General features: G+C 40.9%; 2 protein-coding genes across 15 annotated transcripts in view; both read right to left on the bottom strand.

Annotated features, from left to right (window-relative positions):
• Nucleotides 1-10,618, bottom strand: part of COL23A1 (collagen type XXIII alpha 1 chain) — a 318,371-nt gene extending 307,753 nt beyond the window's left edge. Inside the window, exon 1 of the mRNA XM_023617064.2 lies at nt 10,031-10,618. Within this exon, the coding sequence (XP_023472832.2) occupies nt 10,031-10,321 (291 nt within the window). The 5' untranslated portion in view covers nt 10,322-10,618. The remainder of the gene's footprint in view (nt 1-10,030) is intronic.
• An 11,217-nt stretch (nt 10,619-21,835) lies between these two features.
• On the bottom strand, nt 21,836-44,236 carry CLK4 (CDC like kinase 4). Of its 14 annotated transcripts, none has more exons than XM_070233764.1 (15): nt 44,105-44,170; nt 37,915-38,075; nt 37,029-37,095; nt 34,441-34,499; nt 33,071-33,293; nt 31,871-31,961; nt 31,405-31,471; nt 28,367-28,483; nt 28,110-28,276; nt 27,810-27,904; nt 27,422-27,551; nt 25,878-25,960; nt 23,209-23,288; nt 22,409-22,499; nt 21,836-22,329 (listed from the first exon to the last, which is right to left on the bottom strand). In XM_070233764.1, the coding sequence occupies exons 4-15, from the start codon at nt 34,491-34,493 to the stop codon at nt 22,189-22,191; spliced, it is 1,338 nt and encodes a 445-aa protein (XP_070089865.1). In that variant the 5' UTR covers nt 34,494-34,499; nt 37,029-37,095; nt 37,915-38,075; nt 44,105-44,170; the 3' UTR covers nt 21,836-22,188. The 14 variants fall into 14 exon arrangements, with proteins under 14 accessions (XP_070089865.1, XP_070089863.1, XP_023472828.1 ...); XM_070233762.1 differs by lacking the exon at nt 44,105-44,170 and adding an exon at nt 41,055-41,214; XM_023617060.2 differs by lacking the exon at nt 34,441-34,499 and having other exon boundaries at nt 44,105-44,236.
• Between the last annotated feature and the right edge of the window lie 27,853 nt (nt 44,237-72,089).

Below are 72,089 nucleotides of genomic sequence, written 5' to 3'. Positions count from 1 at the left end.
TTTTTCAGACACACCTCACTTCCCGTCAGAACCTGCCTTCCAAGGTTCACACACCAGGCCGACAGAGAGAAATCCCACCAGCAGCCCTGTGGGGGGAAGGAACAGTTTCCCTCGCAGCGGCGACAGGTTGAGGAGAGCCCTCAGGCTGCTCTGGTGTGTGGCCTCTGAGCCTTCTGCACACTGTGGCCATAGTCTTCTCCCTACACAGGCCCGGCCGCCACGCCAGGCCTGCTCACACCCCCACACCCAGGCCCACCTGCTTCCTGCTGACCACTGCTCTCTCGGTCTTGTCCACAGTCAACATGTGGAGTGTCCCCTCCTGTATCAAGTCTGATTAGACGGTGTCACAGGCTGAATCGCATCCCTCCAAAATCCATATGTTGAAGTCCTAGCCCCTGGTGCCTCTGAACGTGACTGTATTTGGAGATGGGGTTTTTACAGAGGTAATTAAGGTAAAATGAGGCCATATGGGTGGGCCCTAATCCAATGTGACTGGTGTCCCTGTAAGAGGAGGAAATTTGGACACAGACACACGGAGCGTTGACCACATGAAGACACGGGAAGAAGACAGCTGTCTGCAAGCCAAGGACAGATGCCTTGGGAGAAACCAGCCCTGCCGACCCCTGGATCTCAGACTTCCAGCCTCCAGAACTGTGAGGAATAAACGTCTGTCATTTAAGCCGCCCTGACTGTGGGTGATACTTTGTTAGGGCAGCCCAAGCCAACTACAGATGGGACCCCCCAGAGGCCCCTGCCTCACCCCTACATGCCTCCTTCCAATTCAACACAGGCCCCAGTGGGGACTGAAGTGAGAGGAGGCAGTGAGGAGCCAGAAAGGACCCAGGGGCCTTGACCGCTGGGCTGGCCCAGGAGTTTTCACCTTACTGGCCCACAGGCCACAGTCGAGGGGAGGCACTGAGGGGAGGGAGACACTGCTGAGAATATTTAGGAAGACGAATGAGAAGAATGAGCTGTGGCCAGACCTGCCTGGGGCATGGTGTGGCAGGACTCAGGGAGGCAAGGAAGTAACAGTTTCAAGAAAGGCAGATGGGCAGGACCTGCTGGGCTGAGTGATGAGGGGCCTCCTTCCAGCTCAACTCATTCAAAGCCAAGTTGAAGGTGTGAGCCTGTTACAGGAGCAGAAGGAGGAGGAACCGACTGATAGATCAGGAAAGCAGGGGTGGGGTGGGGTTGAGGAGGGGACTGACTTTGTCCCGTTGTCTGTCATCTAGGACAGTCCTGGCAAGCCAGTCTTACTTCATCCTCAGAGAAAGGGAGTGAAGCAGATACTGTCACCCTCTTTCCAGAGGAGGAAGTTGAAGCTTGGAAAAGCCAACTGATTTGTCCCAGGACACTGAGGCAAGTTCAGAGGCAGCTCCAGACTCAAAGCCAGGCCCCCAGCTCCAGAGCCCCGGGCACGAGCTGTGCAGGGCCAGTTAGGGGGCGTCAGGAGGACTGGGGCGGGACAACTTCTGTGGCAAGGAGATGAGGTTGGGCTGGTCTCACCCCTTACACTTCCTTCACAGCTCCTGCGTGTGCATATGCACACACGCAGACCCCCCACATGCACATTCATATACATGCTCATACACTTATGTGCACACACATGCACACCCTCCCTCTCACAGGTCTGCACTCACATGCATGCACATACTCACACACATACATGCTTACATGTACGCACACTTCCTCTCACGTGCATACACACTCACACACATACACACTCTCGTGCCCTCCCAGCCCTCACACTGGCTAACCCTCAAACACACACACATACACACTCTCGTCCCATTGCCACGTGAACTTGCCTTTCATTTGATCGCACCACAACATGGGTCTGAAACCAAGATGCTGTAGATGATAACAGCCCACAAGTCACACAAGGCACAGTTAAATAAACAGACAGACGCTGCTTTTTGTGTGATGATCCTCCTTGAAGGCTCAAAATTAAGTAGATTTTATTTAAATTGTCTTCTAGAAACACCAGAATACATTCTAATTGCTTTGTGATGTGTTTCACAACCCAAAGTTGGGAGAGAATACAGTTTTAGAAGTTGACATTATCCATTTGAAAGCACTCCCCCGACCCCCGATTTTGTGGTTACATCAGACAAATATTTTCTCATTTACTAATGTGAGTTGAAGCAGATGTACGAGACCTCTAATTCATCAGGTTAATCACGAGCTTTTGGGGGTGTGTGTGCCATATTGCACAAGCACAAAAACCGAATAACTTATCAATTAAAGCAAATTTATTAGGTGTTTGGGTGCCCTTTTGCAACGAAAAATCCATATAATAATTGTCACGGACAATTAGATTTTTATTTTGGTCATAAATGTGAAATGTTTTCACTTAAATGGAAAATCTCATTCTTTTGAAATGAGAGTGAAAAAAATGGGGCTTTGAAGCTAATTCAGTCTTTGTTTTCTTCAACAGCCAGGTCAAATTTCTCCATCATTGACTCAGAGATTGGACATGGGTTAGTACCTTTTTCTCTTCTGTATGGCCTTAATAGGATGGCAGAAGGATCTTAAGGTCAGCCATGTAACCATGGGACCTCCTCTCCAATTAGCAAACAGACATAGACATTCCTTCTGGATTCGGTCAAAGAAAGCTTTCCAGCATGAACAGCCCCTTTCAGGGTATGTACGATATGCTGAGCACTTCGGACACACCAGCTTGTCTAATCCCCACAGACAGCTTGTGAGGCATGTATTCTAACCCCCGTTTAACAGAAGGGCAAACTGAGGTTTGGAAAACCAGTCATTTACCTGGTCACACAGCTGAGAAATGGCAGAGCTGGGAAGTGAAGCCAGGTCTGCTTAAAGCTAAAGCCTTCCCCGCCACCCGACACGTCAGCCACCGACTGAGGATGTCCACGCCGGCAGAAAAAGCTGCTACTGCTCCCACCTAAATGACAGCTCCCATGGGGTCTGCTGCGAGGTTGTGGAAAGGGGCAGAACTAGGGGTCAGGTCACCCAGGTTCAGGCGTATGCTGCCACTGGGGACAGTCACTGCCCTTCTCTAGGAGGGTGAAGCTCACCTCCAGGGGGTGGGGGCTGTGAAGAAACACCACGAGGATGGTGGGTGAACCCTCCCGCCCAGGACGGGCACAAGAGAGGCCCTCCACGGTCTCCCCGGTGGCCCCGAGGAATGCTAACATGCCTTTCTCTAAGACTGCATCTGCAGCTTACTTCTCCCCAGCGGTTCATGCTTAGTACTGAAATATGTTTCCCAACATGATGAAGGGATGTTTTCTGAGTGCCTGTGTCAACAATTAAAGATTAATCCTGATCCTACACATGGAGAAAATCGATTGGGGAAGGAGCTGGAGGTTGTGTGTGGCCTCTGGAGAACTTTCCCAAACTGAGTTGCATTTGTTGACAGAATTAGAAGTCACAGTGCCGTCGGAGAGCAACACCCGGCACTGCCGAACACCGCTGAAGAAAGGGCTCTGCACCAAATGACAAATGAGCTCATTCCGAGATGAAAGCGTCAGGTTTTCCATGTGTGATTTTTAAGGCTTTCTTTGTTATCAATTGCTTTTTGCTTTCAACAACAACAAATCCAATTGAAATTAAAAACTCAGCCGAACGATAGATTGAATCCACTTTGCCCATTATAAAACTTGAAGCCTGACTTCACAGCGTTGCAAGTTTGGGAATTCAGGAGGATAAACGCGTATGTCATGGACAAACTCAGATGTTGTAAATTCAAACACAAACAAAGCCCTAAAGACATTCCTCCTTAGGCAGTTGCTCCATATCCTAAAGAAGAACAGAAGTAAGAAACTTTCCCCCCAAAACCACTGACGGTACTGTTATCTGTGCCAACAAACGCGTGCCCAGATGCAGTGTTGATGGAGGATGCAGATTCCACTGATGGGTCCTATGTGGTCGTGAATATGGCATAAAGACTGTGCAGCCTGTTTTTGACGTATGGTTGGAATACATACAAGCAAGGTGTGAGTGGCGGGCACGCGCTCGGTGGTTCTGATTAGGTCAGGGTAAATCTGTCCATGCATGAGGACTGGAAGGGATTATGCAAAAAGTTAAATAGCCCTTGTTTTAGAGCAGTGGGATTATCAATAACATTAATCATGCTAAATCAACATACATCTCGGTTATTTAAAAAAAAAAAAAAAAAGGAGGGAGGGGAAGGGAAACTGAGCTGCCGTGCTATTTCCCAGCACTGGGTCTAACACCCTAGATAAGGGAGGTGGCCCCATCTCAGTAGCAGTGGGAGCTGGAGAGCTGAAGAGCAAAGCGAAAGGGTGTACACCCGCCCTGCAAAGAGCAGGTCTGAAAGAACTCTGTCTCCCACCAACACCTATCGATGCCTCGTGGTGGGGGTCAGAATTATTTAAAGAGAGAAACACGTAGAAATCTGTGGTGAAGAGGGCTTCTCTGAAGGTATAGGATCATACCAGCCCTCCTTCCTCCACCCCATTTCCCCACAACTCCTCCTGACAGCCTGAGCAGTGCTCTTAGCCCCACCTCACATGCAGAGAACTGGGCCCCTGAGGGGCTGGACGACCAGCCTGGTCACAGAGCCGCAGGTGGTGGCTGGCTGCCATACCCTGCATCTTGTGCCCCCCAAATTCATGTGTTGAAACCTAGTCCCCAGTGTGATGGTGTTTGGAGGTGGTGCTTCTGGGAGGTGACTAGGTGATGGGGTGGAGCCCCCATGAATGGGGTTCATGCCCTTATAAAACAGGCTCCAGAGAGCTCCCTCGCCCCTTCCGCCGTGGGAGGACATAGCAAGAAGACGGCTGCCATGAACCAGGAAGCAGGCTCTCGCCGACATCAGTGCTGCCAGGTCCCAGCCTCCAGAACCACGAGAAATAACTGTTGTTCAAGACGCCCAGTCAGTGGCAGTTTGTTACAGCAGTTGGAGTGGACTAAGATGGTGGCCTTCTGACTCCGCGTCCAAAGTGTTTCCCCAACACCTTGCAGCATTTTCCTCTTCCAAATTCAGGACCCCCAAAGCTACCATGACACATGGCACCAGGCAAGGCTGTGGCGACCTCCTAGCCAGTAAATTCTCTTTTTAACTTAAGCCAGGCTGAGTTGGGGTCCTGCCATATTGTTATTTGAAGGTACAAGGATCCACAGGCATCTAGAAAGGCTGACCATAATGAGATGATGCTTAATGAGGGAAAAAGGGACATCCTGTTCCAGGGACCATGATTCTAACTGCACGGGCTCTGGAAGGGGGTGTGGAGGCCTTGGTGAGAGATGGCTGCTGAGAAAGCCAAGAAGTCCTGTGGCCGGGGAGGGTGATGAGGGCAGCAGAGCTGGCTGCGCACACCTAATGCCGACAGGGCCCCAGACGGGGTTTCCAGGTGTCCTGGTCTCCTTGGTGCATGGAGGGGCTGGGCCGCCGCCTCCAGCCCTCAGCCTCTCCCGCTTACGGCAGGGTGACGCACAGGGCTGCCGGTCCCTGTGTGTGTCCCGACATGGAGGAAGGTGGAGAGCAGGCCCTAGTGCCACCCCCAACGCAGAGACCACCGCAGCCAGTGACTGCAGGATTGGCACCGCATCTGCTCGGGGGTTCGAGGCCATCAGCTGTAAAGCACGGGATTGTGCCAGGAGGATCCAAACGCACCAAACCTGCCTTTGACGAGGGCTGGTGCTGAGGGAGACAGAAACTGTGTGGCCGACCAGCGTGTCCAGGGGGTGGGGCTTGGGAAGCACTGCAGTGGAAGAGGGTCCAGTTAGGAAAATTGTGGCAGGCCAGTGGATGACTGCCCCGGCCTCCTCTGGGGTAACATTCTCTGGCACCTGCCTGGCACTGTTGGTTGCCCCCCAGTAGCCGTTCCCAGTATTCCTTCCTAACAAAGCTGCAATTCTGTCCCAGTGGCAAGGTGGCCAGCCTCAGGGGATGAATCCAGATTGGCCAAAGCCTCCTGTGGCACCCCACTACCCTTGCCAGCGACAGGATGATGGTGCTCTTGGGTCCTGGTTCTGGCTAGCGGCCGAGGGAAGTCGGCTGAGGGAAGTCAGCCGAGAAGTGCTATGAGTCTGCCCCCTGACTCAAACAACAGAGGAAGCCTCTCCAGAAGATGGCTCTTTCTCCTCCCTACTTCCCTTCTACTTTGGCTACTCTTGAGTGAAGACATATACTTGGAGCTGCAGCAGCCATCCTGTGACCATGAAGAAAGGCCAAGAGAATGGTAAACACTGACCTGGCACTCAGTTGTGGCCAAGTCATTGAACTAACAGTATCTGCCTACTGACTTCTGGCTTTTCTGTTTACGCGAGATTATCAAATGACTGCATTGTTTAAGCATCCACACTCAGGTCTTCTGTTATTTGCCATCAAAAGCATACTTACTGACCAATACTTTCCTCTACTTTATTTTTCACTACACACATAGTTGTGACTATCGCATTAGGGAAGAGAAAGCTGATGCTCAGGAAGATGAAGAAGTTGGATGACAGAGCTAGTAAACGGTGGGACCAAAACCCCATGCGTCATCTACCCTTCTCTGCCTGCTGCTTTGAGTTCATTCAGTTTACAGATTGCCCACCTTCAGAAGAGATGCTGCAAATCCTCACAGCCAACATGGAAAAGTCCAATTCAACAATTTCAAAATACGTTTGTGAAAGGAACGCCCTGACAGTTGGCTCATTCTAAACATGCTGCCGTTATTATAAAGTTCTCTCAAATTGTCACACACACACACACACACACACACACACACACACACAAAGACACAAGAAAAAGAAAAGAGTAGAAAGAGAGCATGCCAGAAAGTAATTGGAAAGAAACTTTTTTTGTTTGGGAGGCAGGAAATGCCAGGGAAACAAATGCAGCCATGATTTACACTCCATCTCCAGTGGTGCCATGGGATTCCAAACTTGGCATCTTTATTAAAGTGGATGCCACAGGGCAGGCCTGACAAGTGACAGGCCGCCAAAGCGGCCAGAGAAGCTACGTTTGCATCTGGGTTTTACTGTAACGTAACCAGTGTCCACAGTTGACGGCAGGGAAGGAGAGCCCTGAAACCTCACCCTGAGTCTCTGGGTTTTTCTTGTTTTCAAACTGATTGATCTGGAGAACAGAAGAGCAACAGCCAACAATAAATCCATTGTAAGCTGGAAAGGGTCTCCTCTGACTACAATGAAATATTTCTTTAATCCTTGCATTAAATTTTGTACTGTACCGAGAAAGCTCTGCACTCTAAAATATAAGCTTCTGTAATGCTGTAACTACAGGTATGACTAATGGGGACCTTGATTACTCGTGCAATCTAAAGCGCTTTAAAAGCATAATATCAGAGGCTTGTTTTGCATTTATATTTTCAAATCTTACTGAAGATACTATCGTTAATGGCTCTTGCCCAGAAATCTTGCTTTTTTTATGTTCTGAAAACTGTTCCTTTTATTTTGTACCATGGAAGGGTCTTTAGTAATCACAAGTTAACAGGAATATTACTTTTTTGTTGTTTCTGCATGTATATTATCAGGCATATCAGCCAGTCTTCAAAAACTTATTCCAAAGTTCTGTTCCCAGGGGAACAAACAAGGGGTCCCATATTAACAATGGCTTTTGTTGGCTTATTTCTTTCTTTTCTGACATTAAAGTTGTGTGTGGTTGGCAAGGATTTCTCTTCTTTAATTTGGATGTAGTTTCTGCCTCCAAACGGAAAACAAGCTTGTTGGTAAAAGGACGGGCTGCAGGCCCCTCACATGCACCAGTCCCTCTGCACTGAGAACAACCTAGAACTGAAAAGCTGCCCAAGCACAGATGTTCTTTCCTTAAGAGATTTCAGTTCAACATTTACCTGTCCTTCACATCTAATAGCTCAAACAAGTATCTTCACATCTATTTAAATCCAATTATGGGCTCCCCACTATGCACCTCCCTCGGCCCCCTAATCTCAGCCGGGGCTCTCAGGGTCACCAGCCCAGCTGTGTAATTTCCCATCCAGCAACACTTGCAAGAAGAATGGCTAGCCGCAGGAACAGACTGGCGCCCTGGGAGAGAGATGCCTTTTCACAGGGGACATCCAACCAGCCAGAAGCTCAACCCCAACCACATTGATAGCATGGCACCTCTGACGCTGTGCTGGCAGGAAGGAGCGGCCCTGGCTCCTCCAAGCACATGCACCCCAGATGCCCAGTTTAGTGAGCTAGTAGTAGGATGTGCTGAGTTGCGCCCTGTGCTAATGCCAGCCTACTGAATGGTAGCTTGAATTTCAAGTGGAAACCCCAGGATTCAAAATGTCCCCTTTGCCTTTCTAATCAAGAGCAGAGAGACAGCACACTCGCGTTACTACACTACAGTCCCCAGGTAAAAGGCGTGCTGCAGGAGGGAGCAGGAGGAAGTCACTGCAGTCTCTCCCCACTGGCCTGTGTGCCCAGGACTCAGAACCCACTCTTCTCAGCAGTGGCCACTTTCCCAGGAGCCTGCTCCCTATTAGAACAGACACAGTTTGCAAGTTCCCTGTAAAAGGTTTAACCAGGATTTCTGACTCAATCAGGGCTTGTGGTTTATTTTTACTAAGTAAGGCCACAGGGAACACACTAATAGGTAGAAATTTTACTGGCCCTCCATAAATCAAGTCAACACCTGGTCTCTAGGGATTTGCCCAAAGAGAATGGGCTGTGATTTGAAACCATCACCAGGAGCTGCCAGCAGGGCTCCGGAGAGGTTGCTAACGTCTGCCCGCACTTTCAAGGAGAAAATGGGAAATCAGTTCATGAAGCAGCAATTTTGCCCAAAACCAAGCTAGAAGAGATGTAATGCTGGTTTAAGTTAAAGTGGCTAAGAAATAGGTATGGTGAACAGGTGTGGTGCAGTCTTCTCCCATTCCCCCAAACATTCCAAACTAACTCAACAATGGACACAGCTCCGGATCTTAACAGAGACGACGGTATAACGGAATCAGGAGTAACAGGCCTGGCCTCCCTCTCCCGGACCTGGAAACTGTCACTTTCCATACTACAGTTGAGGACACCCCTTCGGGCAGGAGTGTGGGATCTCGGGGAAGCGCTTCTTCCAGGAGAAAGAGGAAGGCTGAGGCCAGAGTCCACGCGCCGGTCCGCATCCTCGGGGACAGCGGCTGCTGCATAAAAGGTGGAGGTTTTGATGAATAAGATGGGTGAGGGCTTTGAGGTCTCAAATGTGGCTCCTGTTTTGAAGACCACAGCAGCAATCTTTACAGAAATGTCACAGTCTCATATGACGTTTCCAAGAACCACGAAGAAAGTCAGGATCTGCTATGTCCATACTGGCCCGGTGGCATCGCCCAGGAGGCACTGCCTGAAACCAGAATTCAGGTTTCTGGGCCAGACTGTCTTTTCTTGCCTTCACTATGCCAGGCTGATGTGGGCATCCCCCAGGTCTCGGTTGCACTGGGCGCGCGCTCAGCCTCGGCAGCCTCAGAGCACAGCATCTCCAGGCTGGAGCTGCTCCGAAACAAACTTTCCTGGGGTGGGAGCGTGGCCAGGGCAGCCTGGGCTGACCGGATCCCTCCGAGGGCCCCAGCCGGGGTCTGTCTGAGGTTTCCCTCCACCGTGGCCATCGGCCTGCTGGGGCCTCATGCCTCTCCAGGTACACCAGCGTTGGGAACGGTGACGAGACTCACCCACCAGACACTTTCCGCGCGAGCCTCGTCATCCTGGCACAGAAGAGGAGCCAGGAGCTCACCGCAAGCGGGAAACGACCGTCCCTGCGTACACACCCGCGGGGATTCACCCCCAGGTCTGTTATTTCAAAGTCCGTAGTCTTTCCTTTCCCTCTCCCTCTGCTCGTCCCCCAACGGCGCTTCTAGCTCGCTCTTCCCGCGGCCACTTGCCCTAGAAGGCGACCCTAAGGCTGGAGGGGTGACAGCAGGAACCCTCGGGGCCGGCACCGGCAGCCTCCGCCCTCCGCGCAGGCTGCCCGGATGGACTCACGCACCGAGCCCCCGGGCGACCCCTCCTCAGGGAGACCGCCCCCTGCCCGGACTCCCAGCGCACGGACACTACCCGCAACCGGACCCACTCCCTCCCAGCGGGCTCGCCCCGCCCGGCGCCTCACCTCGCGCAGCAGGCGCTCCAGGTGCGGCTCGGCCCAGGCGACCAGGGCGCTCGGCGGCCCCGCGCGCCGCAGCTGCTCCCGCTCCTCCTCGAGCGCCGCCACCCGGCCCTGCAGCGCGGCCGCCTGGGCGCCCAGCAGCAGGCAGGCGGCCGCCGAGCCGACGGAGAGCAGCAGGCACAGCGCGCTCACCGCCCAGGCCCCGGCCGCCGTCGCGGGGCGCCCGCAGCCGCCGCCGCCGCCCGCCGGGCCGTCCTTTCGCGCGTCGCCGCCGGCGCGCTCGCCCGGGCTCATGGCGCGCTGGTCGCGCGTGGGCTCTCCGAGGGGGCGGTGCAGAGCTGGGGACCAGCTGAGCGAGCGGGGACCAGGCGGGACAGCCCGAGGCACGAGTTCGGCCAGGCACGGGGCTTGGCCTCCGAGCAGCAGCGGATCGCGGCCCACGCCCCCTTCTCCGCCGCCAGCTCCTCCACAGCGGCCACTTTGGGCAGTTTCCTCTATGCAAATAGACCCTGCCAGAAAAGGAGCCGGGACCCACCCAGGGGAGGAGCGGCCCGGCCAGCCCCGCGCGCCGAGGGGGCGGGGGCGGGAAGGTAGCGTGGCTCCCCGAAGACCCCCGCGCGCGCCCGGCGGATACCGAGCGCCGCGCGCACTTCCGCCCTCACCTGCTGGGGGCGCCAGGCTGTACGCTCTCCCGCGCACGCACCTCTGCGACTCCCCAACCCGAGTTCCCATTGCGATCCCGAGGTCTGAGATGCGCCCAGAGACTCAGAACGCTTTCTGCAGCCCACCCCTGGCTGGGACATCATTCGTGCCTTGGAAAAATTCCCCTGAACTTGTGAATTAACTTTTCTGACTCTTTTAAAAAGTACGTAACTTCGAACCCCGTGGAAAAGTGAATGCGTCTTGGATGGTGCTTTAGCGCCGCTTGGTGGCCGAAGGCAGCCTCTGTGCACTCACGTTTAGAGAAGTAGTCAAGGTCGAGATTGCGCCAAGAAGATGCCTCTTGGAATCTTAATTCTTTCATTATTTGTTATATGCCAGACATGTGGTGCTGGAAACACAAATTGTAAGACCTTGTTCCTTACCTAGAGAGAGCTTTCATTTGAGAAAACTGAGACTATAATAAATGGAAAAGATGGGGGAAAATGAACCACTTTTCTTGAGCTGATGGTTGAACTCTAGTAGAAACACACCATGGCCCAAATCAATCCAGTATGCACCACATTTAGCCTATCCTGCGATTTTGTTGCAAGTTTGCATCAGAGGAGGTAGGAAAGCCTGAATGAGAATGAAGCGGCCCTAAGAGTCTTTTCGAGAAAGGGGAGAAAGCCTGGAAGTCAGGTGGGGTTCTCTGCTGGCTCACAGAGTCCTATCAGGCATATTTATATCCTACTATGGGCCCCAAGTAACTATTCCACTAATTCCTGTAATATTCAATTAAAAACAACAAACTGCTAGCTTAGATCTTTGTAATTTGGGCAACTCCACACCCATTTTTTTTTTAAGATTTTATTTCTTTTCCTTTTTCTCCCCAAAGCTCCCCAGTACATAGCTATATATTCTTCGTTGTGGGTCCTTCTAGTTATGGCCTGGGGGACGCTGCCTCAGCGTGGTTTGATGAGCAGTGCCATGTCCGCGCCCAGGATTCGAACCAATGAAACACTGGGCCACCCGCAGCGGAGCGCGCGAACTTAACGACTCGGCCACGGGGCCAGCCCCTCCACACCCGTTTTTGAGTCAAAGACCTATTACATCTGCCTTCTCTCTCACTCTTTGGGAATCTTCGGTTTATTAATTTCTATGGATTATCTCTTAAAGCTATTGAGGACCTCCAGCTGATGTGCTCCTCCCTTAGTACAGAGGGGGAAATTACCCCTGAGATTGGAATAAAACAGAACACATGTCACCTCTGCAACTTTATTATTGCGACGTTGGGTAATTCGGGGTTATGATTAGGTGGTTAGAGACAGGGCTTGGCGCTGTGCTAAGATCCAGTGTCTGCCCAATCAACAGTCTGAAAGTACTTGCTAAGCAAACTGGGTTGTCTGCTCTGAACAGAGGCTAATGCTGTATTACAATTTATCACTTCATTCTGACTACAAACACATAGGTAAATTGCCCATCACCTGTTTGTTAATGCTACTGCACTATATTCCAGAAACTTCTGTATATGGAACAAGCCAAGCCCACTGGGCCCTTAGGCCTTTGCCCTTGCTACTGTCTCACTATCTGGAATGTCCTTTCAGATCTTTGAACAGCAAGCTCCTCCTTATCCTTTAGGTCAAGCTTCCCAGGTCCTCAAAACTCACTGCCTCTGAAAGACCTTCCCAGACTGCCCAATCTAAGGTGGCTGCACCCGCAGAACCCCTCAGGATTACTCAGGGAATCAGGGCATTTATCACTGTTTGAAGTTACCCTTTTACTAACTGTAATCTCCTCTGTCTCATTCACCACTGTTTTCTCAAAGAACAGAACAGGATCTGGCACCTAGTTGGTGCTCAATAAATATTAGTAGAGTGAATCAAGGAAAGGTGAAAATGTTTACTGTCTACAACTCATTTTAAAAGGCAACGAAGAAAATACTTTATCTTGTGTCAGCTGGGGTCCTGGAAGGAATAGACGGCATCCTCAGACTGCAGTCTGAAGGAAGAGACCCTTTAGAGTGGAGTGCATAGGGGAAGCCAACAGGGGGTGCTGAAGCAGCATCCTGGGCATATCAACCGTGGGAGGCCAGTACTATCCCTAACTGGGGGGGTGGGGGGGGGGGCAGAGGGGAGAGGGAACTGCTAGGGGTACCATGTGAATGCTTGCAGCTGTAAAAAGGTCTGTTCAACAGGAGCTGTGGCCTTTGGCCAAGGGACGCCGCCTCTGCAAAACCATGGCTTGGAAGGTAGGGAGCTGGGGTATGAATAATCTCTCTCCTCCTGCTCGGCTCTCCCACTGACCAAACCCACAAAGCAAGGGAGCCCAGATGATGCAGTGCAAAGACGTCAGCCTCTTAAGGGCACACAGCAGAGTCAGCGGGGTAGAGAGCAGATCTGGAGAGGGGGAAAAAAAGACAATAGCCATCACATTACCTAACATGCATATAGCACTTACCAAGGTCAATCTAGCTACTGCTGCCTCTGAGTGGTTCACCTGTCAGCAGTAGGCACTAATCCTCAGGGAGATCAACCGGCCACTTGGTGGCAAATCAACTACTTTGGACTCTCTCCATCCTGGAAAGGCCAGCAGTTTCTCCCTCACAGAGACAGCTACCTATTCTAGGTCTGGGCTTGTCGTCTCAGTTTTCAGAGCCTCAATCAGTACCACTATCCTTCCGGACCGCACCGTCCACAGGTATGGAATCCCACACAACATAGCATCCGACCAGGGGACCCACTTTACAGCAAAGGAGATGTGGGAGTGAGCCCATGACCATGGAACCCACCGGTTGTATTACATCCTGCAATGGCCAGGAGCAGCCAACCTCACAGAACACTGGAACTGTCTTTTGAAGGCACAGGTGAAGTACCAACTCAGAGTATTCAGAGGCAATACTCTAAAAGGCTGCAGTGCCATCTTTCCGGATGTGGTACATGAAATCAGGGACCTCTATATGATGTGTGTTCCTAATAATACACAGGTCCAGGAACCACGGGGTAGAAGCAAGAGTAGCTCCACTTACCATCACTCCTCATGACCTACCGGGGGATTTTCTTCTTGCTGTCCCCACAACTCTGGGCCCTGCAACGTCCTAGTTCTCAAAGGGGTTATACTCTTGCCAGGGGACACAGCAGGGGTTCACTGAACTGCAAGCTATGGGTGCCAAACAGGGCGCTTTGAACTGTGTCCAGGGACCTAAAGTCAATGAATTACCATTTTGGCAGGGGCAATCGGTCCTCATCAGCAGGAAGAGGTAGGGCTCCTTTTACACAGCGGGGGTGGGAGGAGTATGCCAGGCACCTTGTGATACCCCTCTGCCCACTGTAACTGAACAGAAATGCGCAGCAACCCAGCCTGATGATTGACAAGGGCTCGGACTCTTCAGGCTAAAATGGGCATTGTAAAGTACTTTATAAAAAAGGTATTATCTGGGTGAGACAGGTTGATAATCACTGCAGAAGATCATACGTAATGTTGATAATGAAAAGGTTCAAATATGTTCAAAATGCTATTTAGGAAAACAAAAGTACTTAACCACTTTTTGAAATTTCCAAGAAAAATGGTTTGAATTAGGCTATCAAGCTTAAAAGGATAAGCTTCAATTACATGAGGAAAGGCAGTACGACACGGTGGAAAAGCACCAGGTCTTGACGTGTAATGCCTCGATTCCAGCCCCGGCTCCACTAAAAGCTCACAGCTACTGACTACTTCAGACCCCAGTTTGCCACTTTGTAAAATGGAGATACTGACGGGAGCTAGATTTACTCTTCTATCTGAAACAACTGAAAACTAGACAAACTATATGAAATGGCAGTTTTCAAGACATTGGACATCAGGCAATGAAGGTCAGTGACCCTTGGGAGATGGGAAACAAGTGAAGTGAGCCCAACGATTGCCTAGCTGACTCTCTGGAGATTTTTCCAGGCCACAGTGCAGGGAGGGGGACCAGGCAGAGCCACCCTGCAGTCAAGAGGGGGAGCTGCAAGTCCAAGGAAGCGAAGGCAGTTAGAATCTGCAGGGGAAGCGCCACCGAGAGTGAGCAAGCTCTTCACCTGTGATCAGCACATTCGTGAGGAAACGCACCACCCAAAAGGATGAGACTGTAATCATCAGAGGAAACAATCCCCGCAGCTCACACCAGGCCAGGGATAGCTCATCCTCCCACCAGGCGGCATGTAAAACCTGAAAATTCAGAGAGCACTGGGCAGAGTACTCAAAAAGCTTCGCCTCAGAAGTGGGGAAAAACCTGCCCTGGACTAAACACTGCTCTGGGCCTGCCTAACACAGCTTAAAACCAAACCCTGAAAAGATCAAACTGATGCAAGTAACTTAATTGTGTCCCATAATCAAGCTCAAGTATATAGGAATATAAAAATAGCCAGTATCCAACAAGGTTAAAAAAAGGTAAAATTACCAGGCATGCAAAGCAGCAAGAAAATATGACTCAGAATAGAAGAAAAAGCAATCAATCAAAACCGACCCAGAAATGGCAGAGATGATAGAATTAGCAGATGAGGATATTAAGTTATAACTATATCCCACACGTTCAAAGAACTAGGAGGAAAGATTGAACATTTTAATTAGAGACATGGAAGATTTTTTAAAAAAGAACTAAAAAAATTTCCAGGGATTAAAATGACAACGTTTGAGACAAAAAATACACTGGATAGGATTAAAGCCAGATAAGACACTGCAGAAGATTAATGAACCAAAAAACAAAGCAAAAGAAATTATCCAGAATGAGAAAAGGAAAAAAAATTTAAAAAAATGAAGAGCATCTGTGAGCTATGAGATAATTTCAAGTGAGTAACTGGAGTCCCTAGGGGAAAGCAGAAAAAAATACCTGAATAAATAATGGCTGAAAAAATTTCTGAATATGATAAAAAAAATAGAAACTCATAGAGCCAAGAATTTCAGGGAACATAAGCACAAGGACCTGAAGACAATCACACAAGGCACATTATAATCAAATTGCTTTTTAAAAGGAATGGTAAAGAAAAAACTTAAAAGCAACCAGAGAAAAAGACACATACAAGGAAGCAGCAGCTTTTTGTTGAAGGCAACGCAGTCCAGAAAATAGGGAAGCAACATCTTTTATCAACCTAGAATTCTATACCCAGCGAAAACATCTTTCAAAAAACAAAGGCTAAATAAATACTCTCAGACATACAAAAGCTGAAAGAATTCATTGCCAGCAGATCGATAACAAAAAGAAATGTGAATGGAAGTAATTCAGGCAGAAGGAAAACTATACCAGATGGAATTATGGATTTACATAAAGGATTGGAGAATGCTGAAAATGCTAACTATGTGGGTAAATATAAGGATTCTTTTCTTGTTATTTAAATCTTTTTAAAAGATAATTCATGGTTTAAAGCAAAAATAACAGTATATTGTGGGGTTTTAACATATGGCTAAGATGTCTAACAATAGTACAAAACCCAGAAGGGGAGAAATGGTAGTTTACTGTTTTAAGATTCTTTTACTATATGTGAAGTGGTATGATGTCACTTAAAGGCATACTTCGATAAGGATGTAAACTACAAACTCTAAAGCAACTGCTAAACACACGCACAAATAATTATAATAAACCACCAAAGGATATATTGTGGAATCATAAAAAAATACTCAATCCAAAATAAGGCAAAAAAAGAGGAAAACAGGAACAAATAACAAATGGGACAAACAGAAAATAGGATGGCAGATTTAAACCTAACCATATCAATAATTGCATTAAACACAAATGGTCTAAATACACGATTAAAAGGCAAAGACAGGTTAGATATTTTAAGGAAGACCCAATTATATACTTCCTACATAAAACACTTCATAGGCATAAACAAATTAAAAGAATGGAAAAAGATGTATGGAGACAATATCTAACTGTGCTCACTTCCTATGGTTCTTACAGGACTGCAACCAAAAGTATAGGAATATAATTTGCAGACTGTCGAATATTGTATAAATCAAGAATGTAGGGAATAAATCAAGAAATAATGAAAATAATAATCATTCACTAACACTTTCTGTAAATTATTCTGCTGAATCCTCACAACCATCCTTGGGAAGTTAGGTATGCATATTCTAACTCACAGATGAGACTACAGGAAATATGTAACTTGTCCACCTATAAGGGAGTCCCAGGGTCTGAATCCAACCTGACTCTGCAGGCAAGCATCTTCACACAAACCAGTCTTCTCATGTGTGCAACTGTTGTGAAGACACAAGACATTCCAAATGTTTCTAAAGTAATTTGAAAAATAATAAAAAGAAATAGCAAAATCTTTGAAGATGAAACTCCTCTACCAATGACATACTCTATCTTTAGGTTTGTTCTTGTCATTCATTCTCAAAACTGTACCTGTTCATGTTGCCTTTAGTTGAGTAAATCCAGCAGCTTTTTAAAGTACTGGGTTTTTTTAAGTTGAAAAACTCAGTTTTACTTATAATGGGAAACAGTTAAGTCACTGGGGGTGGGAGCATGGAAACTCCTCCAAATCTACAGATAATCTTTAATTCATCTCATATATGTAACGCCGTTAATAGTATCTGAAAGAACTCAGCCCATGAGGCGCCTGCCTCAAAGGATATTTAGGGTGGTTTCTTGTCTTCATAATTAAACCTATGTCTCAGCCTTTTAATTATGTTGATTTCTCCCCAGAACAGCAACATTTAAAACGGAACTAAAACCAAGAAAGGAGTGAATGTAAGAAAATATATCTGAATAGTGGATGTTCTTGTTAAAAAAGAAACTTCTTTGAAAATTCCATTCCCCCTTCCAGTTTCAGTGAAATGTCACACTAAAAACTACAACTTTAGGGGGTCTAAAACAGAATTCTTGATAGTTTAGTAATCCCTGGTGCCATAAAAAAGAACAATTAAGACTACTGGGAAATAAGTCATCTGTGTTAAAACATTTACAGAAAACGAAGTGCTATTTATTAGCGAGACTACTAAACTCCAGGTTATCTGCTAGATGTTTTCAATCACCCTAAACCATAGCTACTAGCCCTAAGTAATTCCAAGTAAGAAAGTTAAAGTAACTTACTCCCCCAAACACAGAGAAGACCTGGGACTAAGGTTGAAAGCATACTGGTAAATCTGAGTTCTTTCAATTCACTGAACTGTTAACCCAAAGAATTAGCTTACAGGTAAGAGAAAAAAAGGCTGGATGTTTCTTCACAATTTTAACCTAGAGGTTTGATTAGATCCAGTTTTTTCTTCCTTTTAGGCAGTGATACCTGACAGGTGCTATTTCCCACTGCATCACTTCAGAAGCATACCATTGCACCATCTGGTTGTCAATCTGAGGTTCAGACTGATCACTGAGGTCAGACATTATTAGCCTGATCCCTTCATTATAAAGTCCTCCAATTTTTCACCCAATGGCTTTAGCATCTGCTGATGATTGGTGCCTGGATCCATTATTCCATTAAGAGTTGCAACAGTATATTTCTGTCACCCCTTTTGTATTTATTAAAAGAATTTCTATAAAAAACTTCCCTTAACTATCAGTTTACAAGATAAATAGGAACTAGAGGAATGAACACGACTCTGATGAAATACTGAATACAGGAAATTTTCTAAGTCAAATGACCCAGTTTCATTAGCAAAGAAACAGAAAGGGGAATAAAAGGTACACACAATGATTAAGAGATCTAAGACATATTAACAATGTATAGACCCTGACTGGGTCCTGATTCAAACAAACCAAATATAAAATGACATTTTTTGTTTTTACACAATCATGAAACTTTAAATATGGACTCTATATCAGATAAAGAATTATTTTTGTTAGGTATGGTAATGGTATTACGATTTTTTTAAAAAACTAATCTGTTAAATAGATACACAGAAATATTATGGGTGAAATGATATGGTATCTGGCATTTGTATTTAAACACAGCAGGAAAACAAGTTGGGGAACAGATGAAACAAAACTTGCAAAATGTTTTTAATTTTTGAAGCTGGGCTATATGTATACAGAGTTTGATTATTCTATTCTACTTTTGCCTATTTTTAAAAATCAGTCACTAATACTATAGAACTAGCCAACTCCCTCAAATGACTCTAAGTATGTTCACATTAGGGAGATAATCCTCTTTTAACTATATCCCAAAAGGCTGGATTGACTAAGGAGCTGTACAACTAACCTTTTGAGCTTTATATTCCCTCTAACAAAACAAAACAAAATCAGTCAACCAACCAAATAAAACTTTAGCTTAAGTATTTAGCTGGAGATAGCAACCTCTTAAAAATAGTGATCAAATGATCCACTCAAGAATTAGAATTGCTTCTACCTATTTGCAAACACACAACATACTAAGCCAGCAAGTACTGATACCATCATTGATTCATAACAAATTCTTCTGACCATAATATTTGAAAATGTCGCTTGTTAATCAGTAGTGGATGTTTAAATTTAAGATATTTTACTTTCACCAAATTTTGTGGGAATTAGAAATTTCAAACTGGAAAAGGCATTAAAAACCCAGGCCACCTACTTACAAAAAGTGTTTCTTCATTCCACAACATCAAGCTAAGCTTTAAATATTGTTATCTGCCTACCTACTTAAGAGAGTACGTTTATGACAAACACACACATAGAAACAGAGATTGGATTGGTGGTTACCAGAGGGGAAGGGGGACGGAGGAGGGCAAAAGGGATGATTAGGCAGATGTGTGTGGTGATGGACTGTAATTAGTCTTTGGGTGGTGAACACGATGAAATCTACATAGAAACTGAAATATATAATGACGTACACCTGAAACTTACATAATGTTATAAACCAATGTTACCGCAATAAAAAAAACCCCAAAAACAGTGCTTTCAAATGACCATGCAATTTTAACCATTTTGATGGTTGAAGCTACATACCAGCTACTGTAAAGAAAAATGTGAACAAATGGAATCCAAGTAATAAAAGTTCCTATTAACCATTACTTTCCATTTCATCCCAAGTCACAAGTTCACAGTACAGCTGTGAATAAGAATCAGACTAATCAAGTTTTTGATTCAATGAGGTGTGTTATACAGGAAAGCACAATGCTAGAACGTAGGAAACCTGAGTTTAAGTCACAATTCAGCCACAATTACTGGAAAACTTGGCCAACTCATTTCTAATTTCTCTAGCATCTAGCCCTTCAAGATTACTCAAAGAAAGAGTTTTCAATTTTATGAACTATAAAACTTCTCAAGGTAGTTTGCCTCCGTCAACTAACAGAAGTCAACTTCATCCTACTCTGAAAAATTTGATGAATCCATGGATAAATGAGACTACCTTGAGAAAATATACAGTAGCAGAAAACACTGGAAATAACGTATTTAGCTGCACTTAAAAAAAAATGCCTCATAAAAATCAAGCTTGACTTCAATGAAATTCCTAGAAATAGTCAACTATGAGGCATCAAATTGTTAAGAAAAATACCTAATTACAAATGATCCATATTTATGCACTGGCCATTCCAAACCTTTCCCGTTGGTGTTGAAACTCCCAGTGCTGTCAAGCAAACACCTGGTGCTTTCAGAAAAGGAGTTCATAGGTCAAGGAAAACGGCGGTTCAGCAGGAGCCTGAGAGCTCGAGGCGGGGAAGGCCCGCAGCAGACGCGCACGTAAGGGCCCCAGACGGACCAAGCTCAGCAGTCGCTCTGGTCTACCTAATTTATTGAAGTTTCACTTTAATTCCCACAACTCCAGGAATTAGGACCAGGAATTAGCAAATACCCTTTGCATAGAAAGTAAATACTTTTTTTCTGAGGGGAAAAGGGGTCAGTGATCATTGACTTCTTAGTAAGAAAAGATGTGGATGTTTTTCTTTCCTCCTCTATCCGGAGATGAGCTGCTCTGCGGACTGAGTTTCTGACGGGGAAGGTAAATGTTAACGTGGGAGCTTGAAGCACTTGTAGGGAAAGGACAAGAGGCTCAGGGAGTACAGCAGCACGGGGAGAACGGAAACGCAGGTGAGAGGAAAGGATGGCACGCACCTGAACCTCTGTAACAACACTGCTAGGTTCAGGAAAAACCTTTTCTTTCCCTCATTAAAAAACCTTATCACATATAACACACTTCAACAATTCTAAGGCACATTCGCTCTACATGGACTGGATCAGAGGCCTAAGGATAATTTATGTCGTGATTCTATGGTAAAATTTATTTCAGCTTTCTTAAATTCCTAGCCAAGTTTAGGAACACAGCCTTAATATATTGGCAAATGCTGCCTATGAATAATGCAGGGAACACAGCCTGGTTTCGTTATTCAAGAAAATTCCATGTATTTTATGTTTAAAATATACAGATAAAACTCAAATCTCTGTGTAAAGCACTTATGAAATAGAGATACTCTTAACAAAAAATAACCTGCATCTGAATAATCAATTACGAATTCTACAACAAAAAATATTTCTACCAGGCAGACTGAACGATAGTTTTTTTTTTTTCTTTAACTCAATTAAGTAACATTTACCATGTAGTTTTTTTAATGTGAAACCAGGTAACAGTAGGGAAAAATACCTACAAGTAAACAAAAAGTTAATCATGTTAACCAACCAATTAGAGTCTGGAAATTTCTGCAGAGGTTTCTTACCAAAGTGTTTTCCAATCTTATCATTCTTTTTCTCCAGTAAAGATTAACACAAATATAAACTGCTTAATAATAACCTTTTTCTCATAGGCTGAGGCTTAAGTATCTATTAACTCCATTTAATAAAGAAACAACTTCAAGACTCCCAAAGACTTGGCATTAAAAACTAAAACCTCAGTCATCAGAATTCCTATTTCTATGTCTGCGACACATTACACAGCCCCTGGGTAATAGAACAGGACTTTCCAAAATGACTTCCTAGTTAGACTTGAATCTTAAATAAAGTGTGTAGGTGTTTTTACCAAGCAATCTGTTACGATGGACAAACTGGATGGCTTTCCTTGAATGCTACTTATCACCAGTGACATCACCCAATGAGACAGAACACAACATGTACAATTTAAAGAAATTTCAACAGTAAACATTTCCTATGGGTTTTGGTTTCGAATCCCTGCCTACCTAGAGTTATTAATACTTATTAACAACTGTAAGAACTGTAATACTGTTCAACAATTAAGAAAAAACTTCTAAAGTTAAGAAAAGTTCTGAATTTGAGGTATAGAAAGAAATATTCATCAGAAATAGAGTACTCAAGATTTCCTTTTACTCAAAAAATCACTTCAAAGAGTTGACCTCCATGTACAAAAGACAAGATCAATCACATTTATCACTGGACACAGGATATTCCAAAGGTCTTTAAAAATGATAATCTCAAAAAGGAAAATTAATTTTAACTTTTATATTTCATTCATTATCAAGACCATACTTGCTTAACAAGATAATTATGCTATTGATACAAAACATACAGTATTTACACTTAACTGTACAAAATAATTTAATGCTTACAAAAATATCAGAATGTTTATAGAGCTGACTGACACAGTCTTAAGTAATCTCTTCTAGAGAAGTATATAGTAAGACCACCGATTTCCATTTCATTTCTTTTTTAATAAGTCAAAGAAAGGATGCTGCAATGCTTCATCTAAGGTAATTCTTTTCACTGGATCATATTCTAACATTCTTCGAACCAGGTCAAACAGTTTCTCATGTTCTTCATCATGACAAAGCATAAATTCCTGGGGGGAAAAATGTTTTTGTTTAAGAAAGGTAATTTAAAAACAGCTGAAACATTTTTTTTAAGCTTTTTTCTTTTACCTTTAATGGTTTGCAGCGTCTCCTAACATATCTACCAGCAGAACTATGTTCATCCCAATCTAGCTGGTCATGATGAAAATACTTGCGTTTTCTACAGGAAAAAGAAGTCTGGATTAGTAAAAATAACAAAAGATTCACATGTTTATCCTGCCCCCACTAGGACAGATGGAAGCATAGGCATCTTTATGTATACACATATATGCATGCACATAACTTTTAAAAATCTCAGCAACAGTTATACACTAGATACCTTATATAATATCTTCCTTAATCTTGCACCTGCTGAGGTTTTAGTATCCCACCTAAGTTGTTCCCAAATACCAAACATGGAACGGTGCCAGCTTCAAAAATAGAGGTTCCTGGATCCATTCCTGTGAATTCTGATTTCACCAGATCTGGAATGGAGCTGGAAATCTTTAAACAACTCCCTGGGTGACTTCTGAGGTGCAGGTATGTTTGGAAACCACTACAGTACCTTCTCCACAGACATATGGCTGGTTAACAACAATACAGATTGATACAACTCCAAAATCAAGCTCTTTTTACTACTCTATGTATTATTTTTATACCAACTTAGGAAAACATTTATGTGAAGGTTAACTTGAGTGTAAATACCATCACTTTTTTTCACTAGATCACAAGCTTAATAGTGCATTAGTTTTTTAAAAACTCGACATTATGAAAAAAATTCAAAATCCACAGTCAAGGAAACAAGTTAATAACCACAAAGTTGGGTTTTCTGTAGTTTGAATATAGGCAACTGCATGTACCCAACAAAGGGCTTTAATCTTAAAGCATACCTTGTTTTCTGAATCATGTGTGTTGGTATGGGTCCTAATATTCGTTCCATCATTGCCAGGTGCTCTTTACTGTCATGAGTCTAAAAAACAAGGAAAAAAGAGATTTAACACTTTCCATTTCCTTACATACACAATAAAGGAAAACACAACAATGTTGATATAGGACTAGATTAGACAGTTACACGATATATATTATACTCTACTTCAAAGAAGTAGACTGAGTTGCATTATTTGGTGCAAATCCAATAAAATTAAAGTATTTCTGAAATGGATCAGTAAGGTTCTGTATAGCGAATGATGCATAATTTATTATAAAACTAAACCGTTTCCTTATTTATTTGTATTTCTTGAGCTGCTTAACTGAGGAATGATTGGGGGAGATAACCAGAAAGACCATCTCCTCATTAATTAGTCACTTAACTAAAATTAACCTCCATTACCCAATGAATAGCACCATATGAACACTTACTAATCCTAGCCAATAAATATACAGTCCCAATAATTCTTGCCAGAATTTTGAGCTAGCTATGTGGGAATATGAGTTTCAAAGAGATTAAGACACTAGCTCAAGGTCATATGACTCATAAATGAGGAGGGCTCAGCTATCAAAACTCATATTATTCAACTATACAGTGATGGAGCTTTGGCTAACTTAGAAGAAAGAAACCTGTTACAGGTACCATTACAGCTAAATGGTATGTTCTTAGAGCAGAGGTCAGGAAATTGTTTCTGTGAAGGGCCAGATAGTAAATACTTTAGAGTTGGCTGGTCACAAATGGTCTCTGTCCCATATTCTTCGTTTGTTAAAGCAGGCACCAGGCAGGATATAGTCTGCCAACCCTCGCTCTGGAGAGCAGAGGCTATATGTAACGCTTTTTTAAATCTATCAACCCCTGTGCCTAGCACATTGCTTTCAAAATGTTAAGTCCTTAATTCATGACAGGAATAAATAATACTGGCACCACATTTTTAAAAAGGGGGGAATCCAAATATAAACCACATCTCAAACCAATGTTAATAATACACACTTCAGAAGTCTCTTAGTTGAAGAGTATTCTGGAGGGGGGATTCCAAATGTAAATCACATCTCAAACTACTGTTTTAATCTGCACTTCAGAAGTCCCTTAGTTGAAGAGTATTCTAGAGGCGGGAATCCAAATGTAAACCACATCTCAAACCAATGTTAATAATCTGCTCTTCACTTAAGAATTCAGTGATTTACAATCACAAAATCATCATGAAGAAAGCATGAACCCTGCTCGACTTTCTTGAACCTACAGCTTACTAGCACAAAACCAGACACTACCTCCTAGAACTGAGTGATAACCATGGTTCTAAATAACAAACTTGTCTATAGACTCAGAGTACTTTTAACAGGATCTCTACAAATTAGAAACAGACGTGCAGTGAGGTGCCCCCAAAGGAAAGAGCACAAACACTCTGCATCATGTGACTCTAAACTCATCAGAGCTTCCTCCCCACCCTCCACTGCCATAACTTGGAATCAACCTCGAAGTATGAGTCAGGATCTCTGAAACTCCCCTGCACCACAGCCACAAAACAGAACACCACAGCACCTTGATCACATCACAACCCTACTTCAAGTTCTTCAATGGCTGCACCACCTAAAGCTTTCAAGACTTTTAGCTTTCAGATGTAAGTAAAATTAGGAGGGAAAAAAGCAGAGACCTAAATAAGGTTTTCATAAAAGGGACACTTTAACACCAAAATAACAAGATGGATAATCTCTAAACAAAGGCCAGAACAGAAACCCTACACAACCATTTTCGTTTTGGACCAACCTACACCTGGAAACCACTGACTTCTAAGATAAGATAAATACCTTTCTAAGGTGAACAAGTCCATCATGAATCAGGCCTTGACTACAGTCATCATTTCTCCATTTTCTCTAGACCCTCCGACAGCACTATTTATTCTTCCCGGACTAGGGCATGTTCCTGTATGCCTCTATGAATTTACAGATCCTATTTCTTCTTCCTGACATGGCCATCATGCTCTCTAGTTTTCTGACAAATTCCTACTCTTCCTTCTAACAATGGCTTAAACTCCCTACCTCCTCAGTGATGCCTTCTCTAAGGAAATCTAACTGGTCATCCTTCTTGGGTTTCCACTACACTTTCTACATGGACCCATTATGGCAAATACCACATTACAGTATAACAGTTTTCCCATGCCTATCTTTTGCACAACTTCCTTGAAGAAAGAGATGCTGTCTTTTCATCTTTAAACACTTAGTGCCTAGAAACGTGTCTAGGGTGTCACAGACACTTAATACTTAGAGTAGAATACAGGTTAATGTTCCTGAATTCTTCTATAAAAAGGAGTGACTTGTTACTTACTGATAGTCAACATAACCAGAACTGAACTAAAACTGGCCACAGTAACACTAATGTAAATTTACGAACGAGCTCCGTAACAAAAAATGGGAACATGAGACAACATGAACCATGGGTTAAAAACTCCATTTACTAAGAGTAGTATTTCACTCAACTAGGGTTTGGAAAAGGATGATCATTTTGCATATGTAACTTTTAATCTTAAGGTCAATGACTCTATGGCAACTTTTCAAGCAGAAACCAAAACTTCAACATGCCTTTAACATTTAAAGTTCATTATGAATTATTAAATGATATTTACTAAACACATACCTGAAAGACTGTGAAGCCAAGGTAATATTCAATAAGAATGCAACCTATGCTCCAAACATCACAAGGCTGAGACCAACCTAAAGCTATTTAAAAATAAAAACAAACATTTCATTATGCAACAATTTTTAATTGCCAATATACTAAATCCTTCCCTATATGGGTGCTCTCTTTACATAGCCCATTGGGACAATACAACAGTAAACTCGAGGTTTACATTTTTATGATTTAAACATTTATGTAACATTGATGTAACGTTTCATATCAAATGTTATTCAGTATGCTCTCATAGTCCTCCATATCTTTACACCAAATTACAGTATTTTAACCTGGGAGAGGGGGCATTTTATGTAAAATAAAGAGGAAGTAGCAAATATTTTCCAAGCATAACTACCAATTTGTGCAAATATTCCATAGTCTCTGAACTGCTTGTGCAATGGGAAGAACAAGCTCATGGCTGTTCCAGAAAATTTTATACATTATTAGTGCAAACAGAGGTCAACAATTATCCTCAGAATATAATTACTAACTCCATCAGCTTGATGCCTGAGTTTACTTCTCCCATTAAAAGAAATAATATAGTTTTACATAAATTATATAAGAACTATAATGGACATTAAACACAATTTCACCTATAAGCAGATTACAGAGCCATTTAAAGTTCAGAGAGAGATCTATATATGTACTTTCAGGCTGTCTATACATGATCATATATATACTTTTTCCTTCAGAATTCTCAATGGCAATACTATTCAGGAAAGAATAAAACACCTAGCCTTCTTAAAAGCCTACATTTAATTGGAAAGGGAAGAAAAGAATAAACCATACAGACGTTTCAATTTTTAAAGATCAAATATTTAGTAAAACAAAAAGGTATACACAAAATCTACTTTAAAAGACACTTCAATTACTTTCAGTAACATCACTGAATTTAAAGATAAAGGAAGAAACAATACATCCAAGGGCCTTGACTATGATTGAGTCATTTTTGTTAACCCTCACAGTGCCTATCATTGGAAGAACAAATGGATAATGGAGTATGGTTTAAAACTTGCAAACAATAGAGCTTGGATCTAAGATCCAAGTTCTCTTCTGCAGCCACTCCCATCTCCCAGTCTAGCTTTTCCCCAAGTGACTGTTACCTTCTGCAGCACACGATTCTAAATCACCCTATTCTCTCACAAGTCACTCGCATTAGCATTTTTACCAGCACCATACTTTTCTGGTAACACGAAAATAGACACTCACATCACTTCAAAATAACATGGCGTACTTAGCCAACAGAGCTTGTTCTCTTATGATCTCCTAAGATTAACTTGTTCAAAAATAACCACCACCTGGAATATCTTTAGATGGTATCATATTTTTCCCACTCAGGAAAAATATTTATAGCAATGTCCAGACAGTTTTTATGAAAACAGAAAACATCTTCTGTACATTGCTAAAAAAAAAATCACTTATCCCCCTCCACCCAACCACTCATAAAAGCTGTAGAGAACAAAACTCTTCCTTCAAGTACAATTATCAGAAGTCTGGTGTCTACTGACCTAAAATGACCTCTGGAGCTCTGTAATGCCGTGTAGATACCAAAGTACTATGATGTTCATCATCGTAGGTTGCACTTCCAAAGTCAACAACTTTGATATCTGTGTTTTTCAGGGTACGTTCATCACGTTTCTAGAGCGATACAGGAGTACATGTGAAGATCAATAAAGACATGAAATATTTTACAGCACTACCCAAAAGGCTTATGTATACATTATCTTTTTGATTTTCAATATAACCCTATGAGAAAGGCAAAGGATGATTCTTTTAGGGTTAAACAATAAGATACACAGTAATGAGCCTCAGAAGTGAAATTCCTCATCCAAGGATCACCAAAGCTAAATTAATTTTAAAGACAATGGCCAAAATTAAAACAAGTTTTTAACTTACCATTTTAGAATTATATTTGACTACATAGTCAGACTTCACAAATAAAATATTTTCAGGCTTCAGATCTGTATGGGTTAATTTATTATGATGCAAAACTACAAGAGAACAAAAAGATACTATTAGTTTCACTTACAAATTTAATCCGTACTGGGGGAAGGGAGAATTCGTAGTGGATATAGAGGTTAAGAGGGGTTTCATCTTTACCTGTAACGTGTATTTTTAGTGACAATGTTTTGACACGTTACGAGTATAAGAAAACTTTAATTTTCTGCTGTTTAAAGATTTATCAAGTATACTTACAATTTATTGACTGGCAGATCTGATATGCCATCTGCCTGATGTGATCAATTTGAAATGGCAGAAAACTATTTTCTTTAATGAAATCATAGGTACTAAGTCCCAGCAATTCAAACACAATACAAACATGACCATGATGATCAAACCATTCTAGCATCTGGACACATCGGCTAAAAGAGATACAAATAAAAACAATTCAGTTCACAGAATTCTGATTATCTCATGTAACATGACAGATCATAATTCAAGTTTATACTCACAAGACACTATTGGGATCAGTACTATTTAAATGTTCCAATACTTGGATTTCTGAACGAGCTGCTTCTCGATATCGACCTACATTTTTTACGATTTTCACTGCTACATGTATGCCATCCCTTTAAAACAAAATAAGATGAAAATGGTAAATGTACAGGAAAGGTTTGAAGACATGTATCCTCTAAAGCATAAACTTATTATCAATTACTCTATGATATTTTTCTAAAATAATCTTTCAGGGCATACCATACCAGATTCCATACAACATCTTTTCAAAATATTTTGGCAAAATATACTTTATATAAAGCTATGATTCCCTTAAACTTATGAATTTTAATGTTTCCAGAATTTTACATTTACCTAAATTTTATACAATAGTTAAAAAAAGATAAAAATATAAAGCTCAAATAGAACATACATATACTACAGCTGAAAGCATTCACTCATTCACCAGACTAGACTCACTCTGCCCTAGATAGTGCATAGGTGTTAATCATGAAAAGACACGGCTTATCCCTATGTACCTTAGAGTCTAAAGAGGAAGGCAGACACGTGAACAACTTATCCTAAGAAGCACTTGCTATGAGGTACCAGGGAGTGAGAGCACGCCTAACTACAGGTGGTTAGGGGAGCTCAGACTTCTTCAGAGAAGAGGTGACATACAACTGAGCCCTGAAAGACAACTATCAGTTTGTCAGATTTGGGAGAAAAAACGAACATTCAGGCAAAGCAGATATCATCAATAAGTCATGAAGCCAAGAAAAGGCTTAGTACATTCACTGATGCATACAGGGAGAAACAGCTACGATATAGAGCAGTGAGCGTCAAACTGGAGCATCTGTAATACTCCCTAAGTGGTATAGAGCCATGAACGATTTTGAGGAGATGGATTCCCAAATCTTCAACCTCCTTTTGTCTTCTTTTCTAAATCTGATCTTTCTGAAGATGAGCCAGCATTCAAGCCTCTTTTTTCACTATGGCACTTCTACTTTACAAAATAAAAGAAAATCTCATGCACCCCTAATTAGTATATTAAGATACGTGCCCAAGGGTGTAAAAAAATCTCTAAGGCAAACAAATTTTTCTAGTGGCTGCAGAGCAAACCTTTTCCCAAGTCTGGTGGTTTCCAACTCACTGCTTTCAATGAGGCCCAAATGAAGTTGTGGGTTGATAAATTATTAAAAAATTATTTTGATGATATTCTGCCTATGATATTTGGCATACAGCTCAAGACTTAAAAGAAGTGCTATAAAACTGCTGTGACAAAATTCCTTCTAGTGTCATCTATTTAATCATACGACCAAGTTTCCTCAGTGCTTACAGCTATAAAAATGAAAAATGGATAAAGGTGTTAGCTAACACTACTGTAGTAATCACACTGCAATATACGAATTTATTAAACCAAAACGCTGTACACCTTAAACTTACACATTATATGTCAATTATGTCAGTTAAAAAAAAAGGAAGAGATATTTAATGCTAAAACACTAAAATATACTTATTTATGAATGCATGTACTCATTTTTTAAAAGCCGCAACCATCCCCAAAAAGATACATTTCTGAGTAAATTTTATGTTTCAGATCTAACAAGTATCAAAATTTATAACAGATTTATACTCCATCAATCAAATACTCATTGGAACATCTCAATTAAATACTCCGAGTCTTGAAATCTCAACAAATTTTAGAAGGATATTAACGGGACATCTGTTGAAATCTGAGTAAGGTCTACAGATTAGGTGACAAAATTTGAAAAGAGTCATGCCCCACATAATGACATTTTGGTCAACGGTGAATCGAATATATGATGGTGGTCCCATAATATTAGTACCATAGAGCCTAGGTATGTGGTAGGCTAGATCATCTAGGTTTGTGTAAGTACACTCCATGATGTTCGCACAATGATGAAGTCACCTAACGGCGTTTCTCAGAATGTATCCCTGTCGTTAAGTGATGCATGACTGTGTTGTCATCTGTGTATAAATAATAATAAAGCAAATATCATAAAATGGTAACGTGAGGAACCTGGGTGAAGGATATATGAGAATTCTTTGAATCATTTTAGCAACTTTTAAGTCTGAAAATATTTCAGAATTTCACTTAATGTTCACATTTTTGTTACAGAGAAGGAAAGAGTGATGATAAAAGATATTTAGGATACTGTTCTTTATGGAAAGTGGAATGAAAATAAGTTCAAGGATAAAACATTTGTAAGAATTCAAGAAGAGCTGTTCATGAATGATGGTAGGTATCAAGCTACTAGAGCACTTATAGATTCCCTCAAACATATTTAAAGAGAGGTGTTTTGTAAAAAAAATTTTTACAAGAAGCTAGAAATTACATTCTTCCTATTTTATGATGAAAAATTTTAGATGTCAATTTAGAAATTCGCAGTTTCACTAAATTGTTTTAAGAGATTCATTTACAAAAAATGAATTTACATTTTTACATTACATACAAGAAAATTCATTTTCCAAAAAAAAAACACAGAAAAGAGGTCCTGGAGGAAAATTTAAAATGAGGTATACAGATAAAGTCACAAAGGGTTTAGTGTAACTCAGTAAAGAATCTGGACTTTATTCTGCAGGGTTTTTTGTCCCCATCCCCCCACCCCTGGAAGGTTTTAAGTAATGTAATTTCTTTGTAGTTTAACAAGCTAACTCCAACATGCAAATATTATCCTTTGGGAATGCAGGTTTTTGAACTAAGATTAGACAGGCTTTATTGTCTCTGCGATTCAAAAGTAAAGCAAAGCACTCTGAATCTCTTGTAGAGGGTGATGGCCTAAGTTCTGGGAGATTCCTTCACCTGAATGCTTACTTTAATTTCAATGAACTCCATCTGATGGAATTTGCCAGCATTCTTGACCCAAATCTACACTAATGGTAAATAAATCATACACAATTCAAGAAATTTTGAATATTTATACCTCCCAGGAAAATACGGCTACCATTTAAAACACCATTTCATGTAAATTATGGATCCTTTGCCACCAAAAATGTAAGAATGTTCCAAAAAGAAAAAACACAACAAACTTACATGCCATGATCAATGCACTCTACAACTTTGCCAAAGGCCCCTTCACCCAAAGTGTCCACGATTTCATCTAAAGTGAGGGGGGAGAAAGAGGTGTAAGTATCTGAGCACAAATTATCTAGTTATTCAAACAATGAATGCTTAAGTGTGGAATATTTCAAATGATCTCTATCAAAGCATAACTAAGGTTTCAGCACTCAAATTATTTTATTTTCAGCTGCTACAAAAACAATTAGATAGAGCTATCTTTCTTGCTCTAAACTCAAATTTCATTGATTATTTTTGGAACTTTAGAGTAGAAATATTTAAATTCTACAGAAAAGAAGAAATACAAAAGAACAACAAACAAACCCACAAAAAACAAAACAAAAAAAGCAATGAAGAGTTCTTTAGCCCCCCGCTGACAAACTATTCTTAAAAAGATTATTCTGTCTGCAAAGTTTAAAAAGTGTTGAAAAATATTCTATACATCTTGCTCTTAGAACGTCTCCACTTTGACAGATCAGGTGACCCTCCTCATCATCCTCTATACTCCTGGATCTTTTCCTTCGGTGGCTCTTCTGGAACGGCAAGTGGGCAGCACCAAGATCGTCCAGCCAATCAATATATCAGAGTGAATTCAGGGCAGAATACGCAATTCATTCAGCGGGGAGATATTCAGGCATTCAGATAAGCACCAGGCCACGAACAGTTGGCAGGAGCAATTTCAAATTCAGTCCCCAGAAATTCACAGGGCACAGTTTATGTTACAGAAGAAAAACATGGCAAGGAACAGATTTTCAGATAAGATACTTCAAGTGGCAATAGAAAAAAACAACACAATTGTCTCTTTAAAATACTGATTTAATTGAAGTCTGAAATTTAAAGAATGCAATGTCATGATCTATCAATCTCTTGCTATAAAATAGCATATGCTGTGAGTTGAGATGTCTAGTTTGTCAGAAAAATGTTTTAAAATGTCAAGATTAGTTGAAATTGTTTATTTAGCAATATTTTAAAACATACATGATTAAAATAAAAGGGGAAAATAAAAGCTACTTAATTTTAACATTCAATCTAATCAAAGCTAGTTCTACTAAGAAAACTTGGGGAGAAAAATAATAATTCAAAGTTTACTGATCAAACAGGTAAAGATGTCTGAGTGTAAAAAAAGGTCAAGCTTTTTGGGTAATACATTTCTCAATCAGCACCCATTTTCACAACTTCAATGTAACTAGTTGCAGACAGTGATGCACTGTGCTATACGGGACTACACTACATACAGGGTTACAACACTTAAGTATCCACCAGTGCAACTTACATATTTGTTTCCAAGTATCAGGAAAAGGTTTCTTTTAAAGTAAAAGAATGTTTAAGATGAAATAAAAGATGGGTGCTTCATCTTTTCATAATATTAAAAAACATAAAAATAAAATATTTCTATTATTAAAATCAAGAAACTCATGATTTGGTCTGCAGAAAATAAGTAAATGTGGGCAAACAAGGGCTAGCTAATAAATACAGATTAGCTATGAGAATTTGGAAGCTTCCTTTTAGGATTCAAGTAATATAAACAATTATAATATAGCCAAATAGTATTATATATAAATTTTTCCAAAATTATCAGCTCATTAAGAGCATTCACAAACAAATAAGTAATCACCCAAAATAAAACCAAAATCAATCATACCGAATGTGACTGATGACTTGAACAGTGTCTATTACGCTTCCTTTTAGGACTGCTTCTCCTGCTTCGGACTGAGGATTTACTGCAGTGGATTCGGTAACTGCTTTCCACATCTCTGTGATAATGTCTAGGAATATATCCTTCACAGTAGTCATTTCTGTATTCATCAACATATCTCCGGTCCCGATAATCTCTCTCATTCAAGGACCTGGCTTCTAAATAATGACTGGAAACACATTAAAGGATTTCAAATTATTCTCTCCATTCTAGAATAATGTGGTTCACACAAAACATTCTCTCAAGAATTCCTGGTTTTAAAACAGCTAATTCAATAAAAGAAAAAAAGTCAAATTATTGAATAAGAATTTATACTTATCTCACAAAACTTAAGAAATAATTTTACTTTAACCAGTAAGAGAATGGGTCCATATTTCTCCATTATATAGACTGCTATCAAACACCTCACATCAAGGACCAAAACTTGAGCCAAATCACTCAATTATGTTCAGTGTTTACTTGGTTAAGTGTCCCTGTACCCTCTGGAGAAAGTTAAAACCAAAAATCCACAAAACTGCTCTTCTGAAATTGATCAGTCTTATAATACATGCATCTGTAATTAAGCTTGCTTTCTTTTCTCAGAGCCACAGACAATCAGAGGCAGGCAAAACAGGATTCCTTTCTCTTTTAACTAAGTGAATTTTAGATGTCCCTGGAACATAGAGAATTCTGTCATGATAGGTGATATATTAGACCTACAAGAAGTCTTAAATGTATTCCAGCCCTTTCATTTTACAGACGACTAAATTAAGGTCTCTAGAAGGAAAATGATTTGCCATGGTTGTAGAGCACATTCTAACCCCTCTTAAATGGGCCAATTTTATTACACATATCACTTATCCCATCTCATCTCCTCTTTGTATTTCTAGCTTCCTGTTATTCCTTTGAGAAATATCAAGACAACATAGCTTTTGAAGGTTGGCCCACGTGCCAAAGACATCTAAAATATACTCCCCTCAAATGAGAAAGGGATCTTGTAATTGCTTGCCTAGAATTACAACAGACCCACCACACTATTTCCCTGTGCATCTTTAATTTCCTCTTATTCCTCCTTAGGAAATACACAAGAATTCTACATAGAAAATAGCAACATCTCGTGCCACAGTGCTTCTGAATCTACAAATCCCTTTGAAAATCTGATGAAAGATATGGACCCTCTTCCCCAAGAAATGCACAAACGCATAAACATAGCTTGGCAAGGAATTTCAGAGGTCATAGACCTCAGGAAGTCAATGGATCCCAGTTAAGCAGCCTTGATCTGATGGAAAGAAAAGGACATGGATTCAATTGGCCCAATTTCCCGTCCCCCTCTCTACCTGGGATGAGTGTCCTCTTCAACAGAGTGCGAAGCTTCAAGAGGGACGCACATGGAGCACTGAGGGAGAGAGGGGACACCTGCCCAGTCAGACAAATCAGCTACAATAATCCTGACAAGCAATGGAGTGACAGATGTTGACTAGATTGCCCTCACCAACCCCTTTTTTTCCCCAGAATATGCTGTCATTCTTTTTCCCAGTGGGCTGGTTTAGGCAGAAATAAAGGAGAAGCATCTCTAAAATTGCTACTCAACAGAGCTGGTATCAAATCCAGGCTAGGGAGATACAGGAAGCCCCTTTTCCCTTTCCCCAGTGTCATTCTTAAGTTCTATCCATTGGAGAAACAACTCAGAATATTAGGGTAAGACTGTGGGTCTAGGTCAGGGATCTGATCAGTTGGCTTAGATCTACAGGGAGAGATGTACAAAACATAAAGCTAGAAATTACCATACTCTCAAGGGCACCCTGCTTAATTCTATAAGGCATCCTTCCTATAAAAGCCCAAAATCTTTCAGAAAAAGCTAACGCTAATAAACTTCAGCTGTAATAGTGCATGAAATTAGAGCTGCTGATAATCCATAAACAATCTATAGAATGACGAACATGGGGTGAAGTACTATCATGAGGATAAACTAAAAAGATGAGGACCTCTTCAATATACAATGACCAAAGCTTAGAAATTATATAAATGAGTCTAGAGAATTATAAAAGCTATGGACAGAGTGGACAGGATGAACAGATTGACTCAATTTCTGAAAATATTCACTCAATGTCCAGTGAATATTTCACTGTAGTCTTTCAAAATAGCCAAGACTAATGAGGCCATGGGCATTCATTTTTAACTCCACACAGGTCCTGTGGAAGATTCAAAGATATATAAGACAAAATCTCTGTCAACAAATAACAGTTTGAGATTACTCACATAAAAGTAAAAAACTCAACAGTGCAGGAAATGCTGAAAGGTTGCATATGACTGCTTAGGGTCAGAGAAAGGAAAAAGCTCACACTGCTTAAAATGGTCAGGGAAGCCTTCATGAAAGAGAAGGAAAGAACTGCATCTTACAGGGGAGTCAGGATTTGGACAAAGTGGCAAGTAGAAGAAATGCCAGGGGAAAAGAATGGCCTATTACTATCTTACACTTATAGAACGCTTTCAGCCACAATGGCTTAGATGGGTTTGTCCACGTGTTACCCAGGAAACAGTAAGACAATTCCAGCAAGAGCAATGCTCACACAGGGGAACATGGGCAAATAACCAACCTGGGAACAGACCAACCAAAATCTGCGTGCCAGGCTAAGGAGTTTAAAACAGTGTTTCTCAAAGGGTGGTCTCTTTATCAACATCATCAAAATATGGAATTATTAAAAATAAAGATTCCTGGGCCCCAGATCAAATTCAATCTAAATCTGGTAATACGCATTTTAAACATACCTCTGAGGTGACTCTATTCACACTAAAGTTTGAGAATCTCTGGTTTAAGACTCGACACCCTATGTTATAGGAAGACATTTAAAAATTTTTACCACAATATATCAAGGTGGTTTTATAGCACACCAGTCTTGCCAATATACTGTGCAGAACTAGTTAAGCTTGTAGGAAGGGAAACCAATTCACAGGCTATTGCCAAAAGTCAAATCAGAAAGAAAAGACCCTTTGCAATATACATGAAAAAAGGTAAAATAATTGACATACGATGAAAGCTCTTATAAATCAGTAAGAAAAATACACCTTGACAGAAAAAATAGGCTAAGAATACAAAAATAATGTTCAAGTGGTCAATAAATATATGGCAATGGAAAAATTCACTAGAAATTTAAAAATTCAAATTAAAACAAAACACTGGTCTTGGCATTTCAAAACAGCCAAGACTGGTGAGAACACGTAGGAGTATAACTTGGTACAAACTTTCTAGAAAAAGACAGTAATATGCAGCAAGAGCCTTCCAAGAGTTTATACCCTTTAACTTGAAAATGTCCCTTCTTAGAATCTATTTTCAGGAAATAATCAGAGGTAAAGATTTGTATACAAAGATTTTTACGAATACATAATTAGAAATAATTTTACATCCAAATAATGGGGGACTAGCATCTTACCAAAGTTACCTTCTTTATACTTTTCTGTGTTTTTCAACAATTTCATAGAAAATACCTGTATAAAGTTTTTAATCTTTAAAATGACTATCAGAATATTCCAGATTATAGAGAGCAATTACCACCAGACATCTCTAGTGTCAGTGTCAAAGAAGCTACTGCCTGGTGGTTGACTGGACTGACTCAGTAGCATGTTTACGTAGTTATGAACATGAATGAACTGTTCATGAATCAAATCACTTCCTTTCTACATATACAATGTATAATAAACCCACGAGTGATTAGTACTATGATGTTAAGCCTTACAAAGCATTTTGTATTTATTAATAATAGGATACAGATGTTTTTCTATAGTACATTAATTAGCTCAGGTAATTGAAATCCTGGCATACACCTTCCCTCTTCCTCCCATATAACTGTGTGATGAAGAATGACTAATCTGCATTGACTACCAACAAGCTCACTGTTTTGCATGGAGAAGGAAAAAAATTACATACTGTTTTTTAAAGTAACCCCAGCTGGCTAATTTAGAAAGCAATCTGGTAAACAGTCCCAATGGAACATCTGCACAAAACAAGGAGAAAACAGAACCAACAAAAAAATGAGAAAGGGAAATTAACGGAAGGCAGAGTGAAAGAAACTCTACTCACCTAGCTTTTCTTTAATCATTTAGGAACTTTAAAATTTCCTTTAATTCTATATAAATGTATTCCCTCCAAATGTTACACTGGTAAGAATGCAAAAAAACAGGACACATGCTATTGGAAATTTTTATTGAGGCCCTTTCCTAAATTATCGGCTAGTGCCTGTGCAAAGGAATGGTTTCTTACAATAACCAAGCTTCCAAAACCCCAAACATATCCTTTGGCCTTATCTACAAAAATAACCAGTAGAACATAGTATAAGTGACTAATCCCCAACACACTTTAACGTTCCCAAACAGCACATGCTGTTTTTCTCATCTGGAGTAACTCTCCCGGCCCCCTGTTATCTCTCACTTGTAGAACACTAAATGAGCACCCCAACATACATATCTCCCTCCTACATACAAGTTAAAGGCACTGACTGGGCATCCTTATCATCACTATTACTTAACCTTTATACTGATGGAAGCTGGTACTCAATCAACTGTCTCTCATCATTCCTAGAGACAAAGATATATGAGGGTAGAAACTGTCTTATTCATAGCTGTAGCTTCACCAGCTATATGGTGTCTAGCCTATATGAGTATATAAGTGTATAAGAGGCACTCAATAAACAATTCCTGAATGAGTATTTGTTGACTGAATTATAAAACAATTTGACAGATGAAAGCTATATAAGCTAACGACAAATCATCAAAACTATCAGTGTTAAAATGCTACTAATTCAAGAGTAATTTACCAATCAGAGTCTTTAAACTGGTGATGTGGTTTACAATGTCGGTTCTCCTGCGTACTACTATGGGACCTCCTCTTCCGTTTGTGACTTCCACCGTAGCTTTCATGTCCCCAGCTTTCTCTACTATCCCAATCAGGGCAGTGAGTTCTTTTGGAATGCCGCATCTGTTAATGGAAATGAAAAATGAGTTGTGGAGGTTACAGATGGTAATATTTAGTGAACAACATATCATACATTAATGCTATTTAAATATAAATACCCAGCACATAAGGTCATACAGGTTCTAAAATCTTTGTAGGTAACAATTCCCAAGGCACGGGGCCCTGTTCCACTGGTACGTCAGATGACTCTAAGTGGCATACAGATCTAGCACTAAATGATGGATAACACTATGAGACTTTATTACAGTCTCTTCCAACTCTTCTGGAAAAATTCTCAGCTTGGTGCTTGTTTTCAACTAACATTTGCTAAGTGCCATTTTAAAAATAAAAAAAGAGACAGGGTTCAGGGTTAGAGCCTTCAACAAACAACACTATCTGGCTAGAAATTAGTAACTTTTAAAATTTTATTTGATCATTACCTTCTTTTTATGGTAAATTATTACTGATCTCCTAATTAAGTTATTGATACAATTTCTTTTTTAAAATGTTAACTTTAAAATGTAAGCTAATTTAAGGAGAATATCACAAGCGTCATGCAGCTTTGGCAAAATACTGTAATACAAATAAGTGAGACAAACACTTGGGGATACTAAACATAGGAAGCGACTTTGTTTTAAAAGTAAAGAACCATTAATAAAGCTTCTTTTTTTCAAATACTGGAGAATTCCTTTCTCTAAAGGTCAAAATAATTCCAAGCTTTGAAAAAAAAAAGATTTAAAAAAATAGCACAGTATTCAACAGGGAAACAAAGTCAATAAAAAGACTATTTTATGAACTCATTTTCTCTACCCTACAATTATTCTTAAAATTAAAACATATTTGTTGTAGATCTAGGGTGACTCTGGAGAAGAATTCAACCTACGAGGATGCATCTGGTCACAGTGAAATCAGATGATAATGGTGACAATTCCCGGATTCTGTCTACAACCTCTAACACAGTTTCCTTCCAGGTTCAGTATCTGTGTTCCAACAATGTAATTCCTGCCTCTCCCCATGTTAATTCTTTCCAAAGCACTTAAGTTTTTAACAGTGACATCCAAACTCTGCTAAAACAGAGTGGGTTTCACAACTCAGCAAAGAGCTGACGAAGGGTAAAACGGAGCAAAACCAACTTAGTTAACCTCCTTCAGCTTGCCCAAATGACTTACTAAGAAATAAATTCAAGCAAATATTTAAATGATTTCAAAGGGATTAAAAAAAGACTTTGAAATGAGGCAGCTTCAATTCTCCTGGGAAGTATTTCCTAAGAAAAAGTATGTATTCCCTAAGAAAATGTATGTATGTATGTCTATCAGAGCCTGATGACACCAAATATTCAGATCTTTGTGACTCACTTCTCTTGCTGATTCTAATTCTACGCCCATCAAGCACCCTTCTGATAATGTAGCTCCTCTTTTAGCTTGCTTAAAAAAAGGAAGAGAAGGTATTGGTCAAGTCAAACAAAAATCCTAAAACTCTTGTTAGAGTTTTCACTGGAAATTAACTGAGAATTTTGGTTTGATATAGAGTCACTTCAACATAGGAAACTGAAATGAATGACACTACAAATCAACTTGACGCAAAAGGCCATCAGAAAAGCCACCAAAAAAATTTATATTTCTAGTAGAATTCTTCTGACCCTTCCTTCAATTACCAATACTGTCCCAAAAAACCACATTAGGAACTCTTTAAAATAGCTTGGTTAAGCATCTGCAAGCAAAATTACAACATCTGATGACTGAGAGTTATGATGACGACCATCCGTTATTACGCAGTTCTTGCAAAACAAGTGTGTTTTAGTTTTTTTCCTCCTTCTGTCAGTGCCACAACCAGCTCACCTCTAACAAGGCAAAACTCTCAAATAACCAGTTATCAATATGCAAACAGTAAAATAAGATTAAGCATCCTGAGAGAGCCAAAGATTTTTATTCCTCTAGTCAAATTTTTTACTACGTTGAATTTAATTCAGCTGTTGGGAACCCCTGTCCCCCATTTCAGAAATATTTTCTCAGGAGGTAAAGAGAATCCTCGACCCATGGTCTACGGGTTAAGTTTCCTTCACATGCGCTACCTCTAATTAATAAAGAAAAACTACCTAAAATTATTACCTTACCTCGAGCTAATAAAGAATCCTACGTGCTAGAATTTCCCGATAATCTTTCAAGAAAAACATCAGACGCAATAGATCCGAAGGTATACATATCCGTATCAGTAATCTGATTCTCTCCTGCCCTTTAATACCAGACACTTTTGGCCTAAAAATACCGAAATAGCTTAAAGTTACGATGAGCCGGCTCCAGGAGGAGCGCACTTTCTGGGAGCAGGGAGCCTGCGGGTGCGCGGAGCACAGCCACGCAAGGACAATTCTAAGACCAGGGGCCCGGCGCGGTCAGTGCGGAGGGCCGTTTCCTAAGGATCGAACCAGCGCATCACGGCCACCTAAAGAATCAAGGACATCGCGACGCTCCAGTGCCAGGAACGCAGACCCGCGGCAACCACGGTACGCCCCGACTTGGGAAAGCGGCGTCGCGGCCAGGACGCACCTCTCCGCGTCCCCCTCCTCAGCGCGGGCTGAAATGCCCCCGGACTCGCAGCTCCGCGGACGCCCGGGGCCTCCGGCGCGCGCAGACAGGGAACCTGCCCGGCTCGGAGACGCCGGACGCTGCACACGGCGCGGACCAGGCCGCCAGGGGGGCCCGACCCTAACAGGCGCGGGGCGGCCCCGGGGGCTTCCCGACAGGCCCGCTCTCGCCAGTGAACAAGCCCGCCCCGCGGAGCGCAAGCGCGCGGCCGGGCGCTCAGGGAAGGGCTCTCCGGTCGGCCCCGGACTCTAAGTCTGCCACGGCGCCCGGGCAGCTTGGGCGTGGAAGGCCACCGGCAGAGCTGCGCCCCGAAGGAAGCCCAGCTGCCGCGGCCCGGTGCCCGGTCGTTTCTCCGACTCCTGGCTTCGAGACAAGAGACTGGGAAGCCGCCCGGCCCAACGCCCCCGACCCGAAACCTTACCTCCGCAAAGGCAAAAGGCCTTTTGGCCGAGAAACGTCGCCAGACCGCCGTCTTCTCTCTCCAGCCGCTGCGACAAACACCCCACAAAATGGCGGCAGCGCAGTCTCCCTTCAACCCCCCAGACGGCTTCCAGCGTCTCCTACGCCGCGCGAACGCGCCTGCGTAACAGAGCCTCGCGCGCTCCCGCCGCTCCCAGTGAGGGGCGGGGCTCCGTGTGACGTCAGGGGCGGGCCCGCCCTCCACACTGCGGCTGCGCGGTCCGGGTCGTCCCCGCTTTAGGCCTGGCGGGGTCCAGGCGGCTCGTAGGTGGATTTTGTCCCCATGGGAAAAAAGCCTGTGCCCTGCCCTAAGCCTGTGGCGCGTGTCTGCCCCTTCAGGTGGAGTTATCTCGGCAGACCCTGCGGTGGCCCCGTTTCCTGCTCTCCGGCTCGAGCGGGTCGCACCAGCGCGCTCTGACTCCGCCCCTGTCGGACTGAGGCGCAGACAGAGCGGGCGCGCGGGAGCTGAGCCCGCGGCCGTGAACCGGGGCGCCAGTCCAGCCGCGTGGAGCTCCCAGTGGACGAGGGAATAGGATAAATAAAGAGATGTCTCAGCAGCCGAGCTCAGGCGTGCTTATCTTTCAAGGCCTGTGCTCCTTATCGGAAGGACGCAACAAAAAGGAGGACGTTTCAGCGGCCACTATATGCAAGGTTCTTCCTGTTATGGTCCCTGCCTCCTGGGTCGATAGGGTAGCTGGAGGTCTCCTTAACGAAGTTCTCCCCGTTATTTGTCCCTGTGGGTTGATTTTATTTAACCAAGACTAATATCCTGAGAGCTGGTGAGCATCCATTAAGGGGCTTACTTACCTCAAAGTGTTTTGCAGTTCTAAGACTCGCCACACAGTTCCCCATTGTGAGTGTAGAGTGAAAAGAGAGAACAGGGCCAAAGTCTGAGCCTTTGGGAACACTTTTAAGGGACAGAGAAAAAGAGCCTCAGAAGGAATGATCAGAAGGAGAGGTGAACCAAGAGTCTGGTGTCAGAGAAAGCAAGGGAGAGAGCTTAGATGAGGGAAAAGTTGACTGTGCCAGATGCTGGGAAGGGGTCAGGTCTGGCTAGTACTGGAAAGTGTCAAGGGGCTCCTGTATCCTGACATGGATTCCCTGGATGAAAGGGAAGGCCAGAAATCAAATTTGGGAGGGCAGGGTTGGACTGTCATGGCATAAACCCAACAGCCTGAGGGAGACCTGAGCTCTTACACCTTGTTAGGTGAAAGGAGGGCCCTGTAATTGAATGATCTAACATCATAGAAACTTGTGCCATGCCCTTTGGATAAATTGAACTCTTGTGGAGATTCTGCCACACTTCAAGAAGTGATTTCTTATGGAGATTGTACCCCACTTCAAGAAGTGAAGTTGCAAAAACAATTGGAAAATTGGAAATGAAAATTCTTTATGCTGTAGAATGAAACACAATGTTATTCTCTTCACCTGGAATAGCCACCATTTCTGTATCTACAAATTTAGATCTTACCCATCCTTCAAGGTCCATCTCTAAGATGCTATCCCTGACTATATCAGTTCCCACCCATCTCCCTTCTCTTGACGACTCCACTTGGAGATAAGGTCCTCAAACAGTTGGCCAAGGCACACTGGTGTGTCTGGAGCCGCCCGGGTGTGGCCACTACTTTTGCCGAAAGAGTACTATTTATTGGCTCTACAACTGATGACACATACTGTTTCAAGGGCATCTATCAGACGGAAAGTTAAGCTGAGTGGACCGGGCCATCTTGCAAGGTAAAGTGGGCCTCAGCTTGCTGCATATAGAGGCATAAATTCAAGCTGGCACCAAAGAAAGTTCCCCTTTGTGCTGTATGAGAGATCCTACTCTTGTGAGGATATAGGAGAACCTGGTCAGGACAGTGCACAGTTCTCAAACAGCAACACGAAGTTCAAAGGCAGCCAAGCAGAAAGGCCACCTACAGGGGCATTTATAGACATCACAAAACAGCCTTACCCAATAGTGGAGACTGCTTTTTAGTTACCACTATCCTGTTCTAGTGTCATTTTGAGTAATTTGTGTGCTACCAAAAGGACTAATATTTCAAAGTGTGTAGTGATCAGAAGGAGGTTGAGAACGTATGGCTTGTGTGTCTGGCATGTGGTATAGCACTATGGTGCTCCCTATTGTAATGTGTGGCTTCTGTGTTTTGACTGGAGACAGGGACCTGATTTATGTTGTCTTTGGTATCTCAGTGTCCACACCCCAGTTCGTGTTTGTAGGTTGTTTATGTAAATTGCTTTTGACCATTTGCTCAAAGTTCTTAAGTGATTAAATCAAAGGTAGAATGAATCCTTGCGCCGGTTAGCCTAAAAATCTTACAATGGTTGGCAACCTCAACCATTTCTGTTAAGTCATTTACCTGGAAAATGAACACTTTTGCTTAGAAGACAATGAAAAGCTCTAAATTTCTGAGAATCCACTACCAACATTAGAAAAACTGCCTAATCCAGCAGCTTCATCTCTACACAAGAACAAATATGTCCAAAAACCCTTAAGTTAAACCATGTTTCAAAAAATCTTAGCTTTGAAGAGCAACCAGAGGAATATTCTTATCCCATATTCTAGCACAGAAATTCTGTATGCTTAACTTTGGATGTAGAATATAGTCATCTGTGAAAGCAGAATTCCAGAGTCAAAGTCTAAACTGTTACATAAATTAAGCTTAATAAAAGCTTGCCATCTGTTTAAACCTTCACAAAGATGTAAACAAACCTTTAAGAGTTATAACCTGTTAAAAGTTGCTTATAATTACCAATCTGCATTCAGTTAGATTTTTTTTTTGTTATTTTTAGCTATCAACTAAATACTCATTATGTGCTAACTACTTTCTATTCCTGATCTTGTTTAATAGTCTAAACAACCCTATGAAGTGGTCATTGCTTACTTGCTCTAGGTCACAGTTATCAAGCACCAGAACCAAGTCTCGATCTGAGGCCTCGCTTACTCCAAACCTCTTGTGTTTAACTCGTTCTATTGCTTCAACTCATACAACAAAGTACAGAGCAACTTACTTTACTTAGTCATGGGGGAAAAACATACTGAGTCCATCTTTCAGCAAGACCAAAGGAGTTTGCCTTAAAAAAGCCAATGTCCAAGGTGATATATCATTGAAGGCTCATGATGAAACAATGGGTCAGTTTATCTGCGGCACATCGAGGTCATCAGAGGTCCCAGTGTGCCTTATTCACTGTCAGCAGCAAGTCATAAAGGGTCTCCCATGCATCCCACACTGCCTAAGATGGATAACATCTGGGGTTTCTCCAGTGTTTCCTGACACTGGTTGTGAGGAGATTCACACAGCACATTGCTCGGCACCATTCAGTCCTACCAAAGGGCTAGAAGCATTCCCCGATACACAATGCACTTGGCAGTGTGTGTGTGAGGTGGAGAGGGGAGGGTTGGGGGAGTGATTTAATTCAGAGATTCTGTAGGGAATAGGATAGGCTAGTCATTCCAATCTCCAGATCAATTTCCACTACTTCCAAATAAGGGGCTTTGGAGCCAGGTTAGTAAATTAGACTTTCTTAACCCACAGTGCCGTAGTCTCAGTGATCAACCATCCAATGAAACCATTGAAGGGAAAACACATTTACCTAAATCCTAAATTTCTAATGAGCATTGTAGAACCCTACATAAAAGCATGAAAATATGTAACATATATTTTTCTGTCTCCAAATCACCCGGGGTTACCCTTTTTTTTTCTTTTTTTTTTTAATTGAGTTAATGATAGGTTACAATCTTGTGTAATTTCAGTTGTACATTAATGTTTGTCATTCATGTTGTAGGTGCACCACTTCACCCTTTGTGCCCACCCCCCACCCCACCTTTCCCCTGGTAGCCACTAAGCTGTTCTCTTTGTCCACATTTTTAAATTCCTCATATGAGTGGAGTCATACAGAGATTATCCTTCTCTAACTGGCTTATTTCACTTAACATAATTCCCTCAAGGTCCATCCATGTTATTGCAAATGGAATGATTTTCTTCTGTTTTGCAGCTGAGTAGTATTCCATTGTATATATATACCACATCTTCTTTATCCATTCATCTGTTGATGGGCACTTAGGTTGCTTCCATGTCTTGGCTATTGTAAATAAAGCTGCAATGAACATTGGGGTGCATAGGACTTTTGGAATTGCTGACTTCAAGCTCTTTGGATAGATACCCAGTAGTGGAATGGCTGGATCGTATGGTAGTTCTATTTTTAATTTTTTGAGGAATCTCCATACTGTTTTCCATAGTGGCTGCACCAGTTTGCATTCCCACCAGCGGTGTATGAGGGTTCCATTCTCTCCACAACCTCTCCAACATTTGTTACTATTAGATTTAGATATTTTTGTCATTCTAATGGGTGTAAGGTGATATCTTAGTGTAGTTTTGATTTGCATTTCCCTGATGATCAGTGATGATGAGCATCTTTTCATGTGCCTATTGGCCATCCGTATATCTTCTTTGGAGAAATGTCTGTTCATGTCTCCAGCCCATTTTTTGATCAGGTTGTTTGATTTTTTGTTGTTGAGTTGTGAGAGTTCTTTATATATTATGGATATTAAGCCTTTGTCAGATATATGACTTGCAAATATTTTTTCCCAGTTAGTGGGTTGTTTTTTTGTTTCAATCCTGTTTTCATTTGCCTTGAAGAAGCTCTTTAGTCTGATGAAGTCCCATTTGTTTATTCTTTCTATTGTTTCCCTTCTCTGAGAAGACATGTTGTCCGAAAAGGTCCTCTTAATACTGATGTCAAAGAGTGTACTGCCTACGTTTTCTTCTAGAAGCCTTATGGTTTCCGGTCTCACCTTTAGGTCTTTGATCCATTTTTAGTTTATTTTGGTGAATGGTGAAAAAGAATGGTCAATTTTCATTCTTTTACATGTGGCTTTCCAGATTTCCCAGCACCATTTGTTGAAAAGACTTTCTTTTCTCCATTGTATGCTCTCAGCTGCTTTGTCGAAGATAAGCTGTCCATAGATGTGTGGTTTTATTTCTGGGTTACCCTTTCTTTTAATGTACAAATATCAAGTTTCTATTTCATACAATTGTAGGAAGTGCAGTATCCTTCAGAGTATTCCTATGATTTTTGGAGAGAGTGTTAACTTTTCTGGTGGCTTCCTGTCACCTCGTGCTCCAAATTCCCATTCCTGCCTCTATCCTTCAACTCCCTTCCACTATATTATCTTCAGTTGCTGTCTTTATGTCGTGACCATTTTGTGTTAACTACTGACATAGACCTCTTTTCCTTTATTCTCCAAAGCCTACTAACACATAGCTTTTTTGAGGAATAGGCTTAAAATTTTGAGGATACTGGAGGGTGGGTATAACACAGAAACAAAAACAACTTAAACTTGAGTATCAGAATCCAAGGTTTCAAATCATTTCCCATTACAGATAATTTCTTACTGGCCTTTCTCTCCTGAGGACTCAGTCAGCCAAGTTGGGATCAGCCTCAAATTTTCTCTCAGGAGAATTCTCCCTTCTTCTATTCATCCTTTGTTTCTTCATTCATTCATATTTGGCACCTCCTTATGCCACACACTATCCTAGGTGCTGGGGATACAAAAGTATACAAGGCAAACAAAGTACCTGGCCCCATGGAGCTTAGGTTCCAGTGGGAGAGAGAGGAAAAAATGGAAATAAATAAAATACTTCAACTTTTTATACATGCTATGAAGGAAACAAACTAGAGACTGAAGGAATAACTGAGGAGGACCTGCTTTAGGTAGGACGGTAACAGAAGGGTTCTGGGCAAATGTGACGTTTTGCTTGAAAGCTAAAGGAAGAGGAGAAGCTGGCCATGAGAAGAATGGGATGAAACCCCCCTGGAAGTCTTTAACCCCATAAGGAAACATGCATGTGGCTACTCTGTGACATTTGGGTATGATAGGAAGAAAAAAATTGGAAACAATGTAGATATCCATCCCTGGGGGAATGGATAAGTAATATGAATATATACTACACATCAGCTAAAAGCAATGAACTAAATTTACGTACAGCAATATAAATAGACCTAAAAACTTAATGCTGAGTGAAAAAGAAAATGTAATTTATAACACAATATCATATTTTAAAATCACAACTACACTACCTATTTTCAAGGATACACGTATGTTTAAATAAGTGACTTGAGGGTAGATTGTAAGGGCAATATAGTAAATACACTAGAGATGTGCTTCTCAGGGTTCTGAACTTTAGCACAGGAGACCACTGAGGCCACTCACTCAGTTTCCTTTGTGGCTTTGCTGCCCTTCAGCTTAGACCCGAGGTCTGATTTTCGGCATGCTCTTCCCTCTGCCTTCAGCTTAGACCTGGGTCTGATTTTCAGCACACTCTTCCCTCTGCCTACAGCAGCCTCTGACTTTACAGTGTGTTTTAAGTTAACGGTTGGCTGCCCTGAGCTTGTCATTTTCCTTCTTCTAGGCTTTTAAAACAGTTAGCCAAAGGCAGACAATGCAGTCATTCTTAATTGCTATTGCTCCCATTCTATTCACGCGCCTCCAGCTAGTGCCGAAGCTAATGTTTCACCTTCACCTGAACCTCATCTCAGTTCCATCAGTGAGAGTTCCTTCTAGATCCAAGGGCTGTATTCTTTTTTCTGTTTCACCGCCTGTCCCCCTTAGAGGCAGTGATTAGGGACATCCCTCCTTATTCCTGTTTGTAAAGGGAATGCTTCCAAAGTTTTAGTTAAATTTCATGTTGTAACTTTTCTTCTCAATATGTTATGGCAATATGTCCATACCAATAAATATTTATATACAGCCAATGCTCATTATTGGTAGATTCTGTATTTACAAATTCACTTACTCATTAAAATTTATTTGCAATCCCCAAATCAATAATCCTGGTGCTTTCATGCTCATTCATGGACAGGAACAGAGCAGCAAAAAAATTTATTGCCCAATGCGTGCATTCTCAGCTGAGGTTAAGCAAGGCAATGCTTTGCCTTCTTGTGTCAGCTCTCCTACGGTAAACAAGCCCTTTTCACTGTCTGTTTAGTACCGTGTTTTCCACATTTCTCTGCTTTTTGTTGGTGATTTCACTGTTTAAAATGACCCCTGGGTGTAGTGCTGACGTGCTGTGTAGTGTTCCTAAAAGCAAGAAGGCTGTCATGTGCCTTATGGAGAAAATATGAGTGTTAGATAAGCTTCATTCAGGCGTGAGTTATGGTGCTTTTGGTCATGAGTTGAATGTTAATGAATCAAAACTACATATTAAATAAGATGTCCTTCAACAGAAACACATTTCAAAGATTATGGACTGATCAGTTGATAAAAATGTGACCAGAGGCTTGCAGGAATCTAGCTTTATTTCCCGTAGGAGCAATGACTAAGTATTCACTAATTTAGTGCTCTCAGCAACTTTATAGAACTACCCATTGCGAATAATGAGAATAAACTACTTATATTAAGATAAAAGACACATTGCATAGGGCAGACTTCTACTAAAAAAGTATTCACTGTTTATCTGAAATAAATTCTAAAATATCTCAGTTACATCTCTTTAATTTCCATGATGATTTGGATCTCCTTAGCAGTTCCTTGTTTTTCAGAATTCACTTGTAAAATTCCTTGCAGTTATAATCTTTGTTCTATGTACATTGTTACACAGCTTCTATAGTGGTCACATCAACTTATTTCAATCTTTTGTCCACTAACATTCATTAATGAAAAAACACTCTGACATTAGCATTATCAGCGAGTATACTGAACATATGTTAGCAAAAAAAATAATGACTCTGAGAATTGATCTTCCAATTTGATTTGTTGAAGCTCATAATACCACCTTTCATGGCATAGCTTTCCATTCTTTGGTATTACTTAGCATCTCTATCAACATCTGTGTAAAAAAATCAAATTCTTCAAAGAATGAAATCCATTCCAAAAGGTAGTCATGGCAAGAGTCATAAAAATTATCCATTTCAAAGTAGAATTTCTTTTTGGTTTTCATAAGTAAATTCGTCCCTTTAAGAATTGTCTGGACACTTAAAGAGATAAACTTTTCATCATTCTTTCTTTAACACATTCAACAATTTCCTTTAAACAATAGAGCACTTCAGTGACACTGTTTGTTCTTCTTTCAATTTGCATAATCCTGTTGATAAAGAGATACTAAAAACTATAAACAAGAAATAAGTGGGCTCAGCCCTGTGACTCAGTGTCTGGGGTTCCGCACGCACTGCTTTGGCAGCCCAGGTTCATGAGTTCAGATCCTGGGAGCAGACGTACTCCATTCACTGGCCATGCTGTGGAGGTGTCCCACATAGAAAATAGGGGAAGATTGGCATGGCTGATAGCTCAGGGCTAATCTTCCTCAAGCAAAAAAAAAAAAAAAAAAAAAGGGAGAAGAAGAAGAAGAAGTAAGCTTCACTCAGTGTATTATTTTATTATTTATTTTATTTTATTTTTTAAGATTGGCACCTGAGCTAACATCTGTTACCAATCTTCTTTTTCTTTTGTTTCTTCTTCTTCTCCCTAAAGCCTCCCAGTACATAGTTATACATTCTAGTTGTAGGTCCTTCTGGTTGTGCTGTGTGGGACGCTGCCTCAGCATGGCCTGATGAGCAGTGCCATGTCTGTGCCCAGGATCCGAACCAGTGAAACTCTGGGCCACCAAAGTGGAGCACATGAACTTAACCACTTGGGCATGGGGCTGGCCCCTCAGTGGATTATTTTAAAAATCAGCTAAAAATTTGGAGACTTTTTCTTCAGAATTAAAGTAGGATTCCACTGCTTCAAATAAATGAAAGATTCTCCCAACTGTCTTTGTTAGAGAGCCAATGGGCGTTTGAATTCAAGAGGATGAAGAAGACTGAATGCCAACAAGATCACAAAAATCTTTCAGTCATTCAGTTCAGATAGTACAAATGCTGAATAAGGGAACAATTCAATGACAGTTGCTTTAATGTTAGCAGAAAGACATTAAACGCTGTTTGAGCAGCATTATGCAGAATATGGGTAAGACAGCCAATACCTTTCAGAGAATTGTTTATGCTGCTTCGCCTTTGAATAAATGTAGTCTGCACCTTTATGTAAATATTTAGTAAATAGTTTTAGTAAATATTCACTAAAATTTGTATTCGTATTGTCTCCACCCTAAATTTTTTCATTAACTCCTAATTCAATAAGATAATCTCTGCAAAAACTTACTCTTGTTTCTGAACTAACACCTGGAATGGATTTCACTCAGCCTTATACGCAAGACTTTTTCATGAAAAAAAAATTGCACATGTGAAAATGTGCTTGCAATTTTAGAATTAGAAAATACTCTGGAAGCAGTATGTTCAAATAGTCATTTGAACTGAAAATCTAGTGATGTACAGAGTGGAGGGCCATCCCTTACAACTTTTCTGTGGTTACTTTATCTTCATCTGACTTTCTCTTGATAAGAAATGTGTTATTTTATCACTTTCTTTGATACTAGTTGAAGAAATCATACATCTCTCATGCTTAGTGATTAGAATATGCTGGTCTAGATCTGACTTTCCACCATTTTTTATATTGTGAGCAGTTGCATACAGCACAAAGAGCTTCAAAGGACTTTTTCCTTGTTAAATAACTGTGAATTGTTCAGAAACTTCATCACATAATTCACACTTGTGTTTTGGCATTTTGGAGTTCAAATATATACAAATAAAAAATAGAAAATAGCGATCACCGCAAAAATTGGAAAGATTGAATTTGATCCTCTCAAAGCTGCATTACTACGTCTGTCACTCTTGAGTCTGAACTAATAACACTGTAAGCTGGAGTTGAACCAGCTAAAGGGCTGTGAACTAACAGCAAATTGAACTTGATATCTGATTAAAAAAAAAAAAAAAAAAAGGTGAGCTTCCTGTTTGCTTGCAAGGGGCAGCTGTACTTGTAAGGGACAGTATTCCCAAACAAAGGCAGAGCTGATCTCGTGTAAGGTTTTGGGAGCCTGGCATTTAGGCGGTAGTAAATTTCGGAAGAAGCAGGGTCTCCAAGAATTTCTGGACTTGACAATTTTCAGTGTGATACCTGGAGTAAGACTGCAATCGTTTTGTAGTGTCTTTGTCTGGCTTTGCTATTAGGGTAATTCTGGCCTCCTATAATGAGTTCAGAAGCATTCCTTCCTTCTCTATTTTCTGGAAAAGTTTGTGAACTATTGGAATTATTTCTTCTTCACGTGTTTGATAAAAGATAACAGTGAAGCCATCTGGACCTTGGCTTTTCTTTGTGGAAAGATTTTTAATTATTAATTTCATTTCCTTAGTTGTTGTAGGTCTATTTTAATTATCTAGTTCTTCTTGAGTAAGTTTTGGTAATTTGTGTTTTCCTAGGAATTTTCCCATTTCATCTAAGTTGTTTGATTTGTTGGCATAAAACTGTTCACTGTTTTCCTTTATAATTCTTTTAATTTTTTAGGGCTAATGGTGATACTCACCTTTAATTTCTGATTTCATGATCTGTCTTCCGTCTCTCTGTCTAGCTAAAGGTTTGTCAATTTTGATTTAATTTACTTTCTCTATTGTTTTTCCATTTTCCATTTCATTGATTCCCATTTGTCTATCATGTCCTATCTTCGGCTTATTTTGGGTTTAGTTTTCTCTTATTTAGATTCTTAAGATAAAAGCTTAGATTATTGATTTGAGATCTTTCTTCTTTGCTAATATATGTGTTTAAAGCTACAAATTTCCTTCTAAGCACTGCTTTAGCTGCATACCACATTTTGATACATTGTGATTTCATTTTCATTCCATTCTAAACACTTTCTAATTTAACTTGTGATTTCTTCTTTGACCCATGGGTTATATAGAAATATGTTTTTAATTTGCTAAAGCTTGTGGATTTTCCAGATTTTCTTTTTTGTTGATTTCTAACTTAATTCCCTTGTAGTCAGAGAATATACTTTATGATTTCAATTCTTTTTAATTTTTTGAGACTAGTTTTATGGCTTAGTATAAATTAGACATATAATTAGATAATTATGATCTATCATAGATAATGTTTCATGTGCACTTGAAGAAAATGTATATCCCATGGTTGTTGGGTGAAATTTTCTATAAATGCCAATTAAGTCAAGTAGATTGATAGTGTTGTTCAAGTCTTCTATATTTTTGCTGATTTTCTACCTAGTTGCCTTATCAATTATTGAGAGTGGAGTATTAAAGTCTCCTTTCAACTCATTCAGTCTTTTTCATATATCTTAGGGCTCAGTTGTTAGATGTGTATATATTTATAATTGTTTTATCTTCCTTATGTATTATCCCTTTTAATATTATAAAGTGTTCCTCTTTGTCTGTAGTAACCTTTCCCCCTTGATATCTATTTTGTCTGATGTTCGTATAGCCACTATAGCTCTCTTTTGGTTAATGTTTACATTGTATATCTTTTTCCATCCTTTTAATTTCAACCTGTCTTTCAATTCATTGTGTCTCTTGTAGACAGCATACAATTAGATTCTGTTTTTTTGAAATCCAGTCTGACAATCTCTGCTTTTTATTGGAGTGTTTAATCCACTTACACATTGATATGGTTTGATATACATCTGCCATTTCACTATTTATTTTCTATGTATGTCATGTCTTTTTTGTGCCTCTGTCCTCTTTTACTGCCTTCTCTTGTGTTAACTAGATGTTTTCAAGTGTGCCGTTTTACATCCTTTGTTGATTTAAAAAAACTATATATTTGGAATTATTTTTAGTGGTTGCCCTGGGGAAGATAATATGCATTTTAACTTAAAATTTATCAGATTAATATTAACTTAATTCCAATTATATACAGAAACTGCTCAAATGTAGTTCTCTTCCTACCCCCCCTTTGTGCTTTTGTCATGCAAATTACATCTTTATGCTTGTGAGCCCAACAATACAGTTTTATAATTATTGTTTTATGAAATTGTCTTTTAAATTATTTAAGAGAAGAAAAGGGTGAACATCATATCAATAGAATAAAGAACAAAAATCACAGGATCATTTCAATAGACACAGGCATTTGCAAAGTTAAACATGATAAAAACACTCAACAAACTATAAATAGAAGGGAACATCCTCAACCTGATAAAGATCATCTGTTAAAACCCATAGTTAACATTGTACTTAATGGTGAACAACTTGATGCTTTTCCCCTAAGATCAGGAACAAGACAAGGATGTTTACTCTCATCATTTCTTTTCAAAATTTTACTGAATGTTCTAGCCAGGGCAATTTAGGCAAGAAACAGATATAAAAGGGGTCTATATTGAAAAGGAAGAAGTAAAACTATCTAGTCACAAATGACCTGAATTATATATAGAAAATCCCAAGGAATCTGCTAAAACATTATTAGAACCAATAAATGAGTTCAGCAAGGTTGCAGGACAAAAAATCAATACATAAAAATCAGTTGTATTTCTATACACTTTAAATTAATAGTCTAAAAATTAAGTTAAGAAAACAATTCAATTTATGATAACATCAAAAGGAATAAAATACTTAGGGATAAATTTAACAAAAGAAGTGAAAGATTTATGCATTGAAAACTACAAAATATCATTGAAAGAAATTAAAGAGGATCTAAATAAATAGGAAAACATTCTATGTTCATGGATCAGAAGACTGAACTTAGTTAAGATGGCAATATTCCCCAAATTGATCTAAAGATTCAATGCAATCTGCATCAGAATCCCAGCTGACTTCTTTGTAGAAATTGACAAGCTGATTCTAAAATTCATACAGAATTGCAAGGGACCCTGAAGAGCCAAAACAATCTTGAGAAAGAACAAAGTTGGAGGACTCATATTTCCTGATTTCAAAACTCACTACAAAGCAACAGTAATGAAGACAGGTGGTAAAGGCAGAAGAAGAGATATATAGAACAGTAGACTAGAACTGAGAATTCAAAAACCCGGAGGTCTGTGCTCAACTGATTTTTGACAAGAGTTGCAAGACCATTCAATAAGGAAAGAATGATCTTTTCAACAAGTGGTGCTGGAATAACTAGATATAGCCACATGCAAAGGAATGAAGTTGGACCCTTATGTCACACCATACACAAAAATTAACACAAAATGGATGACAGACCTAAATGTGAGAGCTAAATCTGTAAAACTCTTAAAAGAAAACATAGGGGGTAATATCTTTATGATCTCTATTTGGCAATATATTCTTAGATATGGCATCAAAAGCATAAGCAATAAAAGAAAAGAAATTGGACTTCATCAAAATTAAAAGCATTTGTGCTTCAAAGGACACTATCAAGAAAGTGAAAAGACAATCTCAGAGTGGGAGAAAATATTGGTAGATCGTATATCTGATAAGGGGCTTGTATCTAGAATATATAAAGAACTCTTGCAATTCAATAATAAAAGACAAATAACCCAATTAAAATTGGAGGGATCTGAATGAACATTTCTTCCAAGGAAGCTATATAAATGTCCAATAAGCACATCCAAAGATACTCAACCTGCTTTCAGGTTCTCTCTGTCTTTGTCTTTTGGCAGTTTGACTATGGTGTGCCTAGGTGTAGATCTCTTTGATTTTTCTCCTATTTGAATTTAATTGACTTCTTGGGTGTGTAGATTAATGTTTTTCATCAGATTGAGAAGTTTTCAACCATTATTTTTTCTGCCCTGTTCTCTCTCACTGTTCTCCTCTGGGATTCTCATTACACATAGGTTGGTATGCTTAATGGTATCATACAAGTCTCTGAAATTCTGTTCAGTTTTTTTCGTTCTGTTACTTTCTGTTCTTCAGACTGGGTAATCTATATTGACATAAACCAAAGTCAGCTAATTCTTTCTTCTGCAGGCTCAAATGTGCTGTTGAGCTCCTCTAGTAAAATTTTCATTTCAGTTATTTTACTTCTCAACTCCAAAATTCTATTTGTTTTTTTAGTGTGTGCATGGAGGCATTGTTGTCATACTTTCATTTAATTCCTTAAATGTGGTTTCACTTAGTTCTTTAAACATATGTTTAATAGCTATTTGATGTCTTTATCAACTGTACCCAACATCTGGCCTCCCTCAGGGATAGTTTCTATTGACTGCCTTTCTTTCTTGTGTAGTAGCCACACTTTCCAGTTTATTTGCATGTCTTGTATTTTTTTGTTGTTAAGAACTGGACATTTTAGATAATAAATTGTAGCTACTTTGAATTTTGATACCACCTCTTGAGATTGTTGTCATTTCTGGTTTCCTAGGTAGCACCTGGGATCAGGATAGCCTAGTGGTCAGCCAATGATTAAATGCTTTGAGTTGGTTAGGCTTTCATCCATTGCAAAGGGGATCTGTGTGTGGGTTAAAGAATGCTTTCAAAGTTCAAGGAGCTAACAAGTCTGCGTAGGCTTTCACTTCCTGCTTGCACAGGGTCTCAAGGTCAGTTAGTTATCAATAGCAAACTGGGACCCTCTCTGGTGTTTCCGTGTATGCATGTAGCTTTGCCCATGAGCACAGCCTTCCAGATCAGCAGGAAAATGTCAGTTTTCAAATCCTCATTTGGACTGTCTTATTCCCTAGACCTCCCTTTTTAATTTTTGGCTGGTCTCTTGCTTGTCCCAACTGTTATTACAGCCTTAGGCAGCTTCCATGCTGGCCTTTGACTGTTTGCTACCAAGGACTATTGTTTTCAACAGAGCTATTGTAACATCTAGATCTTAAGTTACCACGAGGGAAGCCTTCTAAGGAAAAGAAGCAATATTGTAACCATGACCCTGACTCACTAGTCTCTGAGAATACATTCTAGCCTGCATGTAGCCTCATAACCTAGATGATTAAACATGTCTTCCTTTTACAAAATACCTGATCTGCTAGTTCTGACTCTTGCTTACATATATCTCCCAGCTGTGATAAGACAACTTTGTTCTCTGAGATCCCCAGGAACATGACAACCTCCAGGAAGAAAAATTCTGTGTTGGTACCCATCACAAATGACAGAAGAGATAATGTGGTGCCTTGAAGTTCGTCACGCCAGACGGTTGACATCCCTAACCCCTCCTTCCCTGCCCCTTTCCCCTTTGTCACTGCCTCAAGATTCTGTATGATTTTAAGATGTTTCCTCAGGACACTAGTCTGCCATCTTCCAATTATGCTAGCTAATCATATAAATTTTTCTTTCTCAACCACCAGCTTGTTTGCAATTGGTTGGCACCAGATTGCAGCGAGCAGAATGAGCCCCTTCTTGCTCACTTTCACTATGAATGTGGGACTTTTCCGTTGAGCTCCAGATCATATCAACTCCTTCTGGCACAAGCAATGCTACCAGTCCTAGCAATACTGCCCCATGTTGCTGAGTGGGCAAAGTGAGAATGGAACAAGTTCCAAGTTGAAATGTCATGGACCCTGTTATTCCTACCAAGGTTCAGTAGTTTTTCTTGAATAAATGTTTTTCAATTTGTTATGTGCCTTTAGTTAATTTCCGGAGTTCTGAAATGGTCGTTTTTGGTAATTTGCCTGTTTTTTAGTTTCTTCTTTTGGAGAGAGGAGTTGTCAAGATCTTCTCTCCGCTCTTCTGGAAACTCTTCACATGTATAATTAAATTTTTCTGATATTTACATTTAAAAAGTAAAAAGAACAAGTGGAAATTAATATTTAACATTAAACTGTTATTTAATCCATATATCAAAAATATCATTTAAGCATGTGATTTATGTAAATAGTTTTTGCAGGGGCCAGCCCGGTGGCATAGTGGTTAACTTTGTGCACTCCGCTCTGGTGGCTCAGGGTTCACAGGTTCGGATCCCAGGTGCAGACCTACACATTGCTCATCACGCCATGCTGTGGCAGCATCCCACATACAAAATAGAGCAAGACTGGCACAGATGGTAGCTCAGGGTGAATCTTCCTCAAGCAAAAAGAGGAAGATTGGCAACAGATATCACCTCAGGGCCAACTTTCCTCACGAAAAAAAAAAGTTTTTGCAGCTTTATTGAGATATTATTGTCATAAACATTTTGCAAGTTTAAGGTGTACAATGTAATGATTGATGTAAGTATATATTGTGAAATGATTACCACAGTAGGGTTGGTTAACACATCCATCACCTCATAAAGTTACCATTTTTTGTGTGTGTGGTGAGAATATTTAACATCTACTCTCTTAGTAAGTTTCAAGTATCCAGTACAGTATTGTTGACTGTAGTCACCATCCTGTACATCAGATCCCCAGAAATTGCTCATCTTCTAACTGGAAGCTTGTACCCTTTGACCAACATCTCCCCATTTTCACCATCCCCAAGTCCCTGGCAAACAATCTACTGTTTGCTTCTATAAATTTGGCTTTTTTAGATTCCACATAAGTGAGATCATATAGTATTTGTCTTTTGCTGTCTGACTTATTTCACTTAGCATAATGCCTTCAAGGTTCATCCATATTGTCATAAATGGCATGATTTCCTTCTATTTTATGGCTGACTAATATTCCATTGTGTATATATCACATTTTCTTTATCCTTTCATCTGTCAGTGGACACTTAGATTGTTTCTATGTCTTGGCTATTGTGAAGAATGCTGAAATGAATATGGGTGTGCAGATATCTCTTCAAGATAGTGATTTCATTTCCTTTGGATATATACACAGAAGTGGGATAGCTGGGTCATATGATAGTTCTATTTTTAATTTTTTGAGGAATGTCAATACTGTTTTCCATCGTGGCTGCACCAGTTTATATTCCCATCAACAGTGCAAGCGTTCCCTTTTCTCCACATCCTTGCCAACACTTGTTGTGTCTTGTCTTTTTGATAACAACTATTCTAACAGGGGTGAGGCAATATCTTATTATGATTTTGATTTTCATTTCCTTGATGATTAGTGGTGTTGAGCACCTTTTCATGTACCCATTGACCATTTGTGCATCTTCTCTGGAAAAATGTCTATTCAGGTCCTTTGCTCAGTTGTTAATTGGTTATTTGTTTTTTTCCTCTTGAGTTATATGGGTCCTTTATATATTTTGAGCATTAACCTCTTATTGGATACATAGATTTAAATGTTTTCTCCTATTCAGTAGATTGCCTTTTTGTTTGGTTAATTGTTTCTTTTGCTGTGCAGAAATTTTTTAGTTTGATATAGTCCTACATGTTTATTTTTGCTTCTGTTGCTTGTGCTTCTGTTGTCATATCCAAAATATTGTTGCCAAGACCAGCGTCAAGGAGCTTTCCCTTACATTTTACTCTAGGCGTGTTATGGTTTCAGGTCTTACACTTAAGTCTTTAATCCATCTTGTGTTAACTTTTGTGAGTGGTGTAAGAGAGGGATCCAATTTAATTATTTTGCATGTGAATATCCAATTTCCTCAACACCATTTATTCAAGAGACTACCTTTTCTCCATGAGTATTCTTGACTGTCTTGTCAAATATTAGTTGATCATATGTTCATTCCAGGGAAAACCTTCATAAATATACTTTTTTGGTCCTAGTTGTTGTTTGCAAATGTTTTAAAAAAGGATTTTATATATGTGCCCATGAAAAAGATTGGGTCTCTCTCTTACTCTCCTTAATTCATTATCCACACAGAATCTTGAATAGTCTTTGAAAAGTATTAAACTGATTACTTTACTCCTCTATATAAGGTTATCAATAATTTTTAATTTCAATTAAAAGCACATCCAAATTCATTGCCGTGACAAGGCCTTATAAAATCTGGCTGCATCTTGTGCTATTCTCCACTTGCCTTAAGCCTTTTTGAATACTACTCAATATTTTTCTGGAGATCTTAGCAGTGCGTTAAGGCAAGAAAAAGAAATATAATCATGCATTGCTTAACAACGGGGATACGTTCTGAGAAATGTGTGGTTGGGTGATTTCGTCTTTGTGTGGATATCATACAGTATACTTAGCAAACCTATGGTATAGCCTACCACACACCTAGGCTATATGGTATAGCTTATTGCTCTTAGGCTGCAAATCTGTACTGCATGTTAATGTACTGAATATTGTAGGTAACTGTAATGCAATGGTAAATATTTGTGTATCTAAACATATCTAAACATAGAAAAGGTTCAGTATGGGGCCCGCCTGGTGGCATACTGGTTAAGGTCATATGCTCTGCTTTGGCAGCTGAGGATTTGCAAGTGTGGATCCCAGGCATGGATCTAGCACTGCTCATCAAGCCATGTTGTGGCAGTGTCCTATATAAAATAGAGGAAGATTGGCACAGATGTTAGCTCAGGGCCAATCTTCCTCAAAAAAAAGAAAAGAAAAGAAAAGAAAAGAAACAGTAAAAATATGATATGAAAGATAAAAAATAGTACGCCTGTATAGGGCACTGACCATGAATGGAGGCTGCAGGACCGGAAGTTGCTCTGGGTGAGTCAGTGAGTGAGTGGGGAGTGAGTGTGAAGCCCTAGGACACTACTGTACACGACTGATGACTCTAGAAACACTGTACACTTAGGCTACACTAAATTTATAAAACAATATTTTTTCTTTCTTCAGTAATAAATTAACCTTAGCTTACTGTAACTTTTTACTTTATAAAATTTTAAATTTTTTAAAACTTTTTGACTCTTTTGTAATAAGTTAGTTTAAAACACAAACACATTGTACAGCTGTACAAAAAGATTTTCTTTATGTCCTTATTCTATAAGCTTTGTTCTATTTTTAAAATGTTTTATTTTTCTTTTGCTTTTTAAACTTTTTCGTTAAAAACTAAGACACAAGCACACACTTTAGCCCAGGCCTACACAGGGTCAGGACCATCAATTTCACTATCTTCCACCTCCACATCTTGTCCCACTGGAAGGTCTTCAATAACACACATGGAGCCGTCATCTCCCGTGATAACAAGGCCTCTTCTGGAACACCTCCTCAAGGACCTGCCCGAGGCTCTTCTTGGGGAGATTTCACTCTTTTCAGAAATATGTCCATGATGATTTGCTTGGTTTCTTTCTTTTTCTCATCATAGATTTGCTTTTAAGCAGAAAAGGCACCATAAACATTCCTCTTTATTAATGAAAACCTTTCAGCTTTGTGGTCCATGTTTTCAAACTTTTTAAGGAGCTTCTTGAGGTCTGCAAAAGCTTCTGCTAACCCTTCAATGTGAATTTTCTTGAAGGGTCTTCTTTTTCTTCTCCTGCAGTTTCCTTTTCTCTTGCCTCTTCTTGAGCTACGCTTTCCTGTTCTAGTTCCAACAACTCCTCATTAGTCAGTTCCCCAGGAACCACCTCTGGGAGCTCCTCAATGTCATCCTCACCCAAACCCAGGGTAAAGTTGTTTGCAGTCCCAACCACAGCTTTGCTGATTTTTTCAACCTCCTTTTCCTTGGGAAATCCTTTCAAGTCATGGACGAACCTCTTAAGTGTCTTCTTCCAGATGCCATTCTTACATTCATTGGTGACATCGCCCCAAGCCCAAGCAAGGTTCTTGATGCAGTCATAGATGTAACCCTTCCAGAATTGCATCAGTGTCTTCTCAGTGTCTTCCTCAGTTGCAACAACAGCCTGGGCCAAGGTCCTCTGCAGGTAGTAGGCCTTAAAATCTGCTATAACTCTTTGATCCAATGGTTGGATCAAAAAGATGGTGTCTGGAGGGACAAATACCAATTTTATATTTGGATGAAGATCACCAATAAAAGGAGGATGTCCAGAAGCATTATTAACAATAAGGAAAATCTTGAAAGGCATGCTGTTTTCCAAATAGTACTTCATTTTGCTGGCATAGAAATTCAGGAGGGCATCTTGGAAGAGGAGCTGGGTCATCTATGACTTCTTACTTCTGTAGTCTGCTGGCAGTGTGTGCTTATTGATATGCTTGAAGGCCCTGGGATTGTCACTGTGCCAGATCACAAAAGGTTCCAATTTGTAGCCTGAGACATTGCCCCCAAGCAAGACTGTTATCCTGTCTTTAAAAGCCTTGAAACCTGGTGTTGACTTGGCCTCGTTATGGATGAAAGTCCTTTCAGGCACCTGTTTCCAGTTTCATCCATATTGAATATTTGCTCTGACAAGTAATTTCCCTTCACAATCAGCTCATCTAGTGTTTCCAAAATTCTTCAGCTGCCTTCACATCAGCACTTGCAGACCCACCGCTCACTTCCACATTGTGTAGTGAACAAGGACTCTTGAATCATTTAAACTACCCAGAGCCAGCAGTAGATTCGACATCATAGTCAGGTCCAGTTTTCTCTTTCAACATGGACAACACACTTTTTGCTTTGGCATGATCGTCACGGTGCTGAGAGGGGTATGCTTCTGTGTCTGGTCTTCAATGCAGGTCACTAGAAGTTTCTCCATGTCTGTTACATGCCCTTCTTGAATTTTTGTTGGTCTCGTCACCTTCAGTGAAGCAGATCCTTCAACAGCTTCTGTTGCTTTGTTCTTGTTATTCAAGAATGTAGCTGTGGTGGAATGGGACATGCCTGGCTGGGGAGCGATAACCATCACTGATTTTCCACCTTAATCACTTTTAATTTTGTTTCCAGCTCAATCACTTGACATGGCCTCTTACTGGCAACATTAGCAGTGGATTTTGTATGCTCAGGGGCCATGATGAACAAAACAACACAAGATTAAATCAAGCACAAGAGAAAATGCTGCAATCAAGAGATGCGGTAAACACGAGATACATGAGGCTGCTGCTGGTGTAACACACATACTGTTTTTCAGTAAATTTTTTTTGATAAGTAGAAATAGCACACTCTAAAATAATGGTAAAAGTTTAGTACAGTAAATACATAAACCAGTAACATAGTCATTCATTATCATTATCAAGTATTATATACTGTACATATTATATGTGCTACACTTTGATACGACTGACAGTGCAGTAGGTGTGTTTACACCAGCATCACCACAGACACGTGAGTAATGCATTGTGCTGCGACATTACAACAGCTACTACAGCACTAGGAAGTAAGAATTTTTCTGCTTCAATATAATCTTATGGGACCACTGTGGTATATGCGGTTCATTGTTGACCAAAATATTGGTATGCAATGCATGACTGTAAATGAATTTCAGAGGAAGAAACAAAACTGTCATATTTGTGAATGTTAGTGTACAGGTAGAAAATGCAAAATAACCTATGAATTATGAGCAAGGTTGATGAATCTAAAATCAAATGTACAAAAATCAAGTGTTTCTACATACCAACAACAAATTATTGGAAAGTTAAATTTAAAGGATGCCATTTTCATTAACACCAAAAATCAGGGAGCTCAGAGTAAACCTAACACAAGATGTACAAAACCCCTATGGCAAAAATGATAAAAACTTTACTAAGATATATTTTAAAAGACCTAAATAAACATATACCAAATTCATTGGGTGAAGGACTCAATATTTTTTTTTAAAAACTATCAATTCTTTCCAAATTGATTCATTAGATTCAAAGCAATCACAAGAAAAACTCCAGTGGGACTTTTTGTGGACTCTGACAAGCTGATTCTAAAAGTTATCTGAAACTATAGGGGTCCAAGAATAGCCAAGTGACTTGAAGAAGAATAAGGCGGGAAGACACGTTCTAATAGATATTATAGTAAATCTATGGTGGTTAAGACAATATGATATTGTTGGCACAGGGATGGAAATCTAAACCAATGAAACATAATAGAGAGCCCAGAAACAGAACCTCCAGATATTGGGCTCCCCAGGAAACCGACTCTGAGACTCTGAAATTTGTGGCAATAAGTTTATTAAGAAGTGTTCATGGGCGTGCTGGCCAGGTGGCACAGGAGTTAAGTTTGCACATTCCACTTCAGCAGCCCAGGGTTCATCAGTTTGGATCCCGGGTGTGGACATGGCACCGCTTGGCAAACCATGCTGTGGTAGGCATCCCACATATAAAGTGGAGGAAGATGCGCACAGATGTTAGTTCAGGGCCAGTCTTCCTCAGCAAAAAGAGGAGGATTGGCAGCAGATGTTAGCTCAGGGCTAATCTTCCTCAAAAAAAAGAAGCGTTCATGGGAATGACACCTTTAAGGAGGAAGGGAAGCAGAGTTGGGCAGAGGTGATCTTCAGCTGATCCTCTTAGGAAATCTGGGTCTGAAGTCACCCTTCAGAGTTTTCCCAGTTGAGTCTGGATCTTTATATTCACACACTGACCAGCCGTTAGAGGTAGACTGACACCAGGGAGAGCATGTAACTTTGGATAAGAAGCTTGCTGTGGTTGACGGCATTTCCCAGAGAGTGACTGAGCTATCAGCCAACAAAGCCCAGACTCCTGGCAGCTGGAGGAATGAATTCCTTGGTCCTGAAGTGGGATCTGGGTAGCATACCACAGCATCCACTACAGTTCACCTTTTCTGCCACTCAGATCCACTTCCTTCATCTAAGTTCATTCCTTCATATAAGGTCCATTCTTCCAAGATTCTATTTGGTCTCTTCTCCTGAGAAAAGAGGTAGGTTAGTGGGATGAAGTACAGCACCTTCTGCTGTGTACAGACGGTCTCCAGGTCATAGCGGGTACCCATTGTCTCCTTCTATATTTAACTGAAGTGGTTCAGCGTGGCTGATTTTTCTGACCCTTATTCACATTATTCACGTACCAGGTAGAAAAATAGAGATGCCACAAAGGGAAAAAAAAGAGTCTCCACATCTTTGGCTAGCTCCTTTGCTGAACTTGGTGGCTCATCTGATGAATGAAGTCAGACCCTCAACCCTATGTGGTCTGAGCCCCTAGTCACTCTGTCCTTCTCAGGCCATCTCTGCCCTACTTGTTCATGTGTTGTCAAGACTGAAGAACAGAGTATCAAGAGCACCCAACTGGATCATCTCAGTGTCTAACATGTTCTTCCTCTGTCCATCATGTGACAGCAGTCCTACCTCCTCCTGATGATCAGAGTCAAGATTCTGACTTATCCCTTGCCTTCTAATCTTTCCGCACAAGGTAGCATAAAGTGACTGGGCAGCAGTTGTAGCTTAAAGTTTTGTGGGACTCCTTCTGTGTCCACGTGGAAGCACTCTTCCCCTGAGAACTAAGACCTCTAGACCTAAGGAGCATAGAGTTGTGGAGAAACAGCACAAATTCCCCTCATAGCATCTTTTTCTCAACACGGATACCTCTAATACCAGCCAGGCTGTATAGCTCAAGTGGCAGGGCTGTGCGCACCAAAGCCTCGACCTGCTGCATAGCCGTTTCCTGCTCTGGGCTCCCATTCTGAATAGCTTCTCCTAGGGCTGTGCTGTCATTGGAGGGCGGCCACCATTGAGCTTCTCAGTGAAGCTAGTGACCCTCTCAGCAGCACCTTCTTTGTTACTTTGGTACATGGAGCATCCTCTAGGCCCTCCTACAACACCTAGTCAGCTGATGAATCTTCTGGCCTTATAGAAGATGTCCCTTCTAGCATGCCCTCTTCTGGGTCTTTTGATTCCCTTCTGTACCATTTTTCACAGCATTTCCAGCATTTGCACTTTATGTAGTGTGAATTGTACTTTTTCTAGGCTCCTAAGAGTAATTCCAGAAGCATACTAGCTTTGCCTCTCAGGGTCCTTGCCAGGGAGTTAAATCCTGTATCACAGATAAGTGCTCCCATATTGATAAACTCTCCCTCCTGCAAGTTTATCTTTCACCCCACTCCCCCCTAATCTAGCACCTTGAGGATTCAGGTCCGTATATACTCTTTCAGCTCTTGTCAGTATTTGTTGGCAAGGTCCTGGAGCTCCTTTGGCCTGTAGTTCTTTTGTTCCCTTAACAGGTCCACCATTTCCCTGGCCTGGTTAGTTGTTGGTCTGGGGGCCAGGAGGAGAGGTGTGGGTCAACCCTGAGAAGGGTGCATCCTGTCTTGTGAAGCAGAAGCCTCTGCATTATCTTTAACATCTTCGAACATGGGGGCAGCACTGGCCTTTAACAGGGAAGAGTAGGCCACTTCCGCAGGTCCAGAGGCCTCAGAGCAATCTAAGAATTCAAGACATGTCAGTGCACCAACCCAGATATACTCATTCCAAGTGTGAAGGTCTTATTCCTTCCCAGTTAGGGTCCTGACCACGGCATAGAGGAACCACTGGGGTTGAGAATTCAACCTTCTCTGAATTTCTACTACTCTTATAATTAAGTGTTGTGAATGTTGGCCATACTCTCTTTCTTGACTTAGTGATTGTTTATGTATTTGATTTATGAATTTTCTTTATCCCAGGAATGGTTAAACTATAGCCAGACAGGCCAAATCTAGCCTACAGACTGTTTTTGTAAATAAAGTCTTATCGAAACACTGACATGCTTCTTTACTTACATACTGTCTACAGTTGCTTCTGTGCTGCAACTGAAGAGTTAAATAGTTGTGACAGACCATATGATCCACAAAGATGAGAATACTTACAATCCAGCCCTATGCAGGAAAAGTTTGTCAACCCTGCTTTATACCACACATTTTACTATGTTTTTTTCTGTGTGTGCATTATAGGCACTAGTTAAAAAGAAAACACCTTGCAGATGTCTACATAGCCTGAGAACACAGATAATAATTGCATATATGCCTTCATATGAACAATTCTTCATTTGTATAAAACCAACCTAAATACTTACAAATAGCCTTCATGATGGAGACTTCACACACTAGCCTATAGTTTGGGCTTGAAACTTAGTTGAGTCACGCTAGAAAAACCTGGAGCCCACCAATCTAGCCTCCCTGCGTTATCCCCTTCACATTGCTGCAGCCCAGTTCATGGGTCCAAGGAGCACTACGAGGTGGCTGTCTGGGGTCATCAAAGGTGGACTGAAAAGTCCTCTTCTGTATATGTACTTTATAGACGTGACCTTGGAACAGGGCCACATCAGGGAGAGTTACCAGAGGCAACTGTTTAGAGGGAAAGGTGATACCAGTGAAGGGAATGTGTTTACTATTTGGGAGCATAATAAATTTGTAACAGCTGCCATGGGAGTTAGTTATAAGGCATGCAAAAGAGCAAAAAGGTCACTAGAGATCTTTACTCCTCTAGACGTGAGAAGATTGGATGTGTATGTGCATGAACATATTCACTAAAACAAAACTTTGGTCATGTGCCTAGTATAGGGGTAGTCGGTGGGTCCTTTGGGGAATGATAAAGAGGTGGTAACGGCATCCCCCTGCCCAGTGTGTGTGTGTGTGTGTGGTTAAAGAAGGGAGAGGGATAGCTCATGGTAATGCATGAAGAGATTTTGTGAGGGTGATGGGAAAATTTGCTTTCTTTTTTTTTTTGCATCGTTACAACTGTGGTAGATCCATATTTTTCCTTTTTCTCTCTGCACCTCCTCCCCCCTCCCCTGCTTTTAAAAAAACATTGCCTTTTTAAGTAGCTGAGACAGAGGGTGGGAGTAGTGTCATATTGTGAGCTGAGTCACAGGGAACTCAGGCTGTCAAGCACATATGGAAAGGGTGGCATTTAGAGAGATTTAGAGATAAGACATTTCAGAGGGAGAGTGAAGGGAATTCAGTGAATGAAGCTCAGCAGAGCTCCTCCTGAGGAACATTTTTGGGTCGGATGGTCATAGCTTTAGGGATTTTTGGTTTCCTCAGTCAGATTGCAGGTCCCTTTGTGTTCTGACAGCCAGCAGCTCATTTTTCACTATTTATGTTCTCTTTCCTGCAGGGTAGAGGAAGAATATTTGGAGCAATAGCTGGATCTAGTTCAGGGATTTGTCCCGTGCTCCATTAACATCCTTAATAGGAAGTGCCATTATATCACTTTCATCTTATTTTTCTTAAATAAGAAATGTTTATTATTTAAGAAATGTGGCTGCCTTTTGGCCAAGAACTCTGTTACTGTTGATGCTCTTTTCCATGTCCGTGTGGGAAATCAGAATTTGCCACCCCAAAATGTGTCTCTTTGGTTTGATTATTTTTAAGAACAAAAGACTCAGAATGACACTTCAACATTCTCCCTCTAAAAGAATTTAAGATAGAAGGCCTTTTCCAGGAAGGATCTATCACCATAGGTAGCTCTAGGTGTGGTAGACAAGAAGGCACCTATAAGGCCCATTTTTTATCAAAGTTCTCTCTTGAGTCCCATTTCCATAGATGGCCCAGCAAACAGTTGTTTAGCAAACATTTGTTTTTCCATCTCCATATGAACTCCTCCCGTTTGAAGTCCCAAACCACTACCCCCAACATCCTCCTTTGTCTTTACCCAAAGATGGTGTTTAAGGTGGTGGCTTCAGCCATTTGGCAAGTCACTCAGTTTTCCCAGATTTCTCCCATGTATATACGTTATTAAACTTGGGTTTTCTCCTGTCATTCTGTCTCATGTCAATCTAATTCTTAGACCAGTCACAAAAACACAGAGGATAGAGGACTAGTTCTTCCCAAAAACCCTCATATGCCGCATAGCTTGGGATTCGTCTCTTCAGTGACCATATTGTTTCCATAACTTTTGTTTTGCTCAGCCGATCCCAAGCTGGGGAAAGCTTACCAGAGAGACTTAATAAAAACCCCACTAAACCAACATAAGCAGGTTTGACTATTTATTAAAGGTACATGTTCTCCTTTTATTCCAATTTTATTTCAATTCCATTTTATTCCAGTGTGAAATGAATCTAGGAAGAGTATTACTAATTTTTCAGGAGCTATAGTAGAATGTTCTCATGGTAGTGATTCATTTTCCCTTTTATCTAATATTCTTAAACTTAAGAATATATAATTGTCTTAGTTTGTTTGGGTTGCTATAACAACACACCATAAGCAGGGCGGCTTACAAACAATAGCAAAGCCTAAAATATTAAATATCTGGCACTGAGAAAATGGTACGTTATAACTTACTGCTCTTTTACTTAGGGATTTCTTTGAATATTTAATATTATCTATCTACCTATTTTTAATTGATAGCTGAAGAAAGGGATCATTAGTACTAATTATACTTTACAATATTTTCTGTGCATCTTAGTCATAAACATTTTGTTAATATCTGATTGAACTTTTGGGTTTCTTATCAAAGATAATTTAAAAGTGAAACTTGTATTAAAACCTGCGAAATATATACATCGAAGAGTCTTCCATTTAGGTGATGGTCGAAGGCACAGGTGTGACTAGGTTAATGGAAGGACAATGGAGCAGGAACAGGGGTGAGGAAGGAGCCCTGCGGAGCACAAGAGTTTACAGGGTAGGGGTGAGATCCAGTGAAAGAGACTGAGAAATAGAGGCTGGAGAGTCAGGAAGGGAACCTAGGGAGAGGAGCCGATCTCAGAAGCTGTATAAGGGGAGAGAACTGAGTTGTGTCAAGAGTTCTGATAAAAGCTGAAGAAAGGACATGTTGGGTAAAGAATAAGAAGATATTGAATTAAAAAAATTAGGAAGTCTTTAGTCATCAAGGAAATGCAAATGACACAATGAGCTATGACATCACACCCAATAGGATGGCTAGAATCAAAAAGTTAGATAATAAGTGTTGCTGAGATATGAAGAAACTGGAGCCCTCATACACTGCTGATGGGGCTGTAAAATGGTGCAGCCGCTGTGGAAGACAGTTTAGCAGTGTGTAAAATGTTAAATATAGTTACCATACGACCTAGTAATTTCACTCCTAGGTACATACCCAAGAGAAAGAAACACACATTCACACAAAAACTTGTACACGAATGTTCTTAGCAGCAGTATTCACTATAGCCGAAAAGTGCAAACAGCCTGAATGTCTGTCAACTGATGAATGGAGAAACAAAAGGTGGTATACCCACAGCACACAATGGAATGTTATTTGGCAATAAAAAGGAATGAAGTGCAGACGCATGCTGCAATATGGATAAACCCTGAAAACACTGTGCTAAATGAAAGTAGCTGGTCACAAAGACCACATATTGTCTGATTCCATTCATATGAATGTCCAGGTAGAAAAATCTAGAGTGACAGAGAGCAGATTAGTGATTGCTTACAGTAGGTGATGAGCGGTGGTGGGAAGACAGGGGCGTGATGATCCAAAGATATGAGGTTTCTTTTTGAGGTGATGAAAATGTTCTAAAACTGACAGTGACGATGGTTGCATATATCTGTGAACGTGCTAAAAATGATTGAATCGTGAGCTTGAAGTAGGTCAATTGTATGGTATGTGACCTATATCTCAATAAAGCTGTTTAAAAAGTTAGGAAGTCACCAACAGCTTTCAAGGGAGCATTTAAAGCAGAGCGTAGCACGGACACTGACTGCGGTATGTTGAGGGTGAAAGGGAGGTGTGGAGCGATGTACGGGAAGCAGCGTTGAGAGGAGGTTGTTTCAGGTTTGGGAAGATGTGAGGCTGCTTGGAGAGGCGGAGGAGCAGCCTGTAAGAGGAGAGGAAGAGAAGTGACCACAGGAGGTTAGTGATGATGGCCAAAGGAAGTTCTCAGGGGACACAGAGATGCCAAGGTGAGCTTTTGAAGAAGGTTGAGACCTGTTTTCTTCCAAAACATGAGGGAGGGAGAGGAGAATCCTGGGAGATCATTGAAAACAGGAACTGCATCAGATTTATTTATTTACTTTTTGGTGAGAAAAATCGGCCCTAAGCTAATGTCTGTTTCCATTCTCTCTCCTTTTGCTTGAGGGAGATTATCTCCGAGCTAACATCTGTGCCCATCTTTCTCTATTTTGTATGTGGGACACCGCCATAGCATGGCTTGATGAGCAGTGTGTAGGTCTGCCTGGGATCCAAACCTGTGAACCCTGGGGTGCTGAAGAGGAATGCATGAATCTAACCACTACTCCACCAGGCTGGCCTCCCAGATTTATTTTTGTAATCTCAGTATCTAGCTCAATTAATGGTAAAGGCACATTTGTTCATTCTCTAAACATTTAATGAGGGCACACACTGTGCCGGGTACAGAGCTCATGGCTGGGGATCAAGTGTGGGGCCTAACAGACAAATCCTGGGCCCCCACGGAGCTCCCAGTTCAGTTTGAGGGGTAGAACGATACACAGCTGTGGCAGAGACAGTGCTCACCAATTCATGTGCTCCTCTCTGTTTCCCATCTTTCCTTGTAGTGAGGTTGGAACCATGTGACTAATTCTGGCCAACAGGCTGTGGGCCTGCATCACGTTCAGATTTAGGCAATAAAGTGCCAGTGTGCAGCCACCATTTCTCCTTCTCTGCTATGGGGACCTTGGAAACCACATGCTCATTAAACAAAACTGATCCATCCTAGGTGCAATGTGCTCTAATATCTCCCAAGCATTTTGATTCTCCTTCTCTCCATTTCTCTCTCCATCTCCTTCCATCTCCTTCCATCTTGCTGTCTTGGTCTTTCTTTCAAGTGCTGGTCCCAACAGGTTAAACTGATTTCACGAGTCATTAATAGGCTGTCTGAAAAAATTGTTCTAAATCAGCATTTTCAACATTTAATCTGCACATGAATCATAAGGGATCTTGTTAATGCAGATTCTGACTCAGCAGGTCTCAGTTGGGGCCTGAGAGTTTCTACAAAGCTCCCAGATGGTAATGCTGATGGTTTGAGGCACACACTTTGAATAGCAAGGTCCTACAGGGTATTCCAGTGCCCTGACAATGAAATTTCTGACAAAAATGTATTTCACTGGAATAACGCACACATGCACATGAAACAGATTTGCATATGTATACACAGATATGCATATATGTATACTCATGTATATGTGTCCACCATGCATGTGTGCTCATAGTTGCATGGCCATATACCCTCCTCCCCAGGCACCCTCAATGGTACCTCCTGGTTTAAATTTAGGATATATCCAAACTTGTTTATTAACTGGTGTTTGGGTCATGTGCCGTTTCACTGCATCTGTTGAGTGGGTGAACACACATAGCCATTCCTGAGAACAGTCATGGGGGTGTATGTGTGGAGGGGAGAAGCTGGGGGAAAGAAATCAAAACCCCATGAGAGAGGAAGGGAGCTTCCTGTGCCTGGCAGAATTCTGTCTCCACTTGCTTGGCTTCATCCAAGCTCTGTGTACTCAGGAAAGCACTTTGGGAACATCAGAACATGTCATTCTGCTGTCTGTAACTGTCTCCTTTGGTTTTCATGTCTTTAATCAAGTTCATCTTCTCTGTACCTGTTGACATGGTGCTAAGTCTCATCACCTTCCAGTCTCCTAAATCCTCTGCTCTATCTGGCAGGCCCCCTGAACTTATGTATGAGTATTTTCCGCACAATTGTTGTTTGCGTGACAATACATCAACATGTTTGCTGAGAGTGATGGTCTCTGGCAAGAACTGACGCAAAATATGAGTTTCACACAGAGAGCTTGCTGATGTTGCATTAATCATCTACATTAATACTATGCCAGGAAGCGTTGACTGTAAGGGCCTCTGTACCACAACAGCAGCATTTCAGTGTTTTCATGGGAAGCTTTTCCTACACACCAACTTTGTGTTATCGCAGGAGTAATGTTTACTAGTAAATAAAACAATCTTTCTTCAAAGATGCGCCATTAAGGAATACATTAAATCCTGGAACATCGTCTAAGTTAGAGTCACAAATGTCTCACAATTCCCATCTACACTTTTTCAAAGTGAAGGAAATGAGTTATACAGAAGCTGGTACTAAGCCTTGGAACAATTTTCACTAAACTTACTTTGCAAAAGTGAGGGCAAGGCATGAGTGACTGCGTTACGGAACAGCAGGATGAAACCACACGCCCAGATCAAGCAGCCACCCCGCTTCCCGGCTGCGCGGGGTCCTCCTGCCTACCTGTGCCTTGCCTAAGAGCCGCAGAACTACGATACAGAGCATGTTTTCCCTCTTATCATTTTAAAGACAAAATATAAAGAAGTATTTGATTTAATAAAATAGTATATTAACTTATTCTTGACTGAAAGGAAGCTTAACAGCATTATCAATAAATCAGGCCAGAAAAGTTTAGTTTACCAGGATAGACACATTCAAAAGTGACATCACAGGAAGGTATAAACTGACGGGTTATCCGCTAACAGAAACCCTGAGTCTGCCAGGACCATGAGCAGGTTATTTCTCTTTTCTGCTTAGGAAAGTGTTAGGTGGGGAATCTCCTCACTGCAGCACTGTTTCTTCTGCTGCAATCTAGTTTATGTTTCTTTTTTTGTTTTTTAAAGATTGGCACCTGAGCTAACAACTGTTGCCAACCTTCTTTGTTTTTCTGCTTTTTCTCCCCAAATTCCCCCAGTACATAGTTGTATATCTTTTAGTTGTGGGTCCTTCTAATTGTGGCATGTGGGATGCCGCCACAGCATGGGCTGATGAGCGGTGCC

Source organism: Equus caballus, chromosome 14 (assembly GCF_041296265.1).
Source record: "Equus caballus isolate H_3958 breed thoroughbred chromosome 14, TB-T2T, whole genome shotgun sequence".
Taxonomy (NCBI): Eukaryota; Metazoa; Chordata; class Mammalia; order Perissodactyla; family Equidae; genus Equus; species Equus caballus.
This window is presented reverse-complemented; position numbering and strand designations above follow the sequence as displayed.

Excerpts from the sequence above, each read along its gene's own strand:
- CLK4 (XM_023617060.2), bottom strand. The coding sequence starts at position 38,017 with ATGAAAGCTACGGTGGAAGTCACAAACGGAAGAGGAGGTCCCATAGTA. Across the intron at positions 28,484-31,404 it reads GAGTGCATTGATCATGGCAT|GGATGGCATACATGTAGCAG; the intron begins GTAAGTTTGTTG and ends TTTGTTTTAAAG. Across the intron at positions 22,330-22,408 it reads GACGCTGCAAACCATTAAAG|GAATTTATGCTTTGTCATGA; the intron begins GTAAAAGAAAAA and ends TTTTCCCCCCAG.